The sequence below is a fragment of the Apus apus genome, chromosome 2 (genome assembly GCF_020740795.1).
Source record: "Apus apus isolate bApuApu2 chromosome 2, bApuApu2.pri.cur, whole genome shotgun sequence".
Classification (NCBI taxonomy): Eukaryota; Metazoa; Chordata; class Aves; order Apodiformes; family Apodidae; genus Apus; species Apus apus.
In genome coordinates, this window is record NC_067283.1 from 123514427 (window position 1) to 123586515 (window position 72089).

The 72089-nt window shown below is 37.2% G+C and overlaps 1 protein-coding gene across 1 annotated transcript; it reads right to left on the reverse strand.

Annotated features, from left to right (window-relative positions):
• Positions 1 to 8537: 8537 nt before the first annotated feature.
• TRPA1 (transient receptor potential cation channel subfamily A member 1) lies at positions 8538 to 42515 on the reverse strand. The gene is made up of 27 exons (XM_051610882.1): positions 42331 to 42515; positions 39552 to 39714; positions 38049 to 38224; positions 36240 to 36347; positions 35674 to 35782; positions 35185 to 35330; positions 33666 to 33802; positions 31335 to 31383; positions 27720 to 27819; positions 26747 to 26847; positions 25311 to 25480; positions 25060 to 25224; positions 23590 to 23704; positions 22247 to 22413; positions 21897 to 21990; positions 21198 to 21257; positions 19851 to 19949; positions 18930 to 19000; positions 18313 to 18460; positions 17121 to 17210; positions 16745 to 16914; positions 14592 to 14721; positions 14284 to 14466; positions 13525 to 13593; positions 12153 to 12263; positions 11546 to 11643; positions 8538 to 9641 (listed from the first exon to the last, which is right to left on the reverse strand). Exons 1-27 carry the CDS (start codon positions 42448 to 42450, stop codon positions 9410 to 9412), a joined length of 3381 nt encoding a protein of 1126 aa, XP_051466842.1. The 5' UTR covers positions 42451 to 42515; the 3' UTR covers positions 8538 to 9409.
• Positions 42516 to 72089: the final 29574 nt, after the last annotated feature.

A 72089-nucleotide genomic window follows, 5' to 3' on the forward strand; every position in this document is an offset into this window, starting at 1 on the left:
GTGATTTATGTTTTGATGAATCAAGAAAAAAATTCTTTCTGTAAAAACAGTATTTTAAATCAGCCCATTGAACATGTGCTGATGTTTCCTTGCTTGTATCAAGCAGTTGAAAGCAGTGGTCTCAAGAAATTGCCATGATACAATTAAGCACACAATAGATGTATTCTGATTAACTGAAATTTAGATATACTTTTTTTTTTTTTCACTAAGAAGGAAGAGTCTATTCCTACTGTCTCCTCCAGCAGATACCCAGCTTACATTTCTACTGAACATCGAGATAGGAAGAAAAGCATCCCAAGATCACTGGTATTGTCTTATTCTTGGGTTGTAGTAGGGGGGTCTTTTATTGTATTTGGTGAAATCCTTATATAAAGAGAGAAAATGTGTTTGTCTTTTTTTTGTTAAATGGGAAAAGGAGAAAAATAGTAAACAAAAAGACTGTCACTGCTAGGAAATAAAAAATAGCCATAGCTGTGACCCACAGTGACAGAGAAATAGTCAAGGTGGTTTTAACTGCCTCTAGAGATCATCACACCAAAACAGTGTGGGTAGGAGAGCTGGGCATGGAACAGATGATGTTTTACACAGCCAGGCATCACCTAAGCAGCCGGAATTTGTGGTTAGGGCAAATTCACCCAAGAAATGGCAATTTATTAAGGGTCAGTTTCAGCAGTTAGCAAAGACCCTCCAGCATGTTAGGGGCTGATGCAGCAGGGGTGGGAGGAGGGCTGGCAGTCCAGTCAGTGCTCTCATGAAGTAACTCAGCCTCACGGTTCACTGGCTGCTTACCCCACCCTGCTGTGTCTGCAGGAAGGGTCAGTTGTCCCTCCTGGAGCCTGCTTTAACCATCTGCAGGTGAATGTTCATGTCTGACACTCCCTGTGAGCACAGCAAGGAGTCTCTTTGTTGGTTGTCACTGATCTGTGTGAGGCCTGGGGACCTTTTAGCTGCCTGGAGCCTTGGCCAGGGGCAAAATAGCAGAGAAAGAAATTAAGGCAATTCTTAGTCTGTGCTATTAGCTGAATTAATGTAAGGGTTATGAAAAACAGGTTACTGTGCTGTTATGTCCTTCTCAATTGGGACTTGCTCTCCTTTAGCCTGTCCATTGTATTGACTATGCTTGAATCATCTTCAAGTTTCTGCCTACAATGAGCCACCCCTGGAAGCTGACTTCAAGCTTTCTGAAGTATAAATAGAGCTTTGCTTTCAATTGTTCATGGGACTTGCTGCTATAGTTGTTATAATGCTATTGTTTTTATGCAGTTATTAATCAGCCAAAGAGCACAAATGTGAGGAGAGAATGAAGAGTCATGAGCAGCTTTGAGGACAGCTACACCATCCCTTTGCTCCTGTGGTTGCAAGCTGTGCTACAAGTGCTGTGACATTACAGAAGGGACATTCACAAGGCTCTGTGACTCTGAAAACCTCTCAGAAACTGTCACGTGGCTTTAATTTGGGAAAGACCACACACATTGCAGCACTTGTGCCACTTGCTTCACATTTCTTGCCAGTCACTGGTTCTTGTGTGGAAGGTGATCTTGAAAAAAATCTTCTAATTTTGATAACAATACCACAGTAATACATATTCTTCTTCTTATAAACATCCTGAGGGTGTATTGCAGGAAGATCATGGGCCACTGAACCAGTGAAAGGCAAACAGCTGGTAAAAGTTCTGTTTCTGCAGCAGCCACCTGGGCCAACACTGCTTTTGGAGTTTATTTTCATCCTGGAATATATAATTGGTGCTGCAGCACCTGTTGTTTGGTTTTCCCTGCTGCTGCTCTGCCAAATGTACCCTGTGAGCAGAGCCAGGGAAGTCCAGGGGTCCCCTTTTGTGGCACCAGTTGTTCTTCAGAGCCCAGTGTCTTCTGCTTATGCTGGATGACCTGCTTGCTGCTGGTGCATGCTAGGGAAATGCCCAGGGAGAGCAGCAATGTCCAGGTGCCACCACAGGTATCCAGCCATTGGAATAGCTTGGGTTGTGTCACTGCTGCCAAAAACTGAGCAAAACTCCCAGCTGCCCCCAGAAGGAGTCCAACCAACTGAAATGATGGATACCAGAGTGTTAGCATAAGATGGATGCCACTAATTACAGCAGTAATGCTGCCACAACCTCGATCACTCTATCTTGCTTCCCTGGGAAAATGATCTTGCTGATAGAAACCAAGAAACAAGGGCTGTGCTAGCACGGAGGTCCTGGCAGTAAAGAGATACCTGCTGTATTTTGAGCAGCAAGGGACCATATATTCTGCTCATTCTTTGTGAGAAGTACATGCTTGCTGCCCCTTCAGCTAAGAATGCACTCGGGGCTTTGTGTAACACAGGGAAAAACATCTCTGGAGGTTCTCCTTGGGATACGTTCAGGAATCCCACACATGCTCTGAAAACTGGCATAATTTGCTAGGAGGTTAGCATGACTCTTTGAGGCATTTCCAAAGTTTCATTAGGCTGGGAATACTATACCTGAAGTAAGGTGTGAACACCCAGGTTTGTCCCCAAGGAGGGACCAGGATTGTCACCTGACTCACAAGGCACTTCAAGCATTTTCTACAGCATCACAGGATCATTCTGGTTGGAAAAGACCTTCAAGATCATTGAGTCCAACCACTACCCTAACTCTGCCACATTCACCACTAAACCCTGTCCCCTGGCACCACAACTGTCTTTTTAGATGTTTCCAGGGATGGTGGCTCAACCACCTCCTCAGACAGCCTGGGTCACCAAGTCCAACTCCTGTCCCAGAACAGGACAACCCCAAAGTTCACACCATGTCCCTGAGGGCGTTGTCCAAATGTTTCTCGGAAATGTGAAGAATGAATGTGCCAGGAAAGTAGGGAAGACTCACTGCAAAAAAGACCCCGAAGTAGCCCAGAAATGGAGTGTCTGCAGTAAACTACCCCCAGGCTATCTCTTTCTGTTTCAGTAGAACAGCAGAGCAGCAATACAGCCCACACTGTGGGGGTGCAGGGAAATGGCTGGGAGCAGGTTCTCTGGGTTGGGTCAGGGCTTGAGTCCCATCACAGTGGTGTGGCAATCAGTGTGGCTGAACAAGAATTGCCTCCCATGGGTGAGATTCCTGGAAGAAAAATCACCCCAGAGAAACTGAGATTTCATGAAAATCAGTTGCTAAGGCCAGAAGAAATGGGAGTATTCATTCTCCCTTATCTGCTGTCATCCAATGCAGTACTATTTAAATGTGCACATTAGGGCAGATCAAGAGTTGGGATGACACAAAAGAATTTTGGCTGCTGAATTTAAAAACGACCAACCCTGCTTTAATTTTGCTTTAGTCTCATTGAAGCATTTAGCATTTCATGACTCTAGCTATTTAGATGTATTATAAAGTAAACCAAATATCCAAGCCTAAGTGATGTTTATTTTCTTCAGCTCCTCTTATTTTTCCTCTAGCTAGATGTTTTAACTATTTTTAAAGCCGAAGAGGAATTAAATCCACCTAAAAATGTATCATTTCTTGATTTCATAATTCAAGAGTAAGCGTTTTACCAATCATTTGGTCTTTATTCAAAGCCTACTTTATAAAGTAGGATTGTAGGCACTAAAAAACAGACTTGTACCTCAGAAAATATGCGTGCTGGAGCTAGGATTCTATTGTTTATCTCTAGAGTCATTAATACATGTTTTATGAGTTCCTCAGGAATAACTTGTGCATTGTTGTGTTTATTCAGATAAGTGGATGATGCTTTTTGGCTGTGTTGGAAAACAAACAAAGCTCCCTGGTGACTCACCATCCTCATTGTAGTCTATTAGTTCCATCCTTAATTCTCCCAGCACTCGTTGTCTTTTCTTTCACTAAGAAAGTCAAGCTTAAGAAGCTTTACAATGTAGAAAACAATTGGCTACAGCCCCCAGGCTGGGTCAGATATACCTTGTATGTATTTGTACCTCCTTCTCCTCATCTTGCCCTCACTACTCACGCTGATCTTTCTTGACCTCTTTGTCCATGCCTCCTACCTCCTACTAGAGAAAACTGGAGTTATATATCTAAATATCTACATATATATCTATATGTATCAATCCATCCATCCATCCATCCATCCATCCATCCATCCATCCATCCATCCATTACTTATAGTCACCTTGCTCTCTGGACAACAAAATAAAGGTGACAGTGGCTTCACTGAGTATTCTATTCAAGTTGAGACCATTAATCCAAGTCTTTTTCCTTTGAGTTTGGGTGCTTAAAGGACTTACCCAGCTGTGTTTAGCACTTTTGTTCTTGTAGCTACACAGTGGTGGGCACTGAAGACAGCTGAAAGTGGCCGCAGAAGCAGAGAAGGAAGAGGCTCATCACAGTGTAGGGCTCAGAGCAATGCGAGCTCCTGAGGGAGCAGTGCTGTAGTGTTAAAACTGCGTTTGGAGGCTGATCGGTTCTAATGCAAACTGGTTTCTCTGGTTCTCAAACGCCCAATGCAATTTTTACACAAACTATTTCAGCCTAGGAAAGTGTCGTTCTCCCTTGCCCTGAGAATCCCTTCCCTTCATTAGAGTGAAGCCACTATGCTTCAGTTCTTCATGCACAGGTGTGGACACAACCTTCCAGCTGAAATGAGGCAGACCAATTCTTTTGATATACACATGCTCCTTTCCTCAAAACACAGTAACAGTGCCAGTGGTAACTTTTATCTGTGATTACTTTAATGTAAGTGTAATTATCTCACAGGCTATGAAAAAATGCCAATAAATGTTAAAATTTGAATCTGCAGGGAGAGAGTCAGCTCAAGTGGTGAGAAACTGAAGTCCATTATAACTATCTATCACAGCATCACTTTTACACTGCCTTGCGGAATCATTCCTGCAAACATTGCCAGCTCCAGGGCTTATCATCAGGACTGAATTGAGAAGCATGCTTTCCAGTTTTAAAAGTTTAAATTAACTTGATTCTACCTGTTCTTGATCCCAAATGGCTGAATTCAACTGAATCTGGCATTCCTGTGTGAACCACTGTTGTACTCAGGCTGGGCCAATGGGGTTTTGGGCCTTTCAGTCCTTTTTAGTGTGATCACACTAAACGTCAGTGTTATCCCAGTTTCTCACCCTTCGTTTTTCTCCAAGCTACTGGACTGTTTTAACTTTGTTTTTCTAAATGTCCAGTTTCCTGCTGCCGATTGATTTTAGAATGCAGTCATCTCACTGGATAAATAATAATAAATAGGAATAATATTACTCATTTCTGAAATGAGTAGCTTTAAACTTTGCTTTCTAAGCTGTGATTCCCAATCGTGAAACAATGTCAGATGCATTGCTTCTCATCACTTGCATTATTTCCCATCCTGACTTCTAAACCAAGTTTTATCATTGCTGGAGTTTCAGGTTTTCTTGTAAGGAAGCATTTTATTGCTCTAGCTGATTTTAATTCACTTGAGAAAAGTATTTTGCTAGTTAGTCCTCCTTAGCAAGAGCCAATTGTGTTCACTAGAAAGCCAGGCCTCTGGACATTTGGTTTTAGCAAAGGATCACCAACTTCTTTCAGACAGCCAAATGATACAGTAATGACATTTCTTGTCCCAAATTGTTCCCTGCCTGTGTGTCACACAGGTGAGTCACAAATACACCCTCCTAGCAAGAACTCTTGGGGACACCCTGGTTTGGTGGAAGGAGATGGTGCCATGGCCTGGACCCACGCTGCTGTTCACTTTGAGGAGAAAACATTGCCAGAGCTGCTGAGCAGCAGGAGATAAGATGGAATATTTACCCTCACTATCAGAAATACTTGATACACAATCTTAAGAGAGAGAAATGGTATCCACATATGCCTACAGAACTGACTGTACCTTGACTGAAGAACAGGTGGTATTTCCATACAGATTAACGACTGGATACAGAGGCACACCCATCACGTTTGTGGATGTTATATTCACAGCCAGAAAATTAGTTTCAGTTTAATTTAGCCATGTTAATTCCCATGTATGATTTTAAAAATTCATGTGATGACACTTTCAGTGAACATTTATGGAAGCGTCTAATGGGATTGCATCTTGAGATTGCTGAAATGGCCCAGTATCTTCACTTCAGCCTACACAATTCTTTGCAAACATAACCGATTTGCTGTCAAACTGATACTACGCGTATTAAGTTTCTTAAGCTTTACACTTCTTTTACTTAGACTCTATTAGATATTTCTATCACATAGCAATTAAATAATCGCAATCTGATGATTTCCACAGAAAGTTAAATAATTCAATGGTGTAATGTTAGATAATTATAAAATACCTTCTGTCTTTCCATATAAAAGCTGTTGATCAAAATTGTTTTTTGTTTGCATGATAACTGGCATACAGGAAGTTTAACTTTTTTCTATTCACTGTGGTTTCTTTATCTGCTGAGAACTGCTGCTTTGTGCAGCTTAAAAGCCAGGCTCTAGCCCTGCCTCTCTTACCTTACACTGCAGGAAATACATTTTTTTAACTTCTAAGTTTTCTGCCTGGGATTGACCAATTTTGATTCTGTGCAGGACCAACCATATCCCAACCACCAGCAACTTTTTTACCACCCTTGGTTTGCACAGTCCTATTGTCACCAGATTGAAAATGACCATTTATCTGCCAATCTATCTTGATGGCCTTGGTAGCCTGAGAATGCAGTCCAAACCCAGGAGCAACTACCAAAACCAACATATCATAAATTCTAGTATCTATTCAATTACCTATTTGTGTACAAACTACCCAGTGAATTATTATTTGGTAATTTTTCCTTAAATCCAGAGTTAAAAATATTACAGGCAAACTTCAAGAATGGCTTTTACAATATAGTAAGTGTATGGATGCATTTACCTTTATAAATAGCATTTTGACACACCATGGAGCTTGTCAGAAGTGTTTCCGTTACCAAAATCACTTCTGTATGCCATGATGCACATTGGCTTCCTAATAGTGTGCCAGTACTGGATTTAGATCCACATAGCATGTCTAAGCTGTCAAGTCACTCTGATTTGTGGAAAAGCCATTGCTAAGAATTTTAACAGGCTGTGAAACTGCTACAGGTAAGTCACAAAATAAAACAAAACCACTTAGTGACCTGGAGATTTCCTAACACCCACCATCAAATCGTGCTCCACACTGGCAAACTATGCAGTGGCATTAGGGTCAGCTTTGGAACGTTTCTCAAAATTTGTCAGTTGAATTTCTATCCTAAGACACTGATGTGTGTAAAGGTCTCAGAGTTCTGTTTAAAGAGGCCTGAAAGCCTTAAACTTTAAAACTATAAATGCTGACTACTTTGCTTCAGTTGTAACCCTACTGCTGTTGCTCTTCACTTAAAACTAGGCATTTGAGCCCAACAGACTTAAAAAATGTTATCACTCACTGCCATCTAGTGTTAATGGTACAGATTGTCAGGAACTTAAAGTGACTTTTCTGGCTTGAAGAACCAAAAATTTACATTTTCACGTTTGGTGCCATCCCGAGAACCTGGAAATTCATGTTCCCACTGAGAGAGGGAGCTGCAAATGCACAGTAGCTTAGGAAATCCAAGGAGCTGATTCATAGGAATAGATCTGAGTTTAGGGGCCACAATGCAACTTCAACGAGTAGAGTTACTTTCAATTTTACTTTCTTGATTCTGACCCTGCTTACCAGTTCTCTCCCTGTTTCATACCAGACTTGGTCCTGAAGCAGAGCCCACAGCTGCTCCTCCTGCAGGCTGCAGGGCTGATGCAGTGAGCTTCATTGCACAGGTTCCTCATCCTCTACTTGTCCAGAGAAAGCTGGAGAAGCTGTTATGCTCCACTATGTACCACACTTCCTTCCACCTGGCTGTGTGATGGTTCACACCAGATCTTAGCAGCAGTCAGAATGTGATCCAGAGGCAGACTTAAGGATGGGGCCTCTGGGGCACCCAGGAGTATGTTTGTGGACACATTCACACATCAATGTGTACATCCATGCCTCCAGTTTACTGTATTAATGGAGTAGCCAAGTGCTTCTTTTCTGCCTCAAGCTGTTACTTAACTGAACTACTACAGTCACACTTAAATACACAATGCTTATGCAGAGTCTGTGAGGTAAATCCAGAATAGAACTTCAGTTTCGGCAGCAAACATCTTTAGTTACCACTGGCATGGATTAATGCCACAAGATTTAATGAATCTTGCTAGTGCAGAAAAACAAACTCCAACGGCTTCCTAAATCTCTACAGATGCCATCCACCATTTGACATTAAGCAACTGTTCACCTTAGTAAGTACAGTAGAATAAGCAAAACCAGTGGCTTTGCTGCTCACTTGGCTGCTTTACTGGGCCAGGATTTTAAGTCTCAAGGCTGGAGTAAAGCAGCCAAGTGAAACAGCATTTTCCCTACTGAACAGCACGGCATCCGTGGCAGTTTTAAGGCCTTAGTCTTGCTAATTTATGATGCATCTTCCCATGTTTTCTAAAGACTGTACAAGTTCTGTGAAGAGTGAATTACTTTCTGGTGGCTACCTTTTAAATAAACTGGAATCATAATAGTTCTTGACATGAAGAATTTTTGTAGAAAATGTCTGAATTCAAAAGCAGACCACATAGCAATGCAACCACACATAGTCATCATTAGTTTATTAGCACTGTTTTGAAACAAATATACGCAGTTACTTAAACACAGTTTCATTCATGTTCATTTCCACACTTGACATATTAGTGTATATTACATGATGCACTTAATATCCAGTAAATAAATAATAAAACAAAAGTGCAGATGAAAGTAGCGAGGTCAATTTTTATGTTATCAGGAAGGCAAAAATCACAGTAGCAGTATAAGGACAGCAAGTTGTAAATGACTAATATTTAACATGTCATTCTATAGTTGCTATATGCATGCTAGTACAAATGATCTTGCTGAGAACTGCATATAGTTACCTACAAAAGAAAACTGTCCTTCCCTTACTTTACATTGTCATGACCTTTTTATTTCTTACCTTTCAGGCCTGATCCTGCAGTCCTTACTCAGCAAAACCTCCAATGCAATCTGTCAGGTTAGTTTCTTACTTGAAGCCCATTGGGTCTCTTAAAATACCTGAATACTAAATAATTAGAGTCTGAATTTCTAAAAATTTGGAAATTCTAAAAATATTTGTAACAGAAAATAATGTAATTAAGTACAGACCTAAGAGTATCAGGGCCAAACCCAGGAGCAGATCTCGACAGAAGCCTTAGGAACTGCCAGGACAGCAATGTTGGCATTCGGTGAATTAGGCACTTTCCTGATTAGCCAGCCACTCTTAGGATCACAGTTTTGGATGCAGACATCTGAAGTCTCCTTAAACACTGTTTTGAGCACCTGCATCCTTTTCTCGGATCTGGCCTTTTTTTACACTTGAATACATGATGTATCACATTAACATTATGCACAGACAATAAGAGAAGTGACCCTAAAGTAAACCAAAATGGTAATACAATGTGATGTCATAGCCATGTCTAGAATAAGGCATTGTTCTTTTCTGTGCTTGGGTTAGGCACATTTGTTTTAACAGCTTTTAACACCGTATCCCATTTACTATTCTTGTGCTCTAACTGCCTTTTCCTAAACTTGTGCTGAAATAAATCATTGCTGTCTTCATCCTCAGCCTCTGACACTATCTCCATTTTTTGGATAATCAATTTAATGAGGTCATGTTGCTTTTCCAACAGTGTTGATATGTCTTTCAGCCTAAAAAAAACCACAACAAAACAAAAAAACCATACAGTTAGCTTTGTAATTTAGTTTCAAAGGACATTTTAGTAATTGAAACCTGTAAATCCTCAACTTTTCTGCTGTACGTCTTTCACCCTTCTGCTAACAAAGAATTTTATCTAGATTACATTTATTTTTCAAGCTGTGGTACTTCTCCAGGTTTTGGGAAATACAGTTAAAGATCAAAATCCTGGTTCTTGAGAAAAGTAACTTATTATATACTTAAGGTAAAAGCATATTCACTCTCAAAATAAAATACTGAACAATTCTATTGAAAGTTTTTCCTATTGGAATATAGAAACTTCTGGCAAGAAAAAGGGGCCAGATTTGCAATGGCAATTAAGCATCCAGAAACATTTACTGAACTTCACAACTACTTTAACAGCATATGAGATACTGATGAGGCACTTACTGATCTCTTTTAAAGTGTTATCCAAAGTGCAATTGATACAAATAAAAAGTTAAAATCAGTTACAGATGCACACAGAACACAGTACCTTTCAAGAAAAAAATAAATGGAAAATGTGTCTAGAAATTGTCTCATAAAACTACCAAATGAGTTTTTTGAAAATCTACTTTTCAGAATGTCTAGACTCCCCAACTACAGCATGAAATACACATTGTGACTGAAAAGGTTCTCTATGAAGAACAATTTGGGGCTTCTTTAGATGTAGTTGACTCTTTTTGTTTTCCCCACGAGAATGAAAACAGTGCAGCAATTAGCTAACTTTAACACAAGGCAAAATCCCACCTCAAATAAAAAAAGAGCAACATATACACTCAGCACTGATTGCCACAAGCTCCGCTAGGAACTGAACTCTGTTTTGAACTCTGACAATAAAAACATGCTGGCAACATAGTAAAATAAAGTTTTCAGCCAACATTTTCAGAGCAGTAAATACAACTTTCCATAATTAAATACCCACAAGTTATTCTATTCCATAATAATTTTATAAAATTGTAAGTTTTCTTCCCTCTCTGTAGGGGGTAAAAAAAATATGTATGTTCTATGCTGGTTCCTAAAATATTGATGTAGTAAGGATTTGAAGAAAAACTTTTACAATTTCATGGTTTGTCTACATGTGTAGAGCATATTCTCCCCCCTTCAACTCTTGCTGAGTCCTTAATGCAAAACAACAACAACAAAACAACAACAACAAAACAACAACAACAACAAAAAACTTAATCAGAATCTGTGCAGGGAGACAAAAATTTGCTAGATTAAAAAAAAAGGAGAAAGGGGAAAAAAAAAACAGAAAAAAAAAAAACAGAAGAAAAAAAAGAGCAGAAGAAAGTAAGAAAGAATGAGAAAGTACAGATTTTTCCCAGCTGTACATTCACAGAAGGAAGGCTTTTCTGAAACCATTCTTATGGATATATTGGTAAGATAAGTAAGAAAGTAAGTACAGAGAATTCCTTCCAAAGTTTTGGAAAACGGGTGATTTGTTCAAATCCATTTTTGGGGAAACAATCTGAAGCACATTTACCATTGGATCAGTGGAATGTCAAACACAGATTGTGTGTATTTACAAACCAATTGGAATTACTTTCTTGTGAGTTTAAAACAACCCTTGAAAACCTCTAATTCTGAAATGAAAATGCACTTTCTATTTAATGAGTAAACAAGCTTGTCCTCTTTCTCTGCCATGGGATAAAAATATCTCTCTACCACACAAGTATTTTAAAGGTAAGTATGTTACTGAATGTAAAGTACTAAGGTACTATAGTTTCTTAAGGACACTGAATTTTACTTTTTAGGTATAGCTTGGAGCTTTAGAGCATTCTTTCTTTCTCTTTTTTTTTTTTTTTTTTTAATAGGAGTTTATTTGTAATATTGGTTCTACTCCATTTTTACAGCAGTAAAATAACACAACAAATACCTGTATTTCTGCTTCAGAACTTCCAGTTCTAATGATGTGTCAGTGCTCTGTGCATCTGTGATAGAGTCCTCACAGCCAAAGCAATACTGGAACACGCTCTAAACAAAATATGGAACCAAACCGAACTCAGATATTATAGCTTGACAATAGATTAAAACTCCCAGATAAGTGAATGGCATCCATCTCAACACAGTGTTAAAGTTGAAAAGAGTTTACGTTATGGATGTATTATTTTTTTATATATTAAAATTTGCTTAATCAGAAAATTCAGTGTAACAGTAACAGCTGAAATGAAAAGTAAACAAAGAAAAGAACAAATGCCAAAAGGGAGTAATTTTATTTTCTGTCTGAATAACTTTTGTAGCTTATCTAGCTTAATAAAGACACAGATCACTGATAATTCCAACACTAATTGTATCTGAACAAGTTATGCTGCATTTAAACTGATTTATCATTTTCACTGAAAATAGTCAAGGTCTAATCACAATTCCACTGATGCCAGTTGATGATTCTTATTAATACAATGTTCCCAACAATCTGTGTACAAACTAAGTCAATTGTATCCCATTTTAGTAAGAATTCTTTAGTCCAAGATTCACCATCCTACCATAAATCCACAGTATCTCGGCCTGTTGGGATATACAGTGATTGATTCCTGGTCCACCCGACTTAAGAACCAAAATGGTAGCTTCTTCTCTAAGTTGGTGTGAAGATTGACCTAGATGTATTTTTGCATTTAGAAGAAGATATATTCTCTTAAAATACAGACACATTATGATGTGGAAATAACCATCATGTCATTATATTCAAATCACTATTACTAGATGTCAAGTCTCAGAGGTTATCTACACTGCAAACAATTGTATATTTGAACAGTCCAGCCCAGACACTAAAACCATGTAGTCACAGCAGTAATGAGTATCTTATCAGAATTTATTATTCCACATAGATGCACACTCATAACTAAAATGGTTCAGAAAATGTTAGCTCTTGTGTAATGGCTTGAATAGCTCCTTGGTACCCTGTGGGTTGCAGTATGGAATTTCAGGGCAGAAATGTTCAAAAGAGAGAATACCTCTCGTAGCCATGGGTTTTAAGACCAAATAGCAATGGGAGATTGATCTTTCTCTCTTTAATTTTGCTATATCTTTTTACAAGACTATGACAGTCAGTATATATTAAGATGGCAGTGGAATGCCTGTGAGAAAAGGAGTTTTTCTTTGGCTAGAAACAAGTATGTTATATATGAGTGTCTTTTCAGGTGATGCTACCTTTGCAGTTGTTCTCAAATTGCTACAGAAATACTGAACATATTTATTTATTATTTATCTAAAAAGAGGATGTACAGGATAAACCTAATGCAGACAACTATAATCCTGTCAAATATACAGGTTACATTTTGTAGTACTATCTGAAGTTGCAAGACGTCATTCTTCCTGAGCATTCTGCTGGCAAAGAAATAACTAAACAGGTGAAAAGCATTAACTGGTAAAAGAACTGCCCTTATATCTCTGCTTTAGTAGTTTGTATCTCTAGCAAATGAAAGATCTCTTGGGAGGAAATGTTACTCTAAAAGAGAATTCTTCAAAGACACTTGAACTAAGCAAGTACAGTTGGTGTTCTTTTGATTTCTGTGTATCTTAATCTTCTTTACACTGCATCAGTTCTCTCCTTAAAAGGCAACTCTCTCATTTCAAGCATTGCATTCACTCATTTTCAGATGCTGTTGTTGGAATAACTCATAATTCACTGAACTGACTGTTGAAAAATTCCTTAAAAGTGCATTTGCTTATACATTCCTTTGACAATGTCTCACATGACTGAAAATGAGATTCAGAACAGGATGTCCATGTTCACCAAGTTACTTTATTGATGCTAAGATCTTAGGGATGTTGATGAGAACTCAACTAATTATCTGAACTATGTTGTAACAACAATACCTATTTCCCATAGTTAGTGCTTCTATGTATGCTACTCACCTGCATTGCAATCCTTTTGAGTGCAGCATATTTTTGTACTTCAGCAATGTCCCCAACAGCCAAACCAATCTAAAAACGCCAAGAAAGATTTCATTATCTATTTTTTCAGAATCTGTGATTTCAATCACATTTCTTAGTTCACATTTAAATCCAAAATTACTCTAAAGTTAAATTTATTTTTTATTTCACTTGAATTGAGAAATATAAAAGTTAACACATAAAAAAGTTAAATGGAACATGACTGAAGATGTATTACATATTGTTCCCCTTTCTCATCATTACCAGTTTTATCATTCTTTTTGTTCAGGTCCTTAGTTTTAATGCTACCATTGACTGCTGTTTTGCATGTAATGAAGATCTGGGCATTGTTTTATCTTTAAAAAAAAAATCATCAGTGCTATGCTAGGGTATGATACAGCAAGGGGCTGAACCAGTAAGAGTTCTAGTCTAGGAGGCACACAGTTATCAAAGTACTTAAAATCATTGTTCCACAATTTTTATTTTCAAGATCTCATAACTATACACTGCAGCTCCAATTCAAACTCAAAACATCACTGTTGCAATTTAAAGATATACAAGATAACCTTACTCAGAACAGTAAATTGGAGGGAAAATTACTCCAGGGAAAGGCAACTAACAATATGAATTTATTACATAATCAATTAATGTAATGAATCAGCATGAAGGTATTTTTATATGCTAAAACTGTGATAAGCCTGTGCTTAATTACTTTCATATATTAATGAGTAGTTTACTTACTAGCAAGTTCATAAGAAGGATTGGAATAAGCAAGGTAAATATAATGAGAACTGTGTAACTCAGGAATGGATATGGCAATTCACTGCTTAGTAGTGGATCAAGGAATGCATCATGGTAATTAATGTCTCCCAGCATCATTGCAAATGTCTTCATTACAGAAAGCAGAGGTGTGCTATAGGTTTGCTGCAAGAAGAAATACCATATCAAGAAAGAACTCCAACTGATGACATTTCCAAATAACCTTTTGAGATTCTTTAGTCAAAAATAATCTTTATAATGATAAAAATAAACTATGCCATTCAACTAACCTGTGAACCCAAAAGAACAAAGAAACTTAGTCCAAAGGCCAATATCAGGAAAAAGAAAACGACAGCAATCCGAATCAAAGTCCTCAAAATTTCCCAGAACATCACAACATAGATGCCATAGTTTTCAAATCTAGGCAACAAGTAAACAGAAAAGATACACAAAATTAAACACTGAGGTAAGAGTCCCTTACAGTTTTTTGTGTAAGGCAATAAGTAATCCTGATTCTCGTGTGTGAAAAGACATTTTTGCCTCTCTAAGACATTCTGAGATAGTAAGAACATGTACTTTCACATCCAAAAGAAAGTAAGTGGTGTTATTTACAGCAAGCCTAAACTACATAACCTTATATTTTAATGCGTTAGAGCAGTAGATCTTCCAGATATTATTTTTCATGGACAACTTTTGCTCTCTCCATAGCCATTGACAGCACAACATTGTACCACTCTTGCACTCAGAATAATAACATTAGTAAATGATCTCATTTTTTTTCTTTTTAGCAACCAGAAAAAAGAACAACTGTTACCATGATCCACTTAGTGGCCACATGCCTGATTTAAAAAATTTGCTTCTTATGACACTACAAAGTAGGGAAAACGGGCAAACAAAAAAGAAACACATTGCTCAAAAAGAAGACTAGTACAATTTGAAGACACCTGTGTTTCCAACAACAGTCCAGCATCTGGAAAGCCTGTCAAATTCTTGGCTTAAACAAAAAACTAGATCTCATAACATGAGTTATCATAAAATGGATTAAGCTACTTTTTGTCCCAGTCCTGAACTTCACAATTTATATCCTCTGTCAGATTCAGGGACCAGGTGACTGGTAATGCTACAGCAGCAGCAACTGAGAAAATCCGTCCACAGGATTTTCCCCCTGAAATATTATGTGCAAGGCCAAAAAGATGAAGCTGGAAGTAAAGAAAATCTGATCTTCTCCAATTTATTAGGCAGTTATTAGGCAAAAGTCTGTTTAAGTCAATGGGGCTAGAGGTTGCTTCAAGCATAGATGGCCTGAATAAGTCAGAAAAATTACGTGTAGAATCCCACCACTATAGACATGACAAAATATTCAGGCCAAGGAAGCACTTCATCTAGCAGAGGAAGGCAGGTTAGGCAATCATTAATTTACTTTTTACTGTTTAGGTTCAATGCCCATTTTGCCCACAGCACACAGCAGAAGAGAGAGGACATCCTCATTCTGTAGTCACCTGAGGTCAGACACTAGGTAGGACAAGGTCTGCCAGCAGAGGCAGTACCGTGAAGATATTCTCTCTTTATGACACAAACTCTGTTTATAAACCTTGTCCTTAAACTTCCCAAGTACAGTAAAATTCTGAAATTAATCAATAAATGCCATGTTTGTCTGTTTGCCAGACCTCATGGAAGTGATTACTGGATATATAAAATAAGAATCAGAAGAGCATATATGCAGTTTTATTGCACATTGGCATCTTTATTTTCTGAACAGCTCCAAATCACCACTATTTTTGGTGGTGATTACAAAACTATCTGTACAAGGCAGTCCTGCTCAGGCACAAATACGTTTAATTTATTAGTCTTAAGCACTAGACCCACACTATTTTTCCCTCCACCCAGCTGTGTTCCATAACTCTTGGAAAGCATTAAGATTGTTAATGGCAATAAATAGACCTAATGCCAACTAAAGAAAAAAATTACCCATTATCATTCTTTCATAGGACACTACAATGTAGAAAAGTGGTGTGTATAATTTAATCTGTAAAATTATAAAAGAATTGACCTTCTCCCAGGTATTACTTACAAAAACAAATTACTGTTTGCCTCCTGTAATTAGTAGCCTTTTTTTTTTTTTTCAAAGTGAAAGCCTATACAGTATAATGAAACATGTTTTTAAAAAGACATATGTGGAGCTTTTCCTTACTGAACGTTAAAATAAAACTTGTTATTTCTTTAGTTGCCATAACACATGCTCTGTTTCTCTACATGAAAAACACTGAAAAGCATAGTTCATTAGGTTGAAAAATTGCTATGCTCCTAATCTGGAAATTTGCAGAGCTTAAAAAAAATTAAAATAAGAAATAGGGCTATCATACTTGATAAGTCAGTTTAGGATATGTAAAATATCAGAAAATACTAGAAGTATGTTATTGTGAAGCATGGAAATAACTTTTACCGTTGAAGGTAAAGCAAGAAGTTCATCCAAGACAAATACACAGCAATTGCTCCGCATTCCCACTGCAAATGAGCTGGTGTATTAATAAATAAAGAAGACACAAAAATTATGCTTGTAGTATAAATTGTCCAGTCCAGTAGATTGGAGTAATCCAACAAATATTTCAATTTCTAGGATTTAAGAGAGACAGATAAACATTTACAAGTTGTGCATCATTAAAGGGCTGAATTCAATACACTGCTGAAATCCTATTCTCATTCTTAATCTTACAAAAATTGGTATTTCCCTTTTAATTACAGAAAAATCAGATTTATTGCAATATCACACAAACTACTATGCAAGTACACTGATTAATGTTATTTCTCTATGTATTTACCTGCTGAATGAGCTGAAATATTTCTTTGCAGATTCCCAGTAAACTCATAATTAAAACTAAACACATGCACACCCTTGTGAAATATGAGTTCTGAAAGACAAAATCAGAGCACAAAGCAAATTATAAATTATAAAATGAACGCTTCTTTCTGCTCTACTGCACAGACAAGTTAAGAAAGAAACTGTTAGCTTGCTTCAAATAAACTTACTATTATCTAAATGCTGTTCTATTAATATTTATTGTGAATTTGATGATGTATATTTTGTGCTGAAGTAATTAAAACCAAGTATGAAAGTTTGGGCATTCCCATGATAAATAGTTGCTCTGCAGCTTCCTTATCAATACTATTCAAGTTTGGGAACTGCAATTGCAACATTTATGCCACATTTTCAGTATGTTTTGCCACTGGATGAACATGAAGTCAGATTCTGTTGTCCATAACTTCAGTATCATATTGCAGTATCTGGAATGGCAATGGAAGCTGTTGTATAAATTGGAAATCCTGTCATCCTCTTATAGCTCCTCCCTTCAACATCTCCCTTTACAACCAGTATAGGCAAAAACCCCCTCTATTGGCATAAATAACAATAGCAAATTTTATCTTTCAACCTGTAAAGCTAATTCCCCACCTGAGGGGTTTATTAACTTGTAGGCAGACCACAAACTCATGGCAGTCACTTTTCAGTGGTGCTGCCATACACTTCAGCATCTGTCCCATTACATTGTCCCTCTTTGACCTGGGTTAAAATATGTTCTGTATCACTGTGCTCCCTATAGACCTGGCAGTCCCTACTCTATTCCCTTTGCTGGGTCATTAGGGCACTGTTTCCTCCATTTCATATGCACTGCTGTTGCTGCAGACCCCTAGGCAGCTCAGGAGCTTCATGGTTCCTGTTCAGTGCACTGCTTCTCCACCAGCTGGAAATAGTCTTCGTTGAAGGACATTAAAGAAATACTCACTTAAGAGGAGAAATTAAAGTAACTGTGGACCAGAGGTAAAATTTTCAGAAAAAAAATTAAAAATAAGAAATGAGAACTGAAAATTATCTACAGAAGTTGCTGCTGTTTGTTTAAAAATACATATTTCAACTCTGTTCTGTTATCCCCAATAATTCTAGAAACTATTTAAATAATGATACCTTTTTGATACAAAAATCCTAAACTTACTGTAACTAGTAAGAAAGCTCAGTACCTCATATTCTAATGGTCTTGCTTCATAGGTCTCGGTTCCATTTAAAGGTCTTCCTGGCTGTATGTGAGTGACCAGAAGAGTCAGTGGGATGAGACCAAGAGAATATATGCCTAAATTCATCAGATGTGCTCGAAACCCATAGGCCATCCTTAAAAGAAAGAATGTTAAAGTTAAAACACTTTACAAATTTAGAAGAGCAGGCATTTAAATGTAAGAGCAAGCAATGTTCTCAAGATGCGGAAATAAGCATTTCTTAAAACGTCCTTCTGTGGTGAGTGTGTTCATCAGGCTTCATGTGCACAGGAGTGTAATGGTCATTCTGAAACACTGTTCCTTTTTAACTGTTTCTTTTTAACTTGGCAATCCTACTATATATTTTTCCTATTCAGTAGAAACAAAGATAGTGATTGTCTTTGCTGTAAATATTAAAGAATCATTACTAAATGTTAAGCTACATTATATGATAGTCACCAGCATACTCTAAATACGCTTATGAAAGATTACATGGAAAATACATTTGTTTCAGTCAACACTAAATATGTACTTCTTAGTAAACAACGGACACAGTAGCCTCCATCCTGACATGCAATATATTATGTGCATTAAAATACACCTACCATTTCATAAGCAAATATTCTTTACACACAGGATGACTGAGTAGCTCCATGCGATTGTGGCGTACCATGGCCTACAAAACAAGCAAGCAGAAGGAGCAAACTTATCCCATCTAGCTAATCAAAATGCCTACGAAACTGGGTAGGCCATCTTCTTCACTTGAAAATTAACCTAATGAAAAGTCAGGTCTCTGTAAGCTATCATAAAGTTCTGTTGTTTACATGCTCTGGCCCAAAGCTATGACCACCTTGTCTTCTCTGCTTACTGAAGCATCCAGCTGCTCTCCTGCTGCCCTCTTACTGTATTTCAAGCTTTAAAAAATTGTAGACTATTGCCAACTATAACTGAGATGACCAAGCTTTTCTAGTTATATTTAAAGAGAAAATATTTATTCATTTATTATTAGACAGCATACAAAGACTAATTGTCATGAAGAAGCCCAAATAATAATGAAACAAAGGCGGAAATTGTGTTCTGTAAACATTTTCTGACAAATAAGAGAACAGACAGGCAATGTGGAAGAACAGCAGCATCTGTTTTAGGTACAGAAATTATATTGCAACTAGCATATGATTATCTTTCCCCAGGTTTTTTGATGCCTTACATTCCAGTACATGGTCACTACAAAGATGAGTACGGCTTTCTTTGATGTATTACCTGGATGTACATAATGTTTTTTTGAAATATTCATAGTTGTTTAAATGAACTAAGAATTTTTACCTAAACCTAAATGTTGTTTATTACTTAGACTATAATAACATTGCCCTTAGAACTTAGCCTATGAGAACTTCATTCCAACATACTTTAAATATACAGAGTTATGGGCTTTGGAAAAGAAATATTAGTATGAAAAATTAAAACCTCATGACTTTGTTTAAAGCAAGACAGCATGGAATGATGTCAGAGTAAAATAAAGAACTCACATTTAAAGTGGTAAGTGGTTCATAGAAAATGTCTTCATCGTCCTTTAGTTTCTTGTTAAGTGTCAGGGGACACTGAAGATATCTGAAGTTATATTCAATCTGAATAATAAACACACACCAGCATTTAAATGTGATGAAGCTGATAATCTAAGGCTGAAATAATGTGCTTAATTTAAAAAAGGTTATCCTTTAGAGAAAAAAAACCACATTGTGACAAAGTAAACGGAACACTGATGTATACTCGTTAGTTACTCTTTCAGTGAACACACACCATCAAGTTACACACATCTGTGAGAGATGTTTAAACAAACAGCTATTTTTAAAAGTACACATTCCTTCTTAAAATTTTACATTTTAAAAAGGTAATTCTAGTAACTGTAATTTGTTTTAATTTCGACTTTGAAGAAAAGCTTGTATTTAAAAGTTATATGATTTTGATAAGACAATATAAAGAATTTGTTCAGTAGTAGAACATTTGCAAGCTAATGATTTAGACACAATCCAGTGTAATAATTGATAAGGTGGTTTTCAATATGGTGTCTAAGGTATCATAACTCTAGAACATTCAGGCCTCCTCAGCATTGATAAAGCAATCTACTGCTTAAGATTTTGGACAGGAATTTACAAAAAAGAAACACACTGGACTCTGAATTATTGATTACAATTCTACTAATAGGTAAGATTTTGATATGCATAATCAGTATTATGTCTTCTATTACTGTTATTTTTAAGTACCTGTAACCTCTGTTACCCAGCTTGATTGCAAGAATTAACTCAGCAAAGATAAAGCCTATAGATTGCTCAAACTTAATGTTATACTTGTTAAAATGCATAAGTATGAAGATTACAGAAATTGAACTTCAAAACTGCTTACAGCCCAATGGATAAAATCAGTCACCTGTGTTTTGTGTTAAGATTTGATATTTATCTACAGGTGTATATCATCCACATGAACTTGACATATACATTAAAGTGTACATATTGTGTATTTCCCAAATCTTCAAGTAAAAAATTAGTTCTTTTCAGTGTCACAGAGGCAATAAAGTGAATTAAATCAGTAGTTTTGCTGAGAAATAATATAAAAAAAAGAGACTAAGAGTTGAACATTGCTAGTATCTGATGAAGTGATTTTTAAAAGTCATCCTAATACTGATGAGTTTTTTGCCAAAAACATTTTTAAAGCACAGAGTCAAATACAGTCAAATGCTGAATAACTACCAAATTATTCATAAATCAAGTTAAGATATTGCCTGATTTCAGTTTACCGACTGTAAGAGGCACACTGTCACACATTTCGTCCTAAAAGCATAAAATGCACTGTCTTAATAAATTTTTTCAACCACTTACATAGAAGTCTCTACTTGTCTTTTCCTCTGAAGATTCAATTATGCAGTTGTCCAAAACCAGCTTTGTAAATGAACAGAGAAGTGAATTAAAGTGATATAGATAACATTAATCAGAAAGTATATAATGTTTGTACCTGAAGAAAATTACCTTCAAATGCAGCAGTCATCTAACAGAAGTAATGATTCAATCAGATTTTATGGTGTATTTTTTGAAGACATAAAACTCCAGAGTTTACATGTAGGAATTAAATAATGAAACTATGCAGTTTACAAGGCTACATGTTAGTTTATGAGTATAAAATGTGAAGTGTTTAGGAATATATAAACACCAAGTCACTTGCTATTTTAATATAAATAATTTCTGTAACACCACTAATCAGTTTAGTCAGAAGGTGAAAATAACTCAAATAGTTTTGAACCCAATTCTCTTCTAACTTTCATCACTTCTATACTCCTTTTATATGGTCATAACTTTATTGATCTAAGGAAGGTGAGAACTAATACTAAAGAAATTACACCTGTCAAACTGAAACAATCACTAAAATACAATTAAATCAGTTTGTGACATTTTGTTATTTCTATTTTATAATAATATTTATTAGTGAGGACAGCATTAGAAAAAAAAAAAAAAAGGCAAATGATGCAATAGAACTAAGGTTCCTCTGCTCAGTCATATCCTTAACATCAGCAGAAAACTTACTTTAAATGAATCAGGAAGATACTCAACCATTTCCAGCAAAGGACACTTATTGGCACTAGAATAGTGAGAGAATGTCACAACAGCCTCTTCCCATCTGCAAAAACGTGTTGCAATAAGGGAAAATTAATTACTTGTTTTTCTTTTAAATTAAATACTTCCAGATTATTTGAGTTGTATATAAGATATCTTGAAAATCACAATATGCAACAAGTTTACACAACATCAATTGGAAAATCAGCTATTAGCAAAGTAACTGAGTAACATGCTTTTCAGGTTTTCAGAACCTAATCTCAGTTAAAAACCAAAACGAAATGGGAAATAAATTAAAAAGCAGTTTCTGTGTACGTTACCTTTTGTGCAAAATGACAGCAGACACTACATCTTTCCTCCTATTGTGTATTGCTTCATGGAAAAAAGAAGCCAGTGCTTTGTTGAACAGAATTTTCGCACCATAGTCAAGAAGTAACCTTACTGCTTTTGCATGTCCTTCTCTTGCAGCCAGGTGTAAAGCTGTGTTCTGTGCAGTGAAGTAGTACAGCAATGCATCCATGAGAAGCATTAAAAAAAAAAAAAAAAAAAAGTACATATTTCAGTCCTTTGTGATAGAGATTATAGACAAGTTCTTCATTAGGTATTTACAGCTACAGAAGTGCTAAATCTGAAGGGGAAATGAGCTGTAGGTAGAAAAGGCAATTTTTTTCATATTTTTCAGTTTTGTACATAACAAACCACAAGCCATAAATAGATAAAAAATATGGTATCTACAGATACAGAACACCTGCATTTGATAATCAGGAAGAAAAGCATCTGATTATACCCAGATGTGCTCAAACAAATCTGCAAGAAAATCTGAGGACACAGCTTTGTAAGAACAATTATTTTCCTACGGTATTTTCACAAAAGTAAGGCAAGAGACCTTTAGGAATCAAGTCACACTGAAACTGACTTTTGAAAGCCTTCCCAACTCATCCAGATTTTTCTGAACGAAATTAGAACCTAAGCATTGGCTTCTCATTAATTTCTGGACAAGATTTGTTCCTAAGCTAATAGTTTTAACTGTTTCCAAAAACAGTTCTCAGAGAAATTAGCAACGCCTTATTTGCTGAACACTTAATAGAACTGGTTTTTAAAATGACCACTCTGTGTTTTCTGATGGGGAACTGTTAGTCAGGATCATACAAGTGGTCTCCAATCTAGAAAATTGATTATGTCTTGACCCAACAGACACTGTATTTGTCCAAACTTCAGAGCAAGACAGAAGCTGTATGTGTTGGATATTGCTGTGCAGAACAGATGGATTTAAAATATATATGTTAATGAACAACAGTTGATAGAGGATTTTTTAAAATCTGTATCAACTCCTTAAATTACCAGTGTTTGTACTACATTATTAAAATATTCCTGCACCATAAAGTGGGCAAGAGGGACATGTCTAACATACTCAATATTTTATATTTTCTATTAGGCTGTTTGCATATTATTTTTTTTTTGTCTCCCACGTATAAGAACTGGATAACAATTTCAACAATCATATATGAATCTAAGCAATACATTTTACCAGTGGTGAAATATAAAGACTTCACATCTGCTAGAGGAAATCAAATATTACACATGTAATGCACAGTGGAAATCTAGCATAGCATACCACCAATGTTTGCAGACAAGGAATAAATAATGCTACATGAACACATACCCCTTCTTCATCCACTCTGTCAGTACACTTCACATTAGTATCCAAAATGATCTGCATTGTGCGAGTGTATCCTCCAAAGGCAGCATGGTGCAGGGCTGTCCAGCCTTTATAATCACTTACATGTAGTGATATAAAATTAGTAATTACAAATGGAAAACTTTTTATAAATTTAAAGTAAACATAAAATGCCTCCTCCTTTGACTCAAACTTATTTTCTGAGCTGTCCATGCCTCCTCTCAATTATTATGTGATTATCAGTGCACCGTTTAGAAGGAAAAGGTTCAACTCAGTAACAGTATTTCGGACTGCCACTTTGTTTCTTCTCTACTTCTGTGTATATCTGGACTGTGCCCATTTTCTTATGCATCCCTTGAAAATGACACAAATACTTGTAATATTCTGTTACTAACACCTGGCAACAGACACAGCATAGATCCTGGCCATATTATGGATTTTTGCGTTTAAAGACACTGAATACACAAAACATTATAAGCACACAAATCTATTCCTATTAATATTACTTCATCTTAGTAAGATGAAATTTATTAAGCCTCTTATCACATAGAACCTACCAGGAAATTTAGTTTAAAAATGCCAGGTTTAATTCTAAATTAAGCCTAAATACACACACACATCTGTACAGATAGATAAATATACGTATATACATGAATACTATAGTATCTATCCTTGATAGGTGTACTAGTTCAGCTGAGAACACTGGAAATAAAGGGTTGGAGAGCAGTCCATTTAGTAGGTCCTCTGCAGTCACAAATAATGAATTGTATGACAGGTCTGTTGGCTAAAGGATCTCTTCAGAACAGTTAGGCCCCTAGCTCCAAGGTGTAGTGGCAGTGAACTTGGAAGCACAGGACTTGAAAGTTAAAGCTCTAGACCTGCAAGTCTCAAGCTTTAATACCTTATAAGCAGGACCCTAAACGTTTGGTGGCCTTGGCTCCAGTCTTTACTGGACCTTTCCAGGAAAGCTCCAGGAAAAAGCCTGGAAGCTTTTGTGGAGTAGCTAAGGATCTGAGGATCTCTGACCTGAAATCAGGACTTAAGAGGGCAAGGCAAGTTGCCTATGAACCACCAACCCTAAGAACCTCTACTCAAGCCTGTAAGTGAAACTGACATGATTATAATGTTTCCAAACCAGTACTTTTCCTATCAAAAGGTTTAATATACTTATCTCAGTTGGATTTAGAGAAACCTCAGTTTCCCCAGCATGAGAAGCCTTGCTTTACAGCTAGCCATGATTGATATGTCAGGCCAAAGCAAGGCACAATCAGCTTAGTTTTACACTTACTTTAAATATGTTCTTATATTGTATATTTATATCTGTATATATTAATATATTAAACGTTTTCATATATTGCATTTATATTTATATTGTATTAATTTCCCAGCAGATGGACATAAACTGTAGGGTGATAGTTCTTTTTCGCCGTAATGAATGGAAACTTGTATACTTACCAGAGAAAAAGGGCCCCTCTCTTCAGAAGAAACTGGACTACCTTCTCATGACCATTCTGGGCTGCCAAATGAAGAGGAGTCATTCCCTTCTTATCACCTTCATTCAAGAGCCTTGTGTCTTTCATATCCCTTATAAGTCGTTGACATGTATTGATGCGTCCATAACTTTGAAAAGTAAACATACATATTAATACAAAAAAATACAGATGGAAAAATACCATTGATTCCATTGCCTAGACTGCACTACTAACCTGGCAGCAAAGTGCAATGGTGACTTCTTGTCCCTGCTCTTAGAGTAGATGGAAACGTTGAGGCTGAGTAGATTATTTACAGAGAGGGCCACACCTTGTCTGCATGCATAATGCAATGGAGTGCATCCCTCGTTATCTTCATCCACGACAAGGTTTTTAATATGTTCCATCTGTTATGCCCACCCAAAAAAGCCAAAAGCACAGAATTACATTTATATCACTAATGCTCCACAACTTCTAATAGCTTGTAACAATAGCATTAATAATGAAAGCCGTATCTAAAAATAAGAAACAAACTTTAGGAAAAGTAGATTTAGCAACAATGATAATTTAATATCTGCTGATTTGTGGGTCACCATTCTTTCAAACAACTACTCTTTGAAGAACAGAGGACTTTGCCAGTCTGCACATTATTGTAGTCCATCCAACAGTAAAATTATAATACAGGAGATTCTTCTTTGGTGCCATTCAGCTGTAATACTCATTGCTGTCAGCAGAAGGTAGTTTATAAGGGTAGTCTATATAATCTGTATTGAGCTGCAAAATTTCTGGCTGTCAAGAATCATCAGTGTAATTTTATTTTTCTTATTTCTCTTTCTCATTTTCATTTTCCTGTTTTTCCTCAGTACCTTGTGTAACACTATCCTATGTATAGCCTTTCTTAAAGGAAGTAAAATCTCCTCCCCCAATCTGCTCCACCAATTTGTCTGAATTAGTTGTATGATCAATAATAAGAAAGTCAATGCCGACAACAGAGAGTTATCACTCTGGTTTAAAAGTGATTCTGTACATCTGCTGAAAAGGGAGGTTTACTCCATTCTGCATTACTAATAAAAGTTCTTTACAGATTTAGCAGATGTTGTAAGTTCAGTTAATACTTGATTCACATTTAAAAGGTTGTTGCTGGAGCTCTGGAGGCTAGCAAGTTTAATTCTTTCAAGCGAATTTGGGCTTTACCAATACGAGTCCTTTACCTCAGCATAGCCAAATAGAAATCCGTGTTTGAAATCCTTTTTAAAACTAAATCCAAGACTTCATTACAGTCCAGTTCACAGAAAGCTCCTGCAGAATATGCTGTAAGGTCCTAGAGTTTGTTTGAATATGAGCACGTCCCCTAGCTTTACTGCATGCAAGCTGGGAAAATACAAGTGAAAAGTTCTATATTTTATTGCCTACCTCTTGAGCTATTCAATCCCCCAACAGCAAAATAATTTATGGGATTATGTTATTCCTTTGCCTGGCAATAAGAAAACTGTATTATTGGCTTTGAAATTTTTTAATGAGATATGTTCCTCTTCAAACTATTTTCTGTGACGTGGGGCAACGGAACAAGTACCACAAACTTTACAAACATTCAAAAATAAAATAGTAGTTGCTTTTTTCTTTACATTTTCTAGTAAGAGTAACAGAAAGTCATAAATTGATGCTTACTGTACCTGCAGAAATTTCTCATTCAGATGCTGTAATCCTCCAGGCTGCAATACCGTCAAATGCAAGAAATTCCGACCAAGATGATCTTTTAATGATACATTTGCTCCTAGATAAATATGGAAATAAATACCAGTGACTTGAAAACTGCTGGCCCCTGGCACTAACTGATAATGTTTAAGACACAGGAACAGGAATGTTGAACAAATGTGTTTATGAATCTATAAAACAACAAATATTATTTCAAGTCAACACGATAACATGTAACTTTACTTAGGAAACCCCTACTGACTCTCAGACTTCTTCATTATCTCATGTGAGTGTACATTTTATATTTTATTGCAGCACTAAGATTTATGTGGGGCTCTTATATTTAGAGAGATACTGAGCACCCACAAATCAAGAGGTAATTTAAAGATGCAGGTAATCGCCCCATCTAACCTTTTAAAGTTGAAATCTTGTTACAACTCCAGAACTTATTAACAGGCTTATCAACAAAGTCAGTTGTAACTATTAACAAGAGAAAATATAGTAACAATAATTAGCTTGTACCAAAAGTGTAATAATTGAAAGGTATAGCTAAAATATTTTGAAGTCAACTGTGATTATATGAAATCATGGCTAACACTTGAAATACGGGCTTTAACATTTAAAGATTGATCGCTGGCATGAAACATGTTTTTGCAACACAGTTCAGCTTACATTGGGAACTGCTGAGGAATGCATGGATGGAGTGCCAGTGCCACCTCTTCCTTGACAAGCACGACACATGGCACATTTTTCTGCAGCCTGTTCACTCTGTATTATAAAGGGTGAAATCATCACCCTAGTTGTTCCTTTATCTCAGAGGACACCACCACTGAGCAGCTGTTTAGCTCTACTGCTCCTGACTGTATGATGGAGCACTGACTTGAAATTGAGAGGGAAGTTAAACACAGTTTTAACATGTATGAACCCTGCTCAACATATATTCCTTTTTACCTTTAGAGAGCAGCAAATTCACAATTTTCCATGATGCACAGGAAGTGGCCAACAGAAGCGGGGATCGACCTTCTATGTCAACACTATCTATATTAGCCCCCTGCAAGAAAGAATTTCAAGTTTATCATGAATAATGAATAAATGCAACTTTTAAATCATGCTGCCCTTTGTAAGCATAGCAGAATCAGGCATTCTCAGTAACTCCAGATGCTCCAGATAAGTAAATTCAATAAACACATCTCTATATGAAACTAGTACGCTTTCAAACTATGAGCCACAGCACAGTCATCTACATAATATTAATTTAGATGCCTAAATAGGGGTGACCTACTTCTTGGTACACTCAAATCACAACTGATGATCTTTTGGTAGGGTACCATTTAAATAGTCAAAATATATAATACTAACTTGGAAATACTGGGATTGAAGCTCTGGAAAAATACCAAAAAATCAAGCCCTCTTGAATGATGTGGTCTCACTTATCAAACAATTAGCAGAACAAGGCCCTTCTGAACCTCTCTGCTACATCAGTATGGTTCAAGAAGTGATGCATTCAGAGATGAATATAGTTCTATTCAGATAGCTTGATCTAACTTCATTTTCATCATCTCTATGAACCAAATTAATTTTACCCCAAAGTAGCTGTACCAACAGCAGATGAATTTTTATTCTCCAAACTCAAGGTTTTTGACATTAACTTTCTTTTTAGGGGAAGCACCACACTACAATGAGATATGCTGGCAAAGGCTCAGTTTTTCTTTTTTGTCTATTTTTGCGTAAAATGCACATAACCAGGACAAAATGGTCACTATGGTCACAGTACCACTATGACCACATCACCAAAATACTATGAGTGTAACCATAGCTGTCTCAAAAATCTGACCAAGGGAGTGTGAAGTTACAAGTAAATGAACCAAGGAGATGTATGTATATTTTATGATGTTTTAGATATAATTATTCTAGATACTGAGTTGCACGTCAAATTGGATGTGTTGAACAAAGTATACAAAAAAATCTGTTTTGTTTCAGATAATATCCAAAGATCATTAAAAAAAAAAATCAATTTGGGTTTTTCCATTAACTTGAATCATCTTTGGAACCAGTTACCATTTGAGAGAGAATTAATAATAATAATGAACAATATTTACTTCCTAGGATAGTAAAACCTGTGATGTATTAATAAGAAATATTTAATAAATGTACATTGATTACCGCAGAGAACAGGAAGCTTCCAATCTGTGTTGATAAAATGTTTGAGAGTAACACATGCAGGACTCTTTACTCAATTACCTTTCTACAAGGTCAGAAAACCTCTTAAAAATGCTCTTATTCATCAATGAAACTTTTTTTTTCCAAGAGGCTCATTCATTTCAGTGAATACAGGGCAGCAATTTCCAGTTAAAAATGAAATCTTTATTCACCTTCCTCCATCTAACATCATTGTTCAGCCTTCAGCAAAATTAATTCAAAGCGTTCATCATTATTTACAATAAGGAGTAATATATACATTGCCACATGTATTTGCCACATTTATAATACAGCTAAATTACGAGTTTGTAAATTTAGTTTCTGAACTCCTTTTACTTTTGCATGTACACATTAATATATATTAATTAAATGGATATGAACATAAAATAAATACAATGGAATTTTTGTAAAGTTCAATTGATATTTATACCCATTTAATCTTTTGTTTTCCTTTTAGCGAAGACAAAATAAGCAAAAGCTGAAAAAGGAAGTAAAAAAAGAAAAAAAAAAACAGAAAATGTGTAAAATTACTTATTTACTCTGAATTAGCACACTTCAATAAAATTCACTTAGGAAGCACCAGTACCTCAATGCTAATTGCCCAGTATACAAGAAAAAAAACAACCCACAACATTAAAAGATGCAGGGAAATTGCTAAGATACTAGCCAAATCATGAGAACTTTCTGAATTTCATATATTTCTTCTTCTTTATAGTTGTGTACACAACTTGCAAATACAACAGGTTATTTGCACGCACAAACCACACGCCGTGCAACTGTCAAATGTGGCAACTGTCAATCTGCAAACCACTTGGTAAGTAGTATTTAAGCTACCAAGCTTTGTAATGTTTAAAAGTTGGTAATATTGATCTAGGTTTCTGCCTTTTTCCTTTTTATAAGGCTTCAGTTACCCTGCAGTTATGGTAAACCATAGCTGTACATCTCACCAGAATAAGATGCACTCATTGATATGTCATGTTGAGACCATATAAAAATAATGAAAAGCTCTGCAAGAAATATCTGTAGTGCTTGAATCTCTGGTTTTTTGTGTAGCACACTGACCTACAACTTATAAAAAATAATAATAATTAAAAAAATTAAAATGTGTAATCTAAATGTAAATAGCATACATAGTGTGCCTGGATAATCCTGCTCAGCATAGATAATCTGAGCTTTACTATTTGGAAGAACTAGATGCAACAATGTACCTGTTTACAATGGCATTTATTTTCAGACACAAAAAGTGCCAAGAATAACATAAATAAAGTAATAAGTTAATGTGCATATTTTGATCCATTCCCAGACAGGACAAATGAAAACAGTCCTAAAGCTTAAAAACGGACATGCTTTACATGGAAAACCAAACAAATCCTTGGCTTAGATTCCATGGAAGAGGCCAAACTACTCAAACTGGCACTCAAGGAATAAAAGTTTTTTCTTAGCAAATGTCATGTTAAAGATATTCCCTCTGATACTTCATGCACACGTGCAAAAACTTATGCCTGTATTTCTCAGATAATAATTTCTGTAGATAGGTTGTTTTTTCAGACAAGTTTAAGTAGCCAAACCTCAACATTTCTCATTGGAATTAAATATAAGCACAACACCTAGTTCTGACTAAATCAAATCCCTGTAACAGTTTCTGAGAAAATCAAAACTGACTGCAGAAGATAGTTTTTCTTAATGTAATTGTCATAAAATTGTATAAAACACTAAACATACATAAAATGAAGAAAAAAAAAAAGTCTGATGATTTCTGGAAATTTCCTCATCAGAATGGGGCGTAATAATGATATATGAGTCTTAGTTTAATTGGTATAAATGGACACTTGGAGCATAGCCAGTAGTAACCCTGGTTACATTTCTCCTCTTTCTCCCTTATAATTGTTCAGTGAAGAAATATAACCAAACTACAAAGTAAAAAATACTTCTAGGTCATGCACAAGTTTCAATATGTGGCTGTATGATCCCAAAACAACCATATGTACGTACATTGAAGAAAGAATTTCACTCTAGAAAAATCAGATTAAATTCCATATATGTTTAGCATTTATTTCATATTTTATATCCTGAAAGTGAGCATGACTGAACTAGTTTGGAGGATTTGGTCAGAGATGTCTATGCAACCTTTCTGAATAAGTAAAATGGAAATAAAAATATGAGTTTTCATCCCTTTCAACTGTGGGATGCTGTTATGGAGCTATAATTACCATTGAAATGTAACTGTTAATTATGCATTATGAAATAGACATATTTCTAAGTTACCTCTACCTGAGAACACATTCTCCTTTATGAATTTCTCTATACAGATCTGTAGTAACAGATAGCAATAATCTCTATAAACACGTTGCTTGGTTAAATATTTACCATTGAAATCAAATACTCTGCCAGTTCATAATGATCAAACAATGCTGTCCTGTGGAGAAAAATGCAAAAATACAGTAACATTAGAAAGGACAATAAAGTTTCAAGCCAAAGGGCAGCATTTTTTCTCCATTCATTGCATTTTCTATTATTTTCAAGAAAGTGCACTTTAAAATAAAGAAAGATACCTTTATTACACACAATTAATTTTAAGAAATAATTTCAATGTTGTCATGGAGTTTTGTTTTGAAATTAAGTGCAATAAATACATTGAAAACTCGCTGCAAGAAACAAAGACCTCATTGTCAGCAGGCATTTTATCACTGATTTTTAACAAAACCAGTCATTTCAGATGTCAGATCTTTCACTGTACCACACAAGGTCAATATAGAATCCCATAAACTTCAGACTGTTTTTTCCAGACAGACCTAAAGCCTCAAATCCATTTCATTGATCCAGTCTTCAAAAATAACTTGCTATATATTTTGTGTAACAATGCTAGAGAGGGGATGAAATGTCAGCGGCTTAACAAGTTTCCTAACTGTGGCAGGTAAGTCTACTTGAAGAAAATATGAAAAATATAATATATGGCTATAAATCATGGTGATCTTTATTAATTTACTAAAATACTTAAAGCTGTCTATATGCATGAAAAATTCTCAGGTTTTATTCTACAATAAGACAGAGAATTATCCATTACAGGGAAAAATGGTCAAAGCAGGAAGTATAGCACAGTTAATACACACACTCTAAATATTTTCAGAAGTCAGACTTCTATTAAATATTTTGACTCAATGAACAGCAATGGACAGCTCCAAGGCTGTACTGTATCTCAAAGATAACAGTTCCTTTAGCATTATAAGAGTAATAACACTGGGCGTACTATAGTTAGAACTGATTACTCAAAAGATGCATTTTAAAAATCATGTCATGATTCCAAATAAGTAAAGATGCCTCCATTATCTAGTTGGGCCTAAATACTGCATGCTTCACACACACACTCAAAATAAATTCCAGGATGACTGAAGAGTAAGCAAAGCTTTTTTATACAACACTTTGATGGAAACATGACAGTAGGAATGTGAAAAGACCAAGTCTCGCCAATGCTTCAATGGTTCTTCACTTCTCAACAAGTTAACATTCCCATTCAGTTTATTTATGCTCTGGGAGCTTTGGGTGACTGTCTATCTTCCTGATTATTCTTAATTTTTTTTTTTCCTGTTTCACAGACACGAGAAGTAAAAATATGTCATTCTTTTCCCCAGCTTTTTGCAAGGACAATAATTTTCCTGGATGTGACAGTCAGTTATCCATTAAGCAGTATGTTGTCTCTGCACAACTCTCTTAGGCATTCTGTCATCACTTTGTCTTCAATTGTGTTCTATCACAGTAGCATTTCCAGGTGTACCCAAACCTTATCTTAACTGTACAACACACTCCCTTTTTAATTTCTTCAGGTATCTTTGAACCGTTCCACATTTCCAAAGAACAATCATCTCCACTGTCCCTGACTTTCTACCATTTATTCCATATTGTAAAACTCCTTGTAGAACAACACTTGAAAATTATTATACTTCAATGCAGTGGGACATACCTTTTTTTGCAAAAATGTATAGATGGGGAAACATACTACCTTCCACACAGCTGGCAGCCAGTACATTTAGCTGAGCAACTTTCTGCTAAAGAAGACTGAGGAAACTTCTCCACAGTCTAGTGCTCTGGTTTCAGATGGACTGTGAAAGACCAGAGGTCTAGAAAATAATTATGTACATAAATGCCATTTGCAACTTTGTAGTCATACAGAAGTGTATCAACATCTACTTGCAGCTGATCAGGCATAAGATATTTTTTTAGGGGGAAAAAAAAATATATTTAAAAATATATATTTAGATACATTATATTTAAATATATTATTTTATTATTTTAAAAATATATTATTTTAAATATATTTTTTTCATCATTTTCTGAAGAATAGAACCCCATTAGATGAGGGCATTTGTTCCACAACCTCAGAAGCTGTTAACAATTCCAGAAACTTGGGCACCTACTACTTCACTGGAGTAAATTTCAACACAAACTTTAAGTGACCATCCCTTGCTGCAGTTCCAAGGTAACTAGAACTGTTTTGATTTTGATATCAGCACCAAAATCTTTAACATTCTGTCCAAATTACTTACTCTTTCATATTCTACTAAAACCATCCCCTATCCCATAGAGAAGTTCCAACCCATGTGGACAGGTGCTCCAACATATACTATATAAAGAATAATTGGATGGTCAGAATAACTCAGAATATCACAGCTCACAATTTATAGCAAAGTCTCGCACCCTTACCTGTGAAGCAATGTTTCCTTATTCCCATCTACAGCATCAATAATGGATTCGTCACCAGCATAGGATGACATCATTAATTTTACAATCTCAGTTGCTCCTTGAGTGGCAGCAAAATGAAGTGCTGTGCATTTTTCATTCTGTAAATGGGAAAATAAAACAACATTTAAATATTTAAACCCAACAACCTAACCTCCAACCTATTAAACACACTAGTGATCTACCCCAGGATTTGCAATTCCTAAATGTCCAAGTTTCTATGCAAGAAATGAAATTACAGTCTTTTAAAGAGCTTTTCAGGACCAGAAAACAGTAAAGCGAGAGGTTTAAAGGATAACTGCAAGACCCTAAGACATGAGATAATTATGCCCTTAAATATCTTTTGTGGTTGAATTAATAAAGACAAGAGAAAAAAACCTGCATAAACCATAGGTAGACCAGTACAAATGAATAAGCATACAAATATGCCTATATAATACAGAAAATACATTATTTTAAAATGGTTTTTATTTCTTTAAATGGAATCTTCCTTAGACATAGTTCTTAAATAAAATTGTCTGCACGTTAAAAATAACTTAGTCTAATATGTTATTAGACTAGTGTAAGTTAGACAGTCATAAAAGTATTAAGCAATAAATTATTAGAACAATATTTGCCAATTTCATTTAGCTAGATAGGCCAAACTAGCTTTTATACATGCCTGAGGGTTTCTTTCTCCTTTTCAGAACAGGAACATTTCAGTGAATGCATTGGAATGTGCTTTTCCACAATGCCATATGCATTCTCAAAACAGTCATAACCAGCAAAAAACAGCAGCAAAAATCATCTCACTCAAAAGCTGTACATTCACAGAATCAAACAAATAAAAGAAGGCTAAACCATGTTTATCTTTGCACTCATGTGTTGATTTCAGCCTTGAAAACAATTTGATTAATGATAGATACTTTCAGCAATGTTTATTCATCATGAAGCCGGGCACAGACCCTTACACCAACAGTATGATAGTAGCACCAGCAGTGTCATGAATTCGCTCTTCCTTACAAAGGTATTGGAAAGGCCAGGGTAAGGATAAACAAGTATGATGAGAAAGGGTCAGAGTGAAGATCCTATTTCTGGGAAGGGATGATAGCAGTTGCCTAATGAAGAGTTTGTGAAAAAGGCCATACCATTCTCCAGAGAGCTCTCAGACTCCATCTGTTTATGACTCAAGGACTTCCTGGGCTAGAGGGGATGTTGTTGTATTCAGTAATTGAGGATTGCATTTTCTCCTATGGATCTGCCCAAGCACATTTTTGAATCCATGAAAACATTTCATACCCACAACATCCTACGTAACTTCTGAAAAGAAACCTAACATTTTGTTCTGATTTGAACTAGAGATTTGTTTTCATTTGCTGCTCCCTAGGTTTTGCATTGGAAGAGACAACAAGCAGTTGTCTGCTCATCTTTTTTTCACACCACTCAAAGATTTAGAGATGCCTAGGTTTTATCCTAATCATGTTCGCTCCACTTCAAGTTTTACCTGTTTTAAATCAATTTGGGCTCCAAATTCAATGCACATTTTAATCATTTCGAGGTCCCCACTTTGAACTGCCAAATGAAGTGGACTGCACTTTCCATTATTGGTAAAATTGATGTGGGTTTTAGCAGAGTGACCCAATTCTTCACCTGAGAGATGAAAATAAATTGAATGATTTTAAGCAAGAATGAGGTAACAGAAGATATAAAGGCTTTCAAAACAAGCATATTAACTGTGGAATAATATTCTCCCCCCTCAAAATATGAACCTTTCACATTTATCATTAAACAATAGATGGACATAAATTTAGAAAAGCTGCTGCTGTGATCCCACAAAAGTGACAAGCATGAATGGCCCACAGGAATAATTGCATTACCTTCTTGTGAGTTCAATCATAGTTATAAGTGCTTGTTTCCACAAGTTAGTTTTGAGAATTAAAGGAGTAAATAGGTAATGCTACTATTAACAGCTGTTCAGGAACAACGTATTTACCTTTTTTTAAAAGAATTTCCATACATGTTTTTGCACCTGAAAATGCAGCTGCATGGATAGGCATACATCCTGTTTTGTTTGGTTTACATATTTTCCCTCCGTTTTCAATCTGAAAAATAATGCCTAGATACAGCTTAATGACATACAGAAAATTCTGACTAATGGACATACAACAGTAGCAGAAACATAAAGTATATGTAATAACAGATATAGTCTCCTGAGCAGCTGTCTCATTTTTATATATTTTTTTTATGTTGTATATGCATTGTGAAGTTTATATACAAAAATCTTTTGCATGTTATACCCATACATACATCTATACATATACGTGCTTTATTTTGTGTTCTGATGGCCTTCAAAATTAGTTTTTTTTCTGTTTGCCACTCAGATATATTTTTTTATGCTCTTAAAAGACCAAAGTTTCTTAGTAACCTGTGCAAAGTAAAGGGAGTATTAGGTCCATGATTAAACTGTGACAATTAAACAAAGACAGAATACACGAACAGAGTAACACTGCATCAAGGTAAATGGAATCACATCAAAAGATGGTGAATGATTATACCTACCAGGATTGTCAGTGCTTCAGGATTATCCTTGTAACATGCTACAATTATAGGTGTGTTTCCTGCTTCACCTTCCAAATTAACATCTGTACTGCTATGCTGGACTAAAATCTAAATGTTAAAGAAAATATTCAGTCAACCATAAGCCAAACACAACAACAAAGGTCTACTCCATTGTGTTTTTTGTTTATCACCCATGGCACTCTTGCCACTTGTTCTTTTTACATAAAAACAGTCTACAGTGCATAGGTAGAGAAGGGACAAAAAGAGAAATAATGTAAAATTAGAAAAAATACAGGTGACAACAGACAAAAGAAATTTTTTTTACAGCAGACAGCTGGGTAACTATGATAAACACTGCACATAGCTTCAGAGTATCTCAAAGTTTTATTTAACAATTTCCACAATACTGGAACAAAATCCTTTCTGTAGCAAATTGCAAGTGGGGATTTTCAACTGAAGTTTGCTATAATGTCTTGTAATACTCTGTATTCCCTGGGAAGTGGGAATGTTTTAGATCCTGTTCAATTAGGCATCTATTGGACAGTCATACAAGATCAGGGGAGACGGGACATAATGAAAACAGTGATCCTTCCAGTCCTGAATTCCAGCTCCAGTCTCTTTGTTAACAGCTAATACTGAGCTACCAGCATCACCATGCTTCCAGCATTTTTTGAGAAGCAAAAGATCTGGAAATTATAACAACCATAGTGCACCACATATTTATTCCTGTATCTATATATTTCTTTAATTGCCTTTCAGTAATTCCAATTAATTTTTCTGTACTGGAGGAACTAGAACATTTTAGTCAATCTTAGGAAATTTGACAATAAAAACCAAAGAAGAATCAGCTTGAATAAACAACAGAGTGGGGAAAAAAAATATACATATTTAGCCAAGAGAAGAGCTGTAAAATTACCCAAGCCCAGAACTTGATACAAAGTCCATATAAAAACATAACTGAAATTCAGATTTTATGGTTTGTAATTCATCCTAAATACAGATCAACTTTATAAAAGATGTGAGAACAGTTAAGTATTTTAGCACTGAAAATCTCATACAGGAGTAAGTTGGTTTTTTCTTTTATTTGGATAAATAGAATTTTAAAGTGAAAAAGTGGTGTGGTGTTAAGGTTGTATTCACCTAGTAAATTTACAAATTCTGAAATTCTACTCAAATACTGCATATGGAGTGAAAACATTCTCCTAGCACTTGAACAGCTGAAGAAAAAATATGCTACTGAAATTCTCAATGTTGTTGTTATTTTACAATGTTCAAAATGGACACCTTAGCAATTTTTTCATAATATGTTTTTGTGATTTTTAGTTGTTGCTTTAGTTCTGGTATTATTCAAATTATTGTTAAATGTTGGTTTCAAGAACAGTGTTTTCCAACTTATTTTAATTTGGTTTTATTTAAAAATACACTAGTTTCAAGAAAAATATGATACTTCCATGACTCCCTATACAATTACAAAAAAAAGAAATCAGAACAAAAACATTAGAAATAATAGATGCCTACATTAAATTTTACTGTTAAAAAGAACCTTTTAAAATACAATTCCATGTGTTAACATAATGACTACTGTAATAGCACAAATATCAAGTGCTTATAGAAATCAGTAAGTCACTTTTTATTTGCTGTGCTAAGAAGACACAAACGTTTCCACAAGCATCATATGTTACACATCCTGCTTGCTAAACAAAGCATATGAGGAGATACAGCATATACTAAACAAGGCCTTGGTGTTCCACACGCAGCTGCTGTTGAGCAGCTTATGAATTCTGCCTATTTATGAGGATTTAGGCTTACCTTAACAATCTCATTATGCAGGGACTGCACAGCCATATGCAAAGGTGCCATCATATTAGAGTTGAGAATGTTTGGATTGGCCCCCCTGCTGAGAAGCAATCTCACACTTTCAACCTGGTTTTTCTTTGTGGCCCAGTGCAGCGGGGTATTCCCAGAAGAATCCATCACGTTTAATACTAGGTCAAAGGAGAGAAAACAAAACCAAAACCAAAGAAAAACCATCAAATGTTCTAATCACACAGAAAAAGTCAGTCTTCAGTGGAAGTTTCAGTCTGTGCTACTATGTTTCTTTAAAGAGAAAAAAATTGCATTTCACAGAACATATTGTGTAAAATTGATTAAATATTGTGTCGGTTAGAGAAAAGGTTCTATTAAAAAATAATATCATAAAATAGCAAAGAGGAAGCTTGATAACATTAGCAAATAGCAACAAACCTTTTTATTAGATCTTTTGAAATTATCATAGTGGAGAGACAGGAGGGCAGAAACACCTGTCTGTTTCTTGCCCATCATTATACACCTTTTTTCTGCCCCCAAGAGTTAGTTGATTCCTCTCTTTCTTTGCCTCTTTTCTTTCCTCCATTTGTTGACTTTACAGCTGTTGCTTTAGGGGCTGCATGTAACAAGTGAGTGTGGAAAACTAAAACCAGACATAATAAATGCTTTCAAGTTATGAGTAGATTAAAATTGTATCTATTCTGATTCACTTAAGGACATAGAGGTAAATCAATTCACACTAGTCATAAAACTGCACATATATTTTTAGATTCAAAACTGGAACTTAACTTGAACAAATATTCTCAAAAAAGTAAGAAAAAAATTATGTATTGAAAAGAAAAAAGTATTTTTCAGACAGAATAATCTAAATTAGATTTGCCATCATTAGGAGAAATAAATGAATCTTTTATGATTGTTGTGTGTTTACTCAGTGGCATCATATGTGCTTTCACAATGCTGAGTAATAACAACTAAATAACATCTTTTACACAGTGTTTTTCAATCATTCAGAGCCTCATGTTCTCCGACTTATCGCTTCTTCCCTAAATTTCTTTAGATGGTCTATCCCATCAAATGTTTATTCTTCCTCACTAATGAGTAAACAAGTTGCAAAGACAACTTCAGTTACAAGTATGAGAACTCAAAATCTCTTCTACATTTCCAGTATGTTAAATGTAACAAAAGATACATAATGTATATAAGGCAGATAAAAAGTTAGGCCTACTGTACTTCACTGCAGTTTTCTTTTTCGTATCTGAGGACTATAAATCTGACTCCCAAACAAAGTAAGATACATTGTGTCACTGCATTAGAGAGAAAACACTCCTAATACAACAAGGGTGACCACACTTGAGACACTGCAAACTGTGGCAGTTTGAACTATATTTAAATCTATACATGTACATAACACATACAAGTTCTGCTTCCGTTGGGTAATAAACATTTTTATTATTGACATTTTTTTTATTCTGTTAAATATAATAGTTCATAAAATATGTGTGTTACCTTCACAGGAAGAATCATCTATGATCAACTGCATTAGTTCTATTTGACCTCCTTCAGCAGCATGATGCAGTGGGGTGGCATTTAATTCATCCACTTTGGTAAGCCCGGAACGATTCTTCTTAATGAAACTCCGCAGTCTACAGGCACTTCCATCTGAAATTACCTATTTTGGGCACAGGTATTCTCATTTTCTCATTTTCCTAATAGCAAGATGTTAGCAATGCTATAATGTGTTATTGTGGGCATGTTACCACCCAGTAATTCTCTTCTAAATGTTTAATTTCATAAAAAAGCACACAGAAATCCTGCTCAGATAGATTCCACAGGGAAACTCAGATTGATTCAATTGCAAAATCAGACCCAGATGAAGAACAGTGCAAAATTAACAAAACCAGAAATCATCTTCGATACATTACTTTGTATTGTGAACTCAAGCAAAATCGTCCCTCCAACACCAAAAATGCCGAACAAGTAAATTCATCACTTACTGTTTTATGCTGTCTCCAGCTGTGGCCAAGGCAAATGAATTCAACAGATAAACTGATAAATTCCTTTTCTAGACCTTTCTACAGAGACTGATTTATGTCATGGGCTTTCTAGTTCAGCCACTGGGTTTCTGTGATGCTCTTTACGTCATAGGAACCAGTAAGTTCTTTAATTTTAGCAGTATCCTAAGAGCATCACAAGGGCTACTATCTTGTCTGAAATAACCCAGCATCTTCACAGCATAACACAAAAATAATTCTCTCCAACAGCTCAGCCTTCTCACTCCTTAATGCCTCCCTGGTACTGTGCTTTGCAAGAAAAGCCCACTATGAAAACCCTGCTGATTCTTACTTCATGATGTTCTCCACAGATTTTTGCAGAGGTATTTCAAAACCCATATTTGTGTATGAAGAGAGAAAAAACATGACTTCAGTAGAACGGGCAAGAATTTAAAAACAAGTTCTTAAAAAATTAAAAGGGAATAAAAAAGAAAAATGAGTCCTGAAAATTATGAGGAAAACAAGAACAAAAAAAAAAAAAAAAAGAAGAGAAAAATGCATATCAAAAGTAATGCAAACCCCAGCAAATATGTGTGAGCAAGCAAAGGGTAAAAAAAGGAAATCCCCTAAAATTAATATTGCCTCCCCAGCTGCAAAAGAAAAGGAAACCTTTGCACTCCAGGATCCCCTGAGCCACCAAGACTCAGCAATTTTTGCTGTCATTAAGCAAATATACGTTACAGGGCAGCCCATTCAAATACTTAAGCATGTGTTTAACTTCCTTCAGCTTTATAGTCCCATTGACCTCAGAGAGGTTACTCACGTAAATAATGTTACAAATGTGTTTAAAGATGTAGAAGACTGGGGCCAAATACAGGGGTAGCATCTGCTTCAAATGTGCAATTAGAAAAAGCTAATAGAAAACAGGTGATATCATTGTGGAAAGGGTATTTAGGCTGACTCAACTATCATAAAAATAAGAGGTCAATTGCATACAGAAATATCTATACACACCAAAAAGCTATTCACGAAAACCTTATTATAGATCTCAGTGGCTTCTATTTTTTCTTACATTCTAACTTGATCTTAATTGCAATGAATTTCAAATCTTTCTACTAATTTAGACCATATTTTGCTACTCTTTACATTAGAATTTTTTGTCAATTTAAGACAAAATGTGGCCAAAATGTGATATGATGGAAATCTCTATTAACAAAAGATTTTTTTTTAGCCAATGCTGCAGTGTTTTATTAATAAAACAGGAAAAAAAAAAAAAGAAATCAGTCAGGTGTCCTCAGTACTTTGGGTGGTCCAAAACAGTAAACCAAGCTATTTTAAACAGCAGCAGCTCCTTTGCACTTTGCCTGACCAGCTCTTCAGTGGCAGATCACCTACCAGAGTGACAAGCCTTGATATCCTGAAGAGACATTACTCAGGATTACAGTTAGCACACAGAAAACAAACCTGGAAAGTGTCTCACGAGGGATTCAAACCCATCAGATACTTTGTCAAATTTGTTTAGCCCCTTCTTAAGAGCCTCCAAAGTTACCCAAGTCAGCCATCCCATAAGCAACCTCTCTTCCTTTGCTGAATTATTTTTATTGTTAAAAAAGGATTTCCCTCTAGGTCTCCCTAGCTGCAATATAAATACATCACTTCATACTCTACTGTCTATGGAAAGAGTTTATGTCATTCCTAGCAGCAATTTTGAATTTACAGGTTGTGCCACTGGTTCCCTTTCCCTTCTTAATAGTTCCAATACTTCTAAACTTTCTTTTCAGGACATTTTTGCTAGATGGTCTATTCATTCTCATCATGACATCTGGACCTCTCTGTGCCCAGGAGGGATGTCCACCTACTACCCACCCGTGCCACCCTGCATCCTCCTTCAGATGCTCCCCTCCCTCATTCTTGCTGGTCCTGGTCTAGACTTGGCCACACAACACCCCAGCCTTGTGTGCCTTCGTGGCTTATAGCCAGGGTGGGGTTCCAGCCTCTCTCCCACCTCTCACGGCTCTTCCTTCCCTCAAGGCTCTGCTGGAAAGTAAGAGGAAAGGGCCTGCTGGAGGGAAGGGTCTCTGGGATGTAACCAACGCCAAGCCCACGCAGATACCACCAGAGACCCACCTCACCCTCCTCCCTCAACCCTCCTTGTCCCAACATCCTCACACGAACTTCAGTCTTGGGCACAACTCTTGTCCCGCACCGGCCTCGGTTGCGCCGAGGCTGTCCCCTCGCCCCCACACCCGCCAGCCAGCCCCCAGGGCCAGGACCACCACCCCCTCCTCACGCACCTTGAAGACATCCTGCGAGGCGACGGAGGCGGCATCCGCCTCGCAGACGACGCCCTGGTAGGAGCTGGAGGCGGCCGCCTTCTCCCGCGACTGGCAGAACCGCAGCAGAGAGCGCTTCATGGCTCCCGGCCGCCCGGCTTCCAGCAGCGCCTGCCCCGGCCGCGCCGCAGACCTGCCAGGGGAGAGACCGAGTGACGGCCGGCGCCGCGCCCGGCCACCCCGCCGAAGCGGCGGCGGCAGGAGGCGGGGAAAGGGGGGGCGGAAGGGCAGCCGCACCCGCCGCCGGCCCCGGGAGGCCGAGCCGCTCCCCGCCGGGGCGGCCAGCCCGCCGAGGAGCAGGTCCCGGGTGGTCCCCGGGGGCGCGAAGCGCCCGTCCCCGCAGGGGCCACCGGCTGAGCTAGTGCCGGGTGTGCTGCTGGCGGGCCGGCGGCCGTGCCCGCAGCCGGCTGGGGAGGTCACCGCGGGGCTTCTGGAGCACTTGGAGTGGTTGCTTGGTTTTTTTACATTTGTTTGGGTTTTTTGTTTGGGTTTTTTTTTTGTTTGTTTGTTTCTGTTTGCTCATTTGTTTGGTTGTTTTTGTTTCGGTTGGTTGGTTTCGAGTTTGTTCGGACTTTTTTTGTTTGTTTCGTTGGTTTTTGTTTTCATTCCCTGATTGGGTATCTGAGAGTGACAGAGATGCTTTGGAGATGAGGCTGTACGTGCAAGAACTGCAGCACAGGGAGAGCGACGTGTGAAAAATACAATCAATAAACGCAACGTGAAACGCGAGCAGCGACGTCTGAGTCTGAGCAGCCCCCATGGTGCCACCGCTGAGGAGAAAAGCTGTCCTGCTCGGTGCCGCGGGGCCGAGGGGGATCGCCTGTGCCGGACTTGCAGCTCTGACACGCTTAGTCGAGTTTTCCATGATTAACTTCTTGCCCTTTACTTTGTAGTCGTAACATTTTCATCTAGAATTCGCTTTACCAGCAATTTTGGAGAAGCGTAGGAAAGCTATAGGCAGAGTATAGGAAGAAGCAGCACGAAGTGTTTCAAAGGGTTAATTACTATAGCGAGTTTAACTGAGTCATTCTTGTTGAGTCTTTAACGGAAGCATTTGTAGCTCGGAGAAGGAAGAGTTTACTTAATGTGATAAGAGCAGCCCTGCCAAAGGTCAGGTAGCGGTTGGAGCAGACGCTCGGGAAAAGCAACAGGAGGCATCCGGGACGACTTTTTGTCTGTGTCTTCATGGTTCACAGCAATCGGCAGCTTAAGGGCTGCCCGAACCAAGTATCACATCCAGTCCAGCCTGTTTAATAGCTGTCAACTGGCAGTTCTCCATTACTTCGCTCATGCGTTCTCTCAACTCTTTTTATACTGTCCGTGCCACAACATCCTGTGGCACTAAGTGCCATAATTTCATCATGTGTTTGGGAAAAATGCCTTTACCACTCGCTTCACTTAGTTGTCCCTAGTGTTTTTATTTTGAGAAATGGTAAGTTGCTCCCCATTTTTTAGTCCCTGTTAGTGCTCTTAATTTCACAAAGTTCTTCCAGCTCTTTGCTCACTGATGGGGCTTTGTTCATATGTTTGTATTCTTAGGGATGCCACTTTGTATCACTGAACATCCTTATCCTGCTACTCTACACCTTTTCCATGTTCCTTTTACAATGAGATGGCAAGATGTACATGCTGAAGTCACGGTGTATTTGAGCTAACAGGTTAGTAACCTATTAGTACCTAATAGGTACTAATAGGTTTTTCAATTTTTTTTCTGCTTCATCTGCTAAATGCTCACAAAGTCATTCCTTTATTTTTTTTTTTTTTCTTTAGTGCCTCTGAGCAAAGTTTCCTGAGAATTTTTGCTCCTCCACCACAATCCCTTTTTTGAGTGGACACAGGTTATGTAAATACCACTCATGCTATATTGAGTTATAGGATGGCAGTTAGGGTTATGTTTCTTCTGTGTAGTTACCTAGCATTTATCGACATCGAATTTAATCTCACATTTCATTACTACATCATCAAATGTTGTCCACAATTATTTGCATTTTTGGTCATTCTGAAAAATCCAGTAGCACCTTCCAGATCACCAGAATCTCTTTGCACCATAGATCCCAACACTGACTTTGTAGGGTCCTAGGGAACCTCCCTGATTTGCAAACATGTAATCCTATTCCATGTTTCTTAACACTTAACTAAATTTAAGAAATCCTGACTAGCAGAAGTAGAGAGGTGATTGTCCCCCTGTACTCAGCACAGGTGAGGCCACACCTGGAGGATTGCATCCAATTTTGGGCACCTCAATTCAAGAGAGATATTGAGGTGCCAGAGTGAGTACAGAGGAGGGCAACGAAGCTGGTGAAGGACCTAGAGAATAAATCTTATGAAGAACGCTTGAAGGAGCTGGAATGTTTAGTCTGAGAAAGAGGAGGCTGAGGGGAGACCTTATCAGTCTCTACTACTACCTGAAAGGTCATTGTAGAGAGGTTGGTGCAGGTTGCTTCTCACAAGTAATTAGCAACAGAACAAGAGGGAATGGCTTCAAGCTGCAACAGGGGAGGTTTAGACTGGACATTAGGGAATTTTTTTTCACAGAAAGAGTGGTCAGAGACTGGAATAGGCTGCCCAGGGAGGTGGTTGAGTCACCACCCCTGGATGTGTTGAGGGGTCCTTTGGATGTCGTGGTGGATATGGTTTAGGGGAGAACTTTGTAGAGTAGGGATGATGGTTGGACTCGGTGATCCCAAGGGTCTTTTCCAACCTGAATAGTTCTATGATTCTATGAAATCCCAAAGTCACTGGCATAATTTGTACCTTTATGCTTTCTAATTCCTTCAGAGAGTTTCACTGGTATGTGTAACACCAGACTTCTCTCTACAAGTGTTGTGTTTGTTGTTTTTACAGCTGGTAACTCAGGAATAGTTTATAGTAACTTGCTTAAGTTATACAACCTTATACTAAGTAGTCTTAAGATTGTAAGATGAAAGAGTCCTAAGACTAACTAGGTGGTTTTAAGTGCTTGTGGTATAGAGCTTTGATTCTATCAATTATCAGGCAACATTTAAAAATTAAGCAAAAAAGAAAAAAAGTTTCTTCAGCCCACATTCTGGGCAAGCAATAGAAGTCATGATCCTTGAAAAACCATAGTTTTACTTCTTTTATTGAATCTGATAATACTGCCCCCTCTTTTAAAATTACTGTTAGTTTTCAGTCTTCTAGTAAATGTTCAGAAGAATGTTCAGAGCATGAAAAATAATACAAACGATTTCCATCCCCAGGGGGAAACAAATGGAATTTTAAGTGGGCTGACCACAGCTTTTACTTCTGCATAATGATTTGACATAAGGAACTGATTCACGTAAGTACTTCAAGAGTAACCTATCTTAGAGCTGCTTTTCCCAAGAGTGGATTAAAATACATTGTTATCATTTTATTTCAAACATGATCTTGCTAAAGCTAGAATAGTGGATCCAGTAGTACAAGCAAAATTCACTGAAGGTAATAATAGAGCAGCATTTCATTTAAAAACATAATTGTTTAATAATTAAGTTACATATACAGTAAATATGCACCATTCCAGTCCTGTAGCCTTAGTAATACACTTCTGCAACCTTGTTAATTTTGCAGGCTTAGGAACCATAAATTCAATCAAATATCAGTAATGAAAAAGGTGTACTATATGTTTTTGTGCTTTGGCAGTTATTTGTCTGGCAACAGTGTTATACAAATTATGATGTGTAAAATTATATTTAGCATTTTGTGTTGTCAGCTTTATTCAGCAAGCCAGATGAATTAATGATGCTACTTCAGATATTGATTACGGTCATCCAGAAATGAATCTGAGCTACTGCCTAAATAAACAAGCCTGCATTGTCTCCTACAAGTTTTCAGAAACATGTGTACTTACCATGGAGAAAAATCAAACTGCCTTTTCAAACCAGCAAGGTGAGTTTGACTCATATTTTATACTTATGTCTAATGGGTTTTTCATTGCATTTTTTCTTCTTGAGATTTTACTGTAGTCAGGAACATGCTACTACACTCAGAAGGATATAAGTCACTGACAAGTTTATTGCATGCCTCATTTAAAAAAAACCAACAACTGGATTTAGAAAACAATAATTCACAGAATCACAGGATTATTTTGCCTGGAAAAAGTCCTATAAGATCATGAGTCCTACCATTAACCTAACTCTACTGATTCCGTTGCTAAAACGTGTCCTTAAACACCACATCTGCAGGTCTTTTAAATAACTTGGGGGCTTGTGATTTAGCTACCTTCCTGGGCAGCCTGTTCCAGTGTTTGATAACCCTTTTGGTGAAAAGGTTTCTTCTATTTCCAGTTTAAACCTCCCCTGGCACAACTTGAGGCCATTTCCTCTCATCCTTGTTACCTGGGAGAAAAGACTGACCCTCACCTTGCTACAGCCTCCTTTCAGGTAGTTATAGAGAGTGATAAGGTCTCCCCTCAGCCTCCTTTTTTTCAGGCTAAACAACCCCAGGTCCCTCAGTTGCTCCTCACAGGACTTGTTCTACAGACCCTTCAAAGGCTTCATTGCCATTCTCTGGACTTGCTCCAGCACCTTGACGTCTTTCTTGTAGTGAGGGCCCCAAAACTGAACACAGTGCTCAAGGTGTGGTTTCACCAGTGAGTTCATCCCACTACACTGCAGGGTAGTTTAGGGTTGTTTAGGGTTTTTTCTGATTACAATCAGATATCAATTCATATATAACAGATTTTGAGTCCTACTTTCAATGCTTTGGACAAGAGGAAGCTTAACTATAGGCCCACTGAGTGCTTTGAAAGTAAGCATAAATTCATCTTATGGTTAATATAAATTGTGATAAGTAAGGGAGGTGACACTCCATGAGAACACCTTGGTAAGCATACTGCCCAAGGTGTCCAGTACAACCCAGCAATTAATTGCAGCAACTATTGGTTTCAAGTTAACTCCTAGACAAAAGCTTTCAAGTATGGATCTAGAGAAGGTTTAGCTGTATGGTAGCAAAAGTGACTGCAGTCCCTGTCCCTTTGAGAACTGGATGCTTTATAGCGGAGCATGTACAGGTGAGAGGAGGCTTAGTTACACATTTTAGACAGTAATGCTCCTGTGGAGCTTGGAGCTAAGCCATCACTTGCAAACTATATTTTGAGCAAGTGGAGGGCCTCTTACATACCAGGCATCATACACCTCCCTCAGATTAAAGAGATTAAAACGTACTATATTTCTTAATAAAAGCAATCATGGTCACCGAATGGCAGTTTGCTTTCTGGTAGTGATGCTCTCTCCTCTGGTTGAAGCTGTGCCAATGTACAGCCAGAGACTAAGGTCTAAGTGCTGAAGTCTGGATCCCTGTCACACTGGAAAAATTCTTGTTTTCAGTACAACTTGCATTCAGTACAACTGATCAAACCCAGCAACTATCTGTGACCAGTCCTGGGCTTCCCAGGACTTAGGAATTTAGGAAAAGCTGAATTACCAGGCTTCAGAATCTTTCTGGTCCATGAAGTCCAATCTGACCGAGACATGATATATATGCTTTGCATTGCTTCTTATGGACAAGTTTATTTCAGTACTGCATATTGCGAAGATACACCTCCAGTTGTATCAGCTCTAAAAAACTGGAGAATCTTAGTAATGAAATACGTAGAATTACTGAAGAGTTTGGGTTGGAAGGGATCTTTGAAGTTTGTGTAGTCTCCTCGTATGAGCAAGGAGATCTTCAGTGAGATCAGGTTGAAGGCACAGATGCCTCAGAATTCTCATACATCAAAGGACTAGGCATGGGTTTGTTTTAGGCAAGATGCTCCTAGATTTCAGATGCCTAAATCCTACCTGAAATATAATGTCAGTACTTTCTTGCTGGCCAATAAGACACTCAGAAAGCATCATTTCTTGATACTACATGGCTTTTCCTCATCAGCTGTGTATTTTACATCACGACTGCTATCCTGACATGCATCCACAGCTTTCTCCTATACAGCATATATGCTGCTATGCCTGTCCGGCAATAACGCCCTCACTGCAACCATTCATTAGTCTGCCTGCTTAGAAACTCTTTTCTCTTCTGAATATCTGGAAAAATCTGCCCTCTCTAAAGATGTCTTAATCACAAAACTCCCACTCTTATCTTGTTCTCTGGAAGCTAGAAAGAGCCTTCAATGACTTTTGCTCTTTCAGATATATAGCCTAGTCTGACTGGTAGTTATTGATATTGGTCAGTTATTGATACTTATCTTTAAAGATGGAAGTTCTTAAAAATGATTTTATGAAGGAAAACTTGCCAGAGTGTAGCCTAGTAATTCGTAACAATCCTTAGGAATATAATTAAGTTTATCATATCAAGAAATAGAAAGGCAAAATACGTAGGAATAATTCCTTGTTACAACTATTAACTGCTTTATTTATCATTCTGTTGAATGTTTCCATGTATTCATTACTTCCTAATGAAAATACACAGTAAATTTTTAAGCTCACTGTCTTGGAGTTTCCTATTGTGTAGGATGTCTGATATAATTTTTTAGACATAAAGATGATTTTCAAAAGAAAATTGATCATTAAGGGATTAAACCAGTGATGGAAATATGTTGCAAATTACTAGATGAGTGTAAATCTATACATACTTATTAATGTTTGTAGAAAATGACCATTATATAAAAAATAATTTGTGCCAGAAAGTTCTTGAATTCAGAATGAAACAGAAAAGTCTCAGCTTGGAAAAGGAGCAGGGCAGGGGACCCAAATAAACAGAGAGAAATGAACTAGGCTTTAGGATCATAAAAACAGGTAAAATTGAGGAAATGTCCATGTCAGCATTTTCAGGGGAGACATACTGATGCTGTTTTCCTTGAATAGTGCAGTGTGCATCTATCTCACTGCTAAACCAGAGTCCTCAATCTTTTTCATGTCCATAGTCATTCTGGGGAACTGCTGATGGAAAATCTCATGGATGTTTTCCCTGTCACCCGTTTGCAAGCACAGAAAATGAAGGATGGCAACCTCAAGCATGCAAAAGTAGCATTAGTAGAACAACAGTCCACATTATTTCCAACTGTCTTCACACTGGCATTTCAAACTTATTTTTATGATCGTATCTCTGTCCTTTCTAGTACCCCCTCTCTTGCTTCTTCTTCTTTTTTATATTTCAAGGCTGCTTAATCTTCTTTTTTCTCTTTCCCTGACATCCTTTTCTTTCTGTACATATTAGACAGCCAAAGTCTGTCTTCTGTTACGTACAAGCATTTTCTGAAAGCACTTCCATCATTTCTAATATCAAAGAAAGACATGGATCCTACCTTTCCAGTGGCTAACCTGAACCTCTTGGATAAGTAACTAGGAATAAAGAATTGAATCTATTTCACAGAAGCAGCCAACACTGGAAGACTTCAATATATGTTTTCTATGAATCACCACAGACTGGTAACTGAAACAAAATACCTATTTTTCAAAATAGAATACAGTTCTTATTAGCTATGTCAGATTACACCTCAGATTTTCACTTCTTTCAAATATTCATAATTTATTTTGAAAGATGTCTATATCACTTTTATTTCTTCTCAATGAATTGCCCATGCAATTGCACTGAAATCGTGAAGCTGAACTTCTGGTATATTACACTATATTTATTTCAGTTTAGGAAAAAAAAAAAGTCTTGTTGAAGACTAGAATTATTAAAATTTACATTATGTAGTACAAATAAATTATATACATGTGATTTTAAAATTAAATAAAACATTATCTTGAAAATTATTACACATATAATTTAGAGAAAATGATGCTCACATACCTGAATTTGTAAAGTATGGAAATACAGAGTTTCTTTCTGAGTGAGGCAGTTGAAACACATATAATTCAGGAAAGAAGAAAAAGGCCCAAAATATCTTAAAATGGCCTTAAGTACAACATTGCATATTGTAGCTTGTCTTTCAGATTTCCTGACTTTTGACTTGATTTCCCCAAGTCCTGGATATTCCTTTCCTAACAGAAGGGTAATAGTCATATCAAAGTCATTTAACCATTGTGTTTCATGAAGATTAAGATCTATATGCTTATTAGATGGAATAGATACATATATATATATATTTTATTTTTTTTTTTCTATTTCTTATTTAGTAGATGGGAAACTGTGATCAGACCCTCAGGTGTGGTCTATTCAACAATAGTCTATTTTATCCTAAGCAAATGTAATTAAATACTTCATTTTTACAAACATTACTTAAAAATAGAGTTAATATCTATTAGTGAGGAAGGTGCAACGCTTTGGATGTTTTTGGGTTTTTTTCATATGGATCTACTGGGGAAAATAAGCGTTGTCTGGTGGCCAAAAGAAAAAGTAGATTGTAAAAATATTTTTTCCAGTAAAAATAAATGTAAAGTCATACCGAACATGAAAGGATGTCATATTATTTGTATATTACTTTCAATTTTGGGGAAAAGTAGATTTTATTAAAATTCAGTAATATAAGTATTATATAGTTCTTTGGTTAGATGAAATTATGCCAAATCTACATTTAAGTATGAATTTCAAATAGTCTACCCTGTATTTTAAACATAGAAATCTCCCTCAAAGCAAAAGAAAACCAGGCCCGACAAAAATTTGAGCGACAGAATCTGAACTAGAGGAAAACTATATTACGCTTACCATTCAAGAGGTTTGCAGATGATTTCTCTCTGAAGCAACACATATATAAGAACACACAGATATGGCTATTTGAATCCTTATCTGATACTTATATCAGTAAGCTCTTGTGACATGTGAAGCCACCAGTGATGTCATCTGGTGGCTCACGCTGTGTAGACAGATGCTTATTTAAAAGAGATAGGTATGCATTGCTCGGTGTGGGAGGAACATCTAAACTCATCAAGTGATCTTTGAAGCTTTATTTTTTTTTTTCATACATCAAATCCAACCCCATCCATTTTCATTTCTGGCTGCAAATGTACCTTCTGTACCAGAAGTTTTTTTTCTAAAGCAATATCTTTGAGTAGTTTCAGTTTTGTTAGGTAGTCACTGGAGGGTATTTGTTTACCTATTTGCAGTGAACTAATTGCTTCTAATGGAGAATCGAAACATCACCGAAGAGGAATACTGTCTGCTTGTGAAGATTCACTTCACTAATAAATGTTTCAAAAATTAGAATTGCTATATGAAAAGTAGAAGACTCTGATCAAGACCTAATGCAACATGGGGCAGCATTATGAGTTGCATGAGTTTTCTTTTTGAACTATAAATCATACTTTGTTTTCTGCACTTTATTTTCAAATTGCCACAAAATTGCTCAGTTCCTTTGACCTAATTCTCAATAGACTCTTTGGCCCCATCTGCATTAGACTGAAGTCAGACTACACCGTTCCCTGATGCTGGAAGAGTTACTCTGGCCAGCATTTTGATAGAGAACAATGTTCCCTTGTGCAAGCACATACCAGTCAAATTGACTTTTCCACATAAACTAAAATATGTAATTGTGCAATCTGAAGAAAATAGCTGATAGGCTCCAAGCAGTATCACAAATTGAAGTTCGGTGTAATTTCGTCTTCTTGCTTCTGAATCTATGAGCCTTACAAAGGGATTTGTGGTTCAGAGAGGCACATTTTCAAGTTTTTCTATCATTTTGATCACAACAATAAAATATTTAGAATAGAATATTTATTTGAATTTTAGATAAAGTTTTATCTACATGTATTTTTTTAATAAAGAATAAAAGTTTCATAAATTGATATTTGACAAGGATGGATCTTCTGATTCTGCAGTTCATCTTTTCCCAGCTTACTGAAACCCACCAAGCACTGTAACTCAGCTCAGCTAGCTCAGTTTGTGACTTGGCTTAGAGACTCAAGGAGACAGATGAAAAATATCTTTCTAACCTCTCAAGAGTCAATTGACTTAGAAATTTCTCCCTACATGAGTCATCCAGCATTGCTACACAATTCTATGTATTTGTCTCTTTGGATACAGAGCTTCTGTCTCAAGAAGCAGAATCCAGGTGCACAAAGATGAATAATCTTAATGATAGTTGAAGCTTTACAATACAGTATGATTACCTTTTAAAAACATGGAATTTGAGAAAGAGTGGTATGGATAGACTGTAGACTTACAAGTGCACTTGTTTTATTCTCCAGTGTTGCCATACACTGCTTGAATCATGAAATATGTTGTGTTCACAGAATCTTGTTACAGCAGGTAACTAGACAATGCAGTCCACTGGTTCATTAATAGGGACATGGCTGCAATTTTGTGGATATTGAACAGTGGTTCTCAGCCAGAAAACCCAGTTTCCTCAAAATCAAAATTTCAAATCATCATTGTCATTTTCTGTGAGGAAACTTGAAAATGGATGGTTTTTTAAAAGGGATTTCTGCAGTCACTAAATTCAGTCATCTGATAACCTGAATGGTCACACCATATCATTCATCAGGTGAACAAATTCTGCCTTAAAGCCAGTTACATTTCTTACCCCTATGGGTCCTGCTAAAAGGCTCCTCCAATACCTTACTGCTTTCATACTTAAGAATTATTGAGAGTTACTGAGAACAGTCCTGAGGATAAGGACTTGAAGATGTTGGTGCATAAGAACCTCAACATGAGCTGGCAATGTGCATTTGCAGTCCAGAAAGCCAACTGTATCCTGAGCTGCATCAAAAGAAGCACGGCCAGAAAATCAAGGGAGGTGACTCTCCACCCTTGTGAAACCCCACCTGGGGTACTGTGTCCAGTGCTCAAGTCATCAACCTAAGAAGGACATGGAGTTGTTGGAGTGAGTCCAGAAGAGTGCCAAAAAGATGATGAGAGGGCTAGAGCATCTCTGCTATGAAGACAGGCTGAGAGAGTTGAGATTGCTCAGCCTGGAGAAGAGAAGGCTCCAGGGAGACCTTATAGTGGCCTTCCAGTACCTGAAGGGACCCACAGGAAAGCTGGGAAGAGACTTTTTACAAGGACATGTAACTATAGGATGAAGAAGAATGTTTTCAAGCTGAAAGACAGCAGATTTAGGTTAGATACTAGGAAGAAATTCTTTAGTGTGAGTGTGGTGAGTCATTGGAACAGGTTGCCCAGAGAAGATGTGCATGTCCCTCTTTGAAGGCGTTCAAGGCCAGCTTGAATGGGACTTTGAGCAACACGGTCTAGTTGAAGATATCTCTGCTCATGCAGAGGGGTGGATCTAGATGATCTTTAAGGTCCATTCCAAACCAAACCATTCTGTGTTTCTATGATTGTTTCTGTGATTTCAAGTCAAAATTTATTGATGATCTGGGGATGAACATCTCCCCTTGGTCAACACTGTCTTCTGTTTTAAGCTATTCTTCCCTCACCATGGTTTTTATCCTTCTTATTTACTTTGAAGAGGCCAATTGTAGCTTTCTGTAGCCCTGATTTTGTCAGACTCAGCAAACCAAACTATACTTTCATCTTCTTCTTAAAAAGCCTAAGTGCCTCTTGGGACCTCTTCCTGTTTGTTCTTCCTGTTTCCAAATAACAATTTGTAGGGTTTTTTTTCTGTTAATATTAAAACAGGCAGCTATGCAAATGTCAGCACTTTCAAGAGTTCTAGGTGTGCATTAGGACTTCATTTCAGAACATTTAATGGGACTAATCATAGAATCATAGAACTATTCAGGTTGGAAAAGACCCTTGGGATCACTAAGTCCAACCATCATCCCTACTCTACAAAGTTCTCCCCTAAACCATATCCACCACGACATCCAAAGGACCCCTCAACACATCCAGGGGTGGTGACTCAACCACCTCCCTGGGCAGCCTATTCCAGTCTCTGACCACTCTTTCTGTGAAAAAAAATTCCCTAATGTCCAGTCTAAACCTCCCCTGTTGCAGCTTGAAGCCATTCCCTCTTGTTCCATCACTAATTACCTGTGAGAAGAGACCAGCACCAACCTCTCTACAATGACCTTTCAGGTAGTTGTAGAGACTGCTAGGGTCTCCCCTCAGCCTCCTCTTTCTCAGACTAAACATTCCAGCCCTTTCAAGCGTTCTGCATAAGATTTTTTTTCTCTAGGCCCTTCACCAGCTTCGTTGCCCTCCTCTGTACTCACTCTGGCACCTCAAGATCTCTCTTGAATTGAGGTGCCCAAAACTGGATGCAATCCTCCAGGTATGGCCTCATCAGTGCTGAGTACAGAGGGACAATCATCTCTCTACTTCTGCTGGTCACACTATTTCTAAGACAAGCCAGGATGCCATTGGCTTTCTTGGCCACCTGGGCACACTGCTGGCTCATATTCAGCTGTTTGTCAATTAGAACCCCCAGGTCTTTTTCTGCCAGACAGCTTTCCAGCCACACTTCCCCAAGCCTGTAGTGTTGCATGGGGTTGTTGTGGCCCAAGTGCAGGACCTGGCACTTGGCCTTGTTGAAGACCAGACCATGAACATTAGCCCAAGGATCCAATCTATCCAAGTCTCTCTGTAGAGCCTTCCTATCCTCATGCAGATCAACACTCCTGCCTAGCTTGGTGTCATCTGCAAACTTACTGATACTACACTCTATGTCCTTATCAAGATCATCAATAAAGATATTAAACCAAAACGGTCCCAACACTGAGCCCTGAACTCCTTGTAACTCTTTCTTGTGTCCTGAAAGTGAAGTCATGCTTTTGACTACTCAGAAGTAGACTAACAGTGTTCCAAAGACATGTCACTCTTTCTTTTCCTGATTGCATTTTTTTTCTCTTAGGGATTTACAAATCAAGCATGAGGGCTGAGAACCACTGGAACCCATGATTCAAGCCTAGTTAGGTCCCAAACTCCTATATACCCAGTTTAAGGAAAAAGTAAAGGAGAGACAAAACAAGCTGATTAAGGAAGACATCTCCAGGATGCAACTGTGTGAGCCAGAGGAGTGCCTGTGCTGTCTACAGTGTGGAAATTAACATTGCAGCATCTTTTATAGACCTCATCAGCTATGTATTAAAAGCATTCTTTAATATTTAAAAGTCGTTAAATACCAAATTAAAAATAGGCCCTGATCAAATGAATGGGAATTAGATGCCTAAATACCACAAGGATCCAAACCTGAATCTTTTATCCATTTTAAGAATTCATTTTTTAAGACTGAAACTACAGGAATAGGAAGATTACGTGTGAACACTTTATTGTTCCTTTGCAGGAGTGATACAAGACAGAGAGGATTTGGGGAGGAACTGGCAGCACTCCATAAGTCCTGGTGCAACTGGTGATAATACACACAAAGAAAAGCAGAAAAGGCCAGCAAAGTACACCGTATCAGAGGAAAGAGTACATGGTGCTATGGAATCAAAACCACCTCTCCTGTTCCCCATGACTTACCAAAGATGATGGAGAGTGGCCTAGCAATGATTTCCACCAGCTCCCTCAGCACCGTGGGTGCAACCCATAGATTTGTGGATGTCCAGACTGCTTAATTGATCCCTAACACAGTCCTCGTCAACCAAGGCAAACTCCTCCTTTATCCTGACTTCCTCTGAGGCCAGAGGGGTCTGGAACTCCTGTGGACATTCTCCAGAAATATAGACAGAGACAAGGAAGGCATTCAGTAACTCCGCCTTCTTAGTATCCTCTCTCACCAGGGCACCCACCTCATTCAGCAATGGGCCTATATTGCCTCTAGTGTTAGTTTTGTCTGCAATCTATTTGATTATCTGTTGTCCTTGGCCTCTCTCGCAAGGTTTAATTCCAAGGAGGCTTTAGCTTTCCTAGATATATAAATAAAATAGCTGTATTAAGTTCAAGCTTAGTGTTTGCACTGTGCTATCTTCTCACTAAATGTGTGACTTTCATGAAAAGATATTTTTTTCATATATAATCTAATTATCACTTCATTTAATTAAAATACAAAAGTCAATGTCACATTGCAAACAATATGATACACCCTTGCTTCTTGGATAGATAATTTTGTTTTAACATAGTGGAAATTCTGAAGATTACAGCTGACTTCAATGGAATGACAGTCTATTTAAGTCATTAGTATGCACTTTAAAGAATTTTAACACTTTGACAGAACTACTTCAGTACAAATCCTGGTGAATCACCTTATCTCTTCTTGCCGAGCCAGAAGATATCTGTCAAGCAAGTTCAAAAACCTTCATTTCTTCCCCACTGTGATTTCTGGTGTATATTAGAAGAACATAAAGATTGTTACAGTAATATACTGACATTACTGGCATTACCAGTCTTTGAGTTACTGGTTCAGCACCAAGAACATTAGCACACTTTGCAACTGCTCTGGGAAAGAGAGATGGCATTGAGCCACTTCTTTCCTAGCATAGGATTCTCAAATACTGGATACAAAAAAGCTATGTCGGCTGCATTTTTGCAGTTTCACAAAACCGGAAAGGCCTAATGGGATGTCTTCAGTGGAAAATGTTTCCTTTTGATTTTGAAACTGAAGAGACTTGAACAACTCAGTAGGACTCATTTCTCAGTTTGGTAATTCCTCTGTACTCGACAAACAGTTGAATTTTTTCAAATATCTTATATTCAGTGCTAAAAAAGTGTGAACTTTTGTGAATTTCAGTTCCACTTAAGTCTAACTAGCTCTTATGCTTTCCCTGAGTATATTATATCGAGTCTCAGAAAGATTCTGTATTTATATTCAGGAATTAAAAGTAGCAATCAACATATTTTATTGGATCTTCTTTACAAGTATCTCAGTTGGACATAAGAACATATATGTATTTATGTATAAAGTTATCTGTATGAAATATGATGTGAAAATAGAACTTCAGGAAAACTTCAGTTATCCTTTATCTTAAGAAAAAGAAGAAGGTGCCATTTCCAGTATTGTTAGTTATTATATTTGCTATTATCAAGACCTGTGTATTTTATGGGAACGCTTATAGTGGAAAAAGAGTGCAGTAAGTAATTATTTGATAAGTTTATACTAAAACTCTGCAGTTTTTGCTGACAGTCAATGTTTAGTTGCTGGGAAAACTACTAGGTCCTGTTACAGTGCATCCTAGCAGTCATTGTCACTGAGAATCTGGATTTTTAGACAAAATAGTTTGTTGAAATAGCTATGAGCGTTTTAACTTTATCAGAAACTCCATGGAATGACATGTGTATTACCCAGAATTAGTAGGGAGTTAAGTTTCTGACTTCCACAGTTTCATAGAGAACCTGAGTTCATATGGATAATTCCAGATATTTCTACAATAAGAAAAAGTAGCCCAAAACTTATGTCAGGGAAGAAGGGAAGGGAAGAAAAGGAAGAAGTAAGGGCTGGGAGGCAAAGAGAGAGGGAGGCAGGCTGGGAAGAAGGCAAGAAGAATTCTTGGCCGTTATTTCTGTACTGTCTCTTCCTCTTCGGCAATAAAAAAAAATAATTTGTATTAATATATCTTCTTTTAAAAACAGTCCTATTAGATTGTTCTTTTGTGATATTTTTGCATCCGTAACAGTAGCCAATTTACTTTATTTCCTATTAGGAAATTTCAAAGAACCCTGATTCAGTAAATACTCCATTAAAGTGGGGTTTGTAACTCTCTTAGACCTTCTGAAATGATTAGCACTTTTACAACATTTGTCAGCTTTGCCTACCGCATTATACTTCCAAATGTGTTTCTGGAGTGGCCATAGTGATTGCTCTACTTAAACAGAGCAACAAATAGGATGACAGCCATATGCCAATCAGTTAGGTTGCATAGGAAGTCACAAGATAGTCGGACGCTCACATCTAGTAACAGGCAACACCACATCTGTTAGTGTGACTCATTCTGTTTATTGTGAGCCATAAGCCATTTCAAAAGTAATTGGTTCCCTACAAGTATTGTTAAAACTACACCAAGATAATCCATCACTGCAGTCAAAAATAAATTGCCATGAAAAATGAAAATACAACTGCGAGCTGCTGAAAAATTAGAACATGTTAGAAAGATTTGTAAGATGTTTGTATCTAAATGAGCTCTACATATACAAGCTAAAAGTCTGGAAATGCTGCGAGCCTTTCAACTGGCTCCTAGTAACATCAAATGGTGGAAAAATAGGCTGTATGACTTCTCAGTCAGAGCTAGGTCATGCCTTGCCTGTGTCAGAAGTTGGCTAAAAGACTTGAAATACTGTCTGCAGCTGCCACCTCCATGTACGCCAGCCTAGGCTGGATAAGGATCTCTGTGGTTTAAATATTTACACCAGGTCCCTTTCCTTTTTTGTGCTTAGAATGTTAGTAGAAACTTTATTACATGGATTGTGTTAAGACTGTAAATATTAGCTTGGATATTAAAAACGTTCTTGCAAACATGGTAAACTGTGACTTTGTTTACTTCCCTATTCAGTCTAAATTAAAAAATACATTGTTGGAAACAACACAAGAAGCAGATCACAGCTGATGAAGCTGTTGGCATATACACACAGTTTGTTTCTGCACTTCCTTCATGTTTTATTAGTTAGTGAAAGTCGTATAGTCATTATAGATGATGCTTATGCATTCAACAAACTGAAGGAAAAAGGAGAATTAGAGAAGGTTAATTAGACAGTAATAGGTGTAACAGAAGAAAATAACCTCAATTACACAGTCCAGTTTCAAGAGCAAAAACCTTCAATGTTGTGAAATGACCACTTAGAAAAAACAATATAAGATGAGAGTCTCGTCATAGAATTCCTTAAATAGGTCCAGGTAACCCAACTGCCAAGTAAATATAATAAATTCTCCCTCAGTACCAGTTGCCCTAGCAAATGGGCTCAGCCTGATCTTTCTAAATCCATTTTAACCACCTTTTTTTTTGTGCAATATGATGTCCATATATGTGTTCTGTGGCTGTTGCTTGCTCAGAAAAGAAGAAAGCCAGATCTGTCAGAATCAGAGGCTGAAATTCTCACCAGATAATGAGAAATACTCACTACAGTTGGCTAAGAAAAAATGTGTTGATATCTCTGTGTCGGCACAGATATGGGTCAAGATTTAGCATCTGAAGCAAAACAGTTAAGCTTATGAATTTGCAAAGTTATATAAACATTATTTTATCTATTAAACATTTTTTTGCTTAAGAATGGGGTAGACATGTACAGTATGTTATACAGCTGTATATATCTGACAGTACTTGGCTCCAAACTGGATGCTAAAATTACCTAAGAAAATAAAAAAACCTGTTCTTAAAGTTCTCCATAGAGGCAGAAGAAGAAAATTTCTATAAAAGAAGGAGAGAAATATCAATAAATATAAAATCCAGAGGGAAGAGGTTTTAATATTGTAAGAAGAAAACATCAGACAAGTGTAGATGAAACATCGCTATTACTTGATAGCCCAACATCTGGACAAAGTCTGTGGCTGCAAAAAGAACTGGGTTGAGAAATTTCACTATCAATTGTTTTGCTGCTTGTCAGGCAAGATTCCAGCACACTATGTCAGAAAAAAAATCAAGGCAAAATCAGTTAATTATATGGTAAGTTGGGAATCAATTAGATAAGGCTACTGATGAGTAGATGCAGAATACAGCTAACCTGACTCTTTGTGGGTAGTGCCAAACACAATTTAAGGCTAGTGACTTTTACTGTCATCTGTCATAGCAGTAGTCTGGGTTTCTTGTTTAGAAATATAGATATTTTGATACAGATATAGATATTTTGAAATACATATATTGACAATTTTTTGAAAGTGACTAATTCAAGATCTCAGCATTAACACGCAATGCTTTACCCAGTTCACTCAGTGTGTGTGGCATACCAGTGGAAAACGGGCAAAGTTTTACTGGCTTATTCTATCTAAAATTGTTTTTTCCCTCTAAAATGTTTTTTTTTGTTGTTTTCAAGCTAGACTCATAACACATTTTTCCACAGTGCATTACATTCTCCAGGCTGGTTTAAGTTTATGAAACTGAATGTCCTGTGCAGGTTTATAACTTTTCATGGGTTCACATGACCACTATTTCCTGGAACACATTGAAACCTGAACTATTCTAAACATCAGAACTTCAAACAGGTGACTTCAGGCAGCAAAACTGATCTGTTGATTTGGACACGTGCTTCTCATTGATGGGATCTGTGTTTAGTCATCTGCTCTTCTAGAAACTCCCCAGGGTGATGAACATCAGCCACTCAGCACCTCCAAGCTCTGAGGGCTTTTAAGACTGTCGTTGTTTTCTCTGGCTGATGCCTAGTATGGCACTGGCACAAGATCCCCTAGTCACCTGGACCTGAAATACTCCACCTCAGAGGAATTTTAAGTATGTTTCACCTGTGATTGATGTCCCTAGCTTGCTGATCTTTCTGCGTAGTTCTTCAGTGTGTACGTTCTGACTCCTGGCTGCACAAGGACTTTTGATGGTAGCTCTGAGGATCAGGAATATGATCTCCCTCAGGGATATCAGTCCATCAAATAGTTTTACCAAAAATAACTTGTTTCAGAATATTCTGCAAGTGCTTCTTTCCTTCCCCAATGTTTTAACTGTGCCATTTTGGCCTGAGAATCAACTGCTATTGCCTGCATGAGAAACTTGTAGGGATCCATTAAAACCCATGGAGAGACTTGTTCAGCTGCTTTATGTTTCCGTCTCCTAACTTAAGCACAGAACAACAATCTGTGTGTATTGTAGCCTTAGAGATGTATTGTTGTCAGATAACATAATACAAATTGAGGTTATGTGTAGAATGAGCTGCCCTCTGACCACTTGAAAGTGACATGTAGTGTGTCATGGAATCCAGAATTGTGGCTGCTGTCATCACAGGTGGTGCTTGTTGCTGCCTCTGCAAGCAGCAATGCCTAGCAAAAGTTTAGGAAACCTTAGTGTCACTGAGCTTGAGGCCAGAAAGGACACTTAAGAGACATCACATATGTTTGTTTGCTCAAAAATAAAATGCTACCAGCTCTACATTTAGGCCATTCTGTTTTGTGAGTGAGGAGGGCTCAGTATTTGGGCCAGTTTATTTAATATCTTTATTGATGATCTGCACAAGGGGGTCAAGTGCACCCTCAATAAGTTTTCAGATGACACCAAGCTGGGAGGGAGTGAGAGAAGAAAGCTCTGCAGAGGAATCTGGACAGGCTGGCTCAATGGGCAGAGGCCAGCTGTGTGAGGTTCAGTAAGACTCAGTACCAGGTACTGCATTTGGGTCAATGCAACAACCCTAGGCAATGCTACAGGCTTGGGGAAGAGTGGCTGAAGAGCTGACCAGAGGAAAAGGGCTTGGGGGTGTTGGTCAACAGCTGGCTGAACAGAAGGCAGCAGTGTGCCTGGGTGGCCAAGAAGGTCAACAGCATCCTTGTATCAGAAATAGTATGGCCAGCAGGACCAGGGAAGTGATTGTTCCCCCTGTACTTGGCATTGGTGACATCACATCTGAAATACTATGTTCGGTTTTGGGACCCTCACTACAAGACATTGGGATGCTGGAGCAAGTCCTGAGAAGGTCAACACAACTGATGAAAGGTCTAGAGCACAAGTCTTATGAGGAACATCTGAGGGAATTCGGGTCGATTAACCTGGAAAAAGCAGGCTGAGGGGAGACCTTATTTCTCTTTACAGCTACCTGAAAGGAAGGTGAGGGTGAAATGACAGTTAGTCTCTTCTCCCAAGTAACAAATGATAGAACAAGAAGAAATGGCCTCAAGGTTTGCCAGGGGAGGTTTACACTGGATACTAGTAAAACTTTCTTCACTGAAAGGGTTGTCAAGCACTGGAACAGTCTGTACAGGGAAGTGGTTGAGTTACCATCCCTGCAGGTATGAAAAGATGTGTAGATGGGGTTCTTAGGGACATGGTTACTAGGTTAACAGTTGGACTTGATGATCCTAAAGATCTTTTCCAACCAAAATAATTCTATGATTGTATGATTCTGTGAATAGGATTACCTAGTCAGGCAAATGAAAGGTATAATACAGATATGAAAAGGAGATTCTCAGGTGATTTAAACAGTCATAGACTGGCTGAAATAAGATCAGACTGCTTTCCTGCAGTATTGTCATAATCACCTCTTTGTATTTTTCTCTAGAGGCCTTTGTGCCCTTTTACATATGACTAGACTCAAAGAATCAGAGCATGGTTTAGGTTGGAAAGGACCATTAAGGATCACCTAGTTCACCCCTTCCACCGTGGACAGGGACATCCTTCATTAGATCAGGTCACTTAAAGCCCTGCCCAACCTAAGCTTGAACACTTGCAATGATAGTGCATCCACAGCTTCCCTGGGCAACCGGTTCCAATGTCTCACCACCCTCATTGTAAAAAATGTCTTTCTTATGTCCATTCTAAATCTCCCATTTTTCAGTTTAAAATCATTGCCCCTTGTCCTATTGCTACAGGCCTTGGTAAAATGTCTCTTTCTGGTTTTCCTATTAGCCCCCTTACAAGACCATATCAAAGGCCTTACAGAAGGCTGGGTAGATAGTATAAGTAACTTGTGCCTTGTCCACTGATACAGTAAGTCCATCAATTGAAGGATGTAAGACTAGTCAGGCACAGTTTACCCTTGGTGAAGCCGTATTGACTGTCTCTAGTTACTTCCCTGTCTTCCATATGTTTCAACATGTTTTCCAGGAGAATCTGTTCCCAAGGTATTAGCTGGCATGGAGGTGAAGCTTACTGATTGGTAATTCCCAGGGTCTTTCTTTTCAGTCTTTTTAAAAATGAGTGTGATGTTTCCCTTTTTCCAGTCACTGGGGTCTTCAATTGACTGACATGCATTTTCGAATCTGATGAAGAGTGGTTTAGAAATTACATCAGTCACTTCCCTCAAGACTCTGGGATGCATCTTGTTGGATAGCATGGACTTAGTTATGTTCAGGTTCTTCAGGTGGTCCCAAACCTGATCTTCTCCTACAATGGGGGGAACTTCATTGCCCCAGCCCCTGTCTTGAAGTTCAGGGGCTTGAAAAATGTAGGAAGAGATAGTACCACTGAAAACTGAGGCAAAAAAGAAATTATTGTTGAGTACCTCAGCCTTCTCCATGTTGGTTGTCACTAGTTCTCCTGTTTTATTTATCTTTTTCTCTAATCTTCCTTTTCTGGACAGTGTGCCTGTAGATGGCCTTATTATTCTTTGCATCCTTTGTCAAATTTAGCTCATGACTCACAAATGGCTAAAACTTTAAAGCCCAAATCCATGCACTTCTCATCTAACATCACATCAGCTTTAAAGTGATGTGACTCCAGTTAAGAATGGACTTAGGTTCCTAATATTTGGTAGAGCTGGACTTTGTCTCATACATTATTCAGTCAACATAATAAAGAATAAACCACAGAACTTTAGCTATTAACTTTTCTTATATCTTTTATGTATTGTCTGGAAAAAACATTTGATCATTCATCATTAGTAGCTTCAAAATACATTCCTACTGCCTTTTCTTCCAGGTTTTTAATTCTGCATTTCAAAGTAGTTGAAAATTTACTTTTATGGTACAATGTTTTTCCCACTAGGTATTCTAAGTAATTTTAGCAATTTAATTGCTGATTCTTAGGTATCTATGTGGGCAAATGTAATATTCATTATACTTTCTGCAGTAACTTGAGACTACCTCTGGCCATTAAATCTTGTTTTACTGAAAATTAAAATACAACCTAGGGCCCTATGATTTGTCATCTTTTCTGCACATTCTATGATTTAGAAGAGAATGTCCTTTTCCAGTGCTACCAAGCCGGGCATTACTGAGACTGGGCTCATGCACACTTTGGATGGAAACACACCACATGTAATTTGCGACTATGATGAACAGATACTTGTGGAAGTTGCTGGTGTGTTTAGATAATGGTCAAGAACCACTGACTATCACTGCAGCTGAACAATGTTTTAGTAGCAGTGACTACGATTATCACAAAGTTCCCCACTATCACCAACTGTCCACTTATCCACCATCACAAAACTGTATGGTCTTTTATGATTTGGGTAGAAAATATTTACCTGCATTTCTCATGAGATTGCATTAGATATATCATGTAAGTTATGTAAGGGTTGATTTTTTTCTCCATGTGTTCTGAAAAGGTTTTTTTGGGGTTTTTTTCCCCCCTCAATTTGACTTTGGAATGTGAAGTAAATAGTAGCCAACCTATCCAATAGTGTCTCGATGTTCAATATTTCAACCCATCTTCAGCAAAGTAAAAAACTGAACACAGATTTAAGTAATTTGCAGAACGGAGGTGAAAAGGGCAATGGGAATCAGAGAAAAATATGCATTGGGCTAGCAACATCTAAGTCCTCAATACATGGCACTAGCAATATAGAAGCATATTTCTAGAGTTGTGGAAACAAAACAGTTTGCCAGTCAGACAGGCTCTTTCCAGTGCTGTTAGAATTTCCTGGATGGTTGGTTCCATTCCAATCATGCATGAATTCTTATTTTTGGCCAGAAGTGTTGGTGATGCTGACGTGCCATACCTTACCATTACAAAGATGCAATGTACCCAGCTAATAGTCAAGCTTTCTGTCTTTGATACTCTTCACAGTGTCTAACATAGCTTGACCATGTCCAAAGAAGGGCAATGAAACTGGTAAAGGGTCTAAAGCACAAGTCTTAATGAGGAGCATCTGAGGGAACTGTGGTTGTTTAGGCTGGAGATAAGGAGGCTGAGGGGAGACCTTATTGTTCCCTGTAACTACTGAAACTGAGTCGCACCTGAAAGGAGGTTGTAGTGAGGTGAGTGTTGGTCTCTTCTTCCAAGTAACAAATGGTAGAATATGAAGAAATAGCCTCAAGTTGTGCCAGGGTTGAAGTCCTCCATGAGAACCAGGGCTTGTGATGATGAGGCTACTTTCTTCTGTCTGTAAAAGGCTTCATCAAGCTCCTCACCCTGATGAGGTGGTCTGTATTAAACAACCGCAACAGTGTCACTCATGTTAGCCTGCCCCATAAGAGGGGGAAAACAGAACGGCAAGTAAGATATAAAATATGGCTGAAGAGAATAGTTATGAGAAAAGAAGACCTTCTTGTATACAATGTTTCACTGATTCACAAGGTATGTGGGGTGCCATCAATAAGATGCTTGTTCCACCCACACAGAGGTAGCCAGAGGCGGGTTATCAGCTGCCTGTGAACCTGCATGAGCAGAATGTACTGCCTCAGGTAAAAAAGCCCTCAGCTGCTGGTGCTCCCTCTGCAAATCAGCTCTAAGCAGATGCAATTACTGTTTTCTTCTTTCCTCCTGCAGAATCTCAGAAATTCAGATTTTAAATGTCAGGCCTTGTATTTGTGTCCATACCTCCTCTTTCCTCCATAGGCTCTACAAAACTGCAATTACAGTTTTATTGACTGACAATGTCATTTTATGAAATGTGCTGAGAAAGAAAATATATTTTGAACCATAGATTTAGTCTATGGTTGTATCTGGATAAAACCAGATATCACCTCCAACCTAAAGCACTTCAACATCTCTAATGTTTTAGTTTTTATAATGTCTGCCTTTTAAAATATGTCTGACTTTCAAAATCCCTAAGCAGAATAATTTTCTTTTACTTGATGTCACAGGATTACCCACAGTGGAATTTAATCTTAGCTAGGTTTAAAATGTACCAAATGCACAACGGTAAGAAGATGCCAAAACTGAAGAACAGTAGACAAAATAAAAGTCCCCAGTGCAGATACATTCTCTAGTAGAATGTTTTCTGTGCTTCCTTAAGGACTGGTACAAATAGTTACTTCCTACCAACTTTGAATGTCTATTGAGTTATTTTGTTTTCAAGAGTGTCAGACTTTCCGGGATAAATTACCTCCTGTCACTTGGTTAGGATGCAATAGAACCTTAATATAAGTTCTCTAAAAATATTTTAGACTTTCTGAAGGAATCAGCTTCTTGATTCATATACCCTTATTGATAGTTCTAATCTCTCATGAGATTAGAAGATTTTGCAAGATTTCTCTCATGACAGAAAAATCGTTCTACAGAATAAAAGTGAAAAAGGGCAATATCTACAGTCCTACTATCATTCCACTGTAGTTACAAAGCAGATTTTTCTTATAATATATGTGGGGATTAAGCCCTGCTGCTAGCATTTCTCCTGACAGAGAGAAGGCAAAGCTGTTGTGAGAATTTCCTAATGGTTTAAGTACCATTTAAAATTGAATTATTTCCAGCATACTTTGTATCCTACAAGTTGAGTTCCTCCTATAGAATAAGAAGGAACTGGTTTAGATCTAATCTGAACTGGTGGAAAGAAGAATACTGCAGGTTTAGGACTCTCATATTCTGGGAAAAATCCCTAAAAACTGAGCCATGGAGAAAAGGCACACAGCCACTGCAGTTGCCAACCTTTTGAGCAAGCCTCACATTAAATACACTGTAAGGACACATATCAGATCGAAACTACATAACAAAAGCCAGTCAGATAGAGCTTAGTTTAAGGAGTCTTCTTCAGCATCTGGGCCCTTTTTCTACTCCTGTCAGTTTGGACAATACACCCTAGGTCCTTCCAGAATTAAACAGAAGGTTTTTAGAACATAAATTTTGGGCTGAAGCACTGAAACTAACATTTTAGCATTTAGTCTTTCAGTGGATTGACATGTTTTGGACTTACATCTTAGACTGATACTACATATGGATGAAACATGAAATATATATTACACTTAAGAGGGCAGATTTTTATTAGACATTAGGAAGAAATTCTTCACTGTGAGGATGGTTAAGGCAATGGAATAGGATGCCCAGGGATACTGTGGATGCCCCCTCCCTGGAGGTGTTCAAGGCCAGGTTGGATGGGGCTTTAAGCTACCTGGTCTAGTGGGAGAGGTCCCTGCCCAGGCCAGAAGAATTGGAACTAGATGATCTTTAAGGTCCTTTCTAACCCAAACCACTCTATGATTCCATAACTGCATAATTCTGTCCCTTTTCAAATGTCTTTGAAGTGCTTTGTGACCAGAAGAATTCGCATTATCTTCTAGAAGGAGTTCAACAAGGAGCAATAGAATTTCTACATCCTAACTGTCCTCTGGTTTAGCAGGTCGACACACTTGTGAAGTGTGCAATATGGCTTCGGACATCTTCTGCACTAAAAAATAACATTGTAAGCTTCTCACTTCCTGCATGGGTGAGTTACTAAAAAAGCTACTAATTAAATATAGTATATTACATACAGTACAAGCTAGACAGATACTGCTTCAAATGAAATGGGATGTAAAAGCAACATTTTCTAAGGAACTCAAGGTAGCAAACGTTGAGAATAGCCCAAGCTCACATCCTGGACTGCATCCACAGCATACAGGTGGACAGAGGTTTAACCCAAATCTTCTAAGGAAGACTGTGTGAGAGAAGGCTGAGCATCTTGGCACATGACAACAGAACAGCTGTTTTGAGTGTGTATGAGCAGAAATCCTGCCAGGCACTTGTGAGACAGGCATTTTGAGGGTCTTTCTCTTGGACACGAGATGCAATTAAGTGCCTAAACCCTTTGCTTTGTGGACTCTCTTCCATTTTGCCAACAGACAATATTTTGTGGACTCTGCAGTACACTTTTTCTGAACAATTTTCCTCGCCCACTCAAGAAGGAACCATTTCCTGAAGTAGTTTACAGTAGTTATGCAAGTCAGAAAGACGCTTCTAATTATGGCTGAAGCTGTCAACCTAAGCTATTAAGCAAAACCTCAGTTCTCTGAGGCAATACTGGGAATAGTTGCTTTTAGTGTGCAAGTTTGAAATGTCTTTCTTAAAGCTTTTATTGCCAGTGAACCCTTTATAAAGCAGAATAGTTGCTGTACTATGGAACTTTGCTTTAATTTTAAAATGCTGTAAAATAAAATATATGGAAAATGTCTAGCCTACTACTGAACAAAAATAAACATTATTGACCATTTAGAACTTTAATTTTTACCGCAGGCAACAACAACATCCTTATGGCACAAAAATGAATTTAAGGGACACTTATGAGCTAAATGTGTTTTTTAACTCCATTGTATAAGAAGTGGTGTCTGAACTACTGAGTACAGAAGACACAAATTATAAACTTAGGAGGTATATTCCTTGCTTTGCTCAGTGACAAAACATATTCTGCAGATGATTAGAATCATGGCAAGGGTTGTTTTTCAACATCATAATGTTAATTCATTTATATTCTACCTGGCCTGGAATGGAAGTTAGCAATACTATTTGTTTATGACTGTAAAAGTTACTGTAGTATGGAAAGATTTGAGAGGGAGATCCTTTATTTAGTTTTCTATTTGAATTCATTACTGAATAGGGTTTTTTTTTTATGGCAACTGTCATTATAACAAAGAAGATGTGACATAAAAAGGCATGTTTTTAATACAGAAGTCTCAAGAGACATTGGGATTTTTATGTAGTTTGTTTTCCTTAGGGTATGATTAGGCAATGTTAGTTTAAGGAATGTTGAGCAAGGTAACTACCTAATGATTATTTCATTCACACTTCCTTTGTAGCCTTAAACAGCCTACCAGAATACTCAGTCAGTTGTTCTTGAGCCAATATCATACTTTTGTCTGTCTTTTACATTACATCCTGCACCTAGTTCTGTCTCATTCATTGCTCTGAAATAGTTTACATTTACTTAGTTCTTTCTTCTTTCTTCTTAATATTTTGTCACTTGGCCTGATATAATTTTATCATTTCTAATGTAAAATGGTAATAAAAGCTTTAAAAGAATTAACAGCATCCTTATTCAAATCCTTTTTCTGCATACACACCATCTAGATCATAACAGGATAATATTGAAAAATATTATTGGAAAATATACATAGAGAGTAAACTCACAAATAATTCAAGTCAATTTTGGTATTTATCTGTTCAAAAGCTAGAGAAAGTCAGAAATACAACTTTCTCCATTCCCATAGTGCATTAAAGTGCTGTAAGATACCTCTGCCCTCAATCCCTATTTTGACTTTGTGCAAAATTTGCTGTCAACTCCATTTCTTTTCTCAGTAGTGAGCAAACACATCTGTCCAGCAGAAAGAGGAAATTATGAACAGTTAATTTCACATATTTCTAACAAATGTTCAGAAAAATATGACTTATATTGACTATTGATCTTGCCTGGTCTTGGATGAAATTCCTTTTGGCAGTGAGGAGCATCCTGCCTTGTCGCTGAAGAGCTCTAAGGATTTAAGGACAAATTAGGCCAAGACCTGACTGCCAGAAAGGAGGCCTACACACTTTCCTATTACTTTTCTCTCAGAAGAATAAGCATATAGTTAAAAATATATCCTAACTAGTTATCAAATAACTCTAAGACATAGGCCAGGTAACCTCTGGTATGAACCAGCACAACTCTACTAGTTTAAACAGTATTTTATAGAAAGGAATTTGGCTCTTTATGTTTCATTCCTAGTCCTCAGAAGAGAAATCTAAACGTATAACTAAGTATCTTCTTTTTGCTGAAAAATGCAAATGCCATTCCAGGGGCATCACTATCCAGTTACAGGATTTAGAGTCAGATTCTCTTTTCAGCTGTGTTTCCAAAAGTACCGTCAGCACAAACATGGCTCTATTCTGGCATCAGAAATGCTGAGCAGCATGAACTCCTGACATTTTCCAGTATTCTAATGGAAAAAAGGCATTTTACATATTTGCCTTATGCCTCTTAATAAAAAAATAAAAAGAAGGAGAATTTCAAAGTAAAGTTGACATAATTGATATTTAATAAATTCAGAGAATTGTTAAAAAAAAAAAAAAAAGGACAGCATACATTTCTAACATTATTCTTTTTTTTTGTTACTGATTTATTAAAACCATTACACAGCCCACATTTAAAAATTATGCACATGTTGGATATATATGACATGTCCCTGTATCATGCTCATGTTTATGCAATGCTCATTTATACATCAGTGGGATAACTACACTAAGAAATGTGACATATTTACAATAGAAAGAAAGCACTATATAGAAATATTAAATGTCTTTAGCTCTGTGGTCTTTTTCTATTGCTCTGCTCTTCTTCTCCATTATGCCAAACAATGGTGGCAAGAAAGAGAAACAGCTATTAGGTTTTGATAAAGTTTTAAGGCAATACTCAAATACACTAATTTTTATTAGTTTTTTAAAATTAGTATTATTTTCAAGGACGCACACTCATCAATATACTCACATACTCTAAGATTAACAATAAATTAGATTTCCCAAATGCCAGCCTATGCTAGTTTAATTATTTTCAAGACTCCTTTTGTTCAAAAGAGTACATTAACTACTAAAATAATTTTAGCTTGTTGTGCGTGAGCTGAGAGTGAGATTCAGACATGCTACACAGGCCTAGCAAGACAAAACCAAAGCCATACAGATCCATGAAATGAAGTCAGATTTTTCTTCACTAGAATATTTTAAGTAAACTAAGAAGAAGGGACATAGTATCCCTTTGTCTTCACAGAAAGCTTTTAATTAAGTCTACTAAAGTATGTGTTCACTGTATTCTAATTAATTCTGCCAATCTGTTTTCAGGGCTCAGTGCACTGAACAGTCAAATTGCTCTTCTGCATTGAAGGTACACTTTAATTAAGTAAAAATATATGCTGTGCTTATTGCTTTGTAAGGCTCAGAGAAGTAGGTAAAGACAGACAAGACAATATTTTGGAAGGCTGTCAGAGATGGGCTGTTTTTGCTGCACCACCTCGAGTAACACTAATTGCAGCCGCATACTAATGAACTGGATCCTAAGTAAGAATGCCCCTTCCTCATGGATGCCTTAATCATCCCTGCTCTTTTCCCATCTCCCTTTAGTTTTCCTTCTTTCACAACCTCAAATGCTCCTGTTATGAGCCACTATCAGTGTTCTGAAAAAATCTATCCCAGGACTCTGGCAGAACTGATGATTCCTACTTTAAGACTTGCTTTAAACAGCAATGAAACATAACCTGGGATTATTTTATTTCTGTCTGTGGAACAGCCATTTTATAATTTCCCTGTGAATGCACAATATCCCGAGAAATCCAAAGAAGATAATGTTTTCTGAATGTTTTCCTCACAATCAGAATTTGATTCCTGGAATTGCCAGTTGCTCAAAACCGTCAGCCACAGTTTACATGAAATATCGTGTTTCAGTCAGCAGTGGAAAATCACCGAGAAATGATCCCCCCTCTCCCTTTAAACAAAAACATTATAACTTTAATTCAAGGCATACAGGCTGTACTGAAAAGCCAGAACTAATAATAATTTAAAAAAAAAAAAAGATGAAAGTTGTATAATACTGCTTGGCAGTTTGAGTACATCTCTGCAGAGATATAATTCTTAGAATGGTTTATGTTATAATACATTGTTTATTCCCCTCCAACTCTAGTTAACCATAAAAAAGAAGAACATTTTTCTAACCATATGTTGATAGAGCAGTGTACTTGTACCTCTCCTCTCTTTAGTAGTGGACTAGTCCACTAGTAGTGGACTCAGACTTGAAGATGTACCATGAGAGTAACTTTTTCTTCTGTCAAAGCAACAGGAATTTTCTCCGAGGTCTCCATAGTTTTGTACCATCTGGTTTGGTATCAGGCACCCCCTGCCCTCACATCCAACCTGAGCACTGCTGCAGAGGAATCTGGCCAATTCTGGTGAGTAGGGAAAAGGGAAGGGAGGGTGGATGAAGCCTCCAGTCGTGGCAGGAAGTGAGGGATGGGGTAAGGGAGCTAGGGAGGCTGGAGGGACATTGTGCTCTTCACAGGGATGACTGGGTGCTGGATGTTTTCAGCTTAATCCCCAGGAACATTTTGAGAATGGAAGGAAAAGAGGTGATGTGTATAGCTAGGGAATGCTGACACTTTCTGCAGAGAGGAAACTTCTAATTTTTTTTCCTAAATAATGTACAATATTAAAAAAAAAAAAAAATCAAGTGTAGAAGCCCCACCTCCTGGATTTTAAGGGTCCTTACCAGCTAAGGCTACCAAGGACACTACACACAGTACAGGGAGGCCAGGAGTACATGGGGCAGAATAGCACATG

Coding starts and splice junctions, on each gene's coding strand:
- TRPA1 (XM_051610882.1), bottom strand. CDS start 42,450: ATGAAGCGCTCTCTGCTGCGGTTCTGCCAGTCGCGGGAGAAGGCGGCC. Junction 35,783..36,239: donor CTGAAGCACTGACAATCCTG/GTAGGTATAATC, acceptor ATTATTTTTCAG/ATTGAAAACGGAGGGAAAAT. Junction 14,467..14,591: donor TTGTTCTTTTGGGTTCACAG/GTTAGTTGAATG, acceptor TTCTTCTTGCAG/CAAACCTATAGCACACCTCT.